Source organism: Schistocerca americana, chromosome X (assembly GCF_021461395.2).
Source record: "Schistocerca americana isolate TAMUIC-IGC-003095 chromosome X, iqSchAmer2.1, whole genome shotgun sequence".
Lineage (NCBI taxonomy): Eukaryota > Metazoa > Arthropoda > Insecta > Orthoptera > Acrididae > Schistocerca > Schistocerca americana.
Genome location: NC_060130.1, coordinates 21,065,500 through 21,137,588, shown reverse-complemented (window position 1 = coordinate 21,137,588; position 72,089 = coordinate 21,065,500).

Sequence of the window (72,089 nt, the reverse complement as noted above, 5' to 3'; positions counted from 1 at the left end):
GAATCTATAACTAGTGTCACAGGAATGGTTCAAAACAAAGCCAGTAGGAAGAGTCAGTCTTCTTGTACTTAAGTCGGCATTGTGCCTTTTGCATTTAATTCCGATGAAATTTCTTTGTTTCATCGTCAATAAGAAGGTCCAAGGGATACAGTAAATCTGAATTGAGGCATCGGAATCTATAACTAGTGTCACAGGAATGGTTCAAAACATAGTCAGTAAGAAGAGTCAGTCTTCTTGTACTTAAGTCGGCATTGTGCCTTTTCTATTTATTTCCGATGCAATTTCTGTGTTTCATCGTCAATAAGAAGGTCCAAGGGATGCAGTACACCTGAAGTGAAGCATTGGAATCAATAACTAGTGTCACAGGAATGGTTCAAAGCATAGGCACTAAGAAGAGTCGGTTTTCCTGTACTTAAGCCGGCATTGTGCCTTTTCTATTTATTTCCGATGCAATTTCAGTATTTCATCGTCCATAAGAAGGTCAGAGGGATACAGTAAACCTGAAGTGAAGCATTGGAATCTATAAGTGGTGTCACAGGAATGGTTCAAAATATAGTCAGCAACAAGAGACAGTTTTCATGTACTTAAGTCGGCATTGTGCCGTTCGTATTTAATTCCGATGCAATTTCGGTGGTTCATCGTCAATAAGAAGGTCCAAGTGATACAGTAAACCTGAAGTGAAGCATCGGAGTCTATAACTAGTGTCACAGGAATGGTTCAAAACATAGTCAGTAAGAAGAGTCAGTCTTCTTGTACTTAAATCGGCATTGTGCCTTTTGTATTTAATTCCGATGCAATTTCTGTGTTTCATCATCAATAAGAAGGTCAGAGAGATACAGTAAACCTGAAGTGAATCATCGGAGTCTATAACTAGGGTCACTGGAATGGTTCAAATCATAGTCAGTAAGAAGAGTCGGTCTTCTTGTACTTAAGTCGGCATTGTGCCTTTTCTATTTAATTCCGGTGCAATATCTGTGTTTCATCGTCGATACGAAGGTCAGAGGGATACAGTAAACCTGAAGTGAAGCATCGGAATCTATAACTAGTGTCACAGGAATGGTTCAAAACATAGACAGTAGGAAAACTCGGTCTTCATGTACTTAAGTCGGCATTGTGCCTCGTCTATATAATTCCGATGCAATTTCTGTGTTTCATTATTAATAAGAAGGTCCAAGGGATACAGTAAACCTGAAGTGAGGCATCGGAATCCGTAACTAGTGTCACAGGAATGGTTCAAAACATAGTCAGTAAGAAGAGTCAGTCTTCTTGTACTTAAGTCGGCATTGTGCCTTCTGTATTTAATTCCGATGCAATTTCTGTGTTTCATCATCAATAAGGTCAGAGGGATACAGTAAACCTGAAGGGAAGCATCGGAATCTATAACTAGTGTCACAGGAATGGTTAAAAGCATAGACAGTAAGAAGAGTCAGTCGTCTTGTACTTAGGTAGGCATTGTGCCTTTTGTATTTAATTCCGATGCAATTTCTGTGTTTCATCGTCAATAAGAAGGTCCAAGGGATGCAGTACACCTGAAGTGAAGCATCGGAATCTATAACTAGTGTCACAGGTTCGGTTCAAAACATAGACGGTAAGAAGAGACAGTCTTCTTGTACTTATGTCGGCATTGTGCCTTTCGTATTTAATTCCGATGCAATTTCAATGTTTCATCGTCAATAAGGAGGTCCAAGTGACACAGTAAACCTGAAGTGAAGCATCGGAAACTATAACTAGTGTCACAGGTTCGGTTCAAACATAGACGGTAAGTAGAGTCAGTCTTTTTGTACTTAATTCGGTATTGTGCCATTTCTACTTAATTCTGATGCAATTTCTGTGTTTCATCGTCATTATGAAGGTCAAAGGGATACAGTAAACCTTAAGTGAAGCATCGGAGTCTATAACTAGTGTAACAGGAATGGTTCAAAACATAGTCAGTAAGAAGAGTCAGTCTTCTTGTACTTAAGTCGGCTTTTTGCCTTTTAATTTAATTCCGATGCAATATCTGTGTTTCATCGTCAATAAGAAGGTCAGAGGGATACAGTAAACCTGAGGTGTGGCATCGGAATCTATAACTAGTGTCACAGGAATGGGTCAAAACATAGTCAGTAAGAAGAGTCAGTCTTCCTGTACTTAAGTCGGCATTGTGCCTTTTCTATTTAATTCCGATGCAATTTCTGTGTTTCATCATCAATAAGAAGGTCCTAGGGATGCAGTACATCTGAAGTGACACATCGGATTCCATAACTAGTGTCACAGGAATGGTTCATAACATAGACAGTAAGAAGAGTCAGTCTTCTTGTACTTACGTCGGCATTGTGCCTTTTCTATTTATTTTCGATGCAATTTCTGTGTTTCATCGTCCATAAGAAGGTCAGAGGTATACAGTAAATCTGAAGTGAAGCATCGGAATCCATAAGTGGTGTCACAGGAATGGTTCAAAACATAGTCAGTAAGAAGAGTCAGTCTTCTTGTTCTTAAGTCGGCATTGTGCCTTTCGTATTTAATTCCGATGCAATTTCGGTGTTTCAACGTCAATAGGAAGGTCCGAGGGATACAGTAAACCTGAAGTGAAGTATCAGAATCTATAACTAGTGTCACAGGAATGGTTCAAACACAGACTGTAAGAAGAATCTCTCTACTTGTACTTAAGTTGGCATTGTGCCTTTTGTATTTAATTCCGATGCAATTTCTGTGTTTCATCGTCAATACGAAGGTCCAAGGGATACAGTACACCTGAAGTGAAGCATCGGAATCTACAACTAGTGTCACAGGAATGGTTCAAATCATAGACAGTAAGAAGAGTAAGGTCTTCTTGTACTTAAGTCGGCATTGTGCCTCTTCTATTTAATTCCGATGCAATTTCTGTGTTTCATCGTCGATAAGTAGGTCAGAGGGATACGGTAAACCTGAAGTGAAGCATCAGAATCTATAACTAGTGTCACAGGAATGGTTCAAAACATAGACAGTAGGAAGAGTCAGTCTTCTTGTACTTGAGTCGGCATTCTACCTTTTGTTTTTAATTCCGATGCAATTTCTGTGTCTCATCGTCAATAAGGTCAGACGGATACAGTAAACCTGAAGTGAAGCATCGGAGTTTATAACTAGTGTCACAGGAATGGTTCAAAACATAGTCAGTAAGAAGAGTCAGTCTTCTTCTACTTAAGTCTGCATTGTGCCTTTTCTATTTAATTCCGATGCAATTTCTGTGTTTCATCATCAATAAGTAGGTCAGAGGGGTACAGTAAACCTGAAGTGAAGCATCAAAGTCTATAACTAGTGTTACAGGAATGGTTCAAAGCATAGTGAGTAAGAAGAGTCAGTCTTCTTGTTCATAAGTCGGCATTGTGCCTTTTCTATTTAATTCTGATGCACTATCTGTGTTTCATCGTCAATAAGAAGGTCAGAGGAATACAATAAACCTGAAGTGAAGCATCGGAATCTATAACTACTGACACAGGAATGGTTCAAAACATAGACATTAGGAAGAGTCAGTCTTCTTGTACTTGAGTCGGCATTCTACCTTTTGTATTTAATTCCGATGCAATTTCTGTGTCTCATCGTCAATAAGAAGGTCAGAGGGATACAGTAAACCTAAAGTGAATCATCGGAATCTATAACTAGTGACACAGGAATGGTTCAAAACATAGTTAGTAAGAAGAGTCAGTCTTCTTCTACTTAAGTCGGCATTGTGCCTTTTCTATTTTATTCCGATGCAATTTCTGTGTTTTGTCGACAATAAGAAGGTCAGAGAGATATAGTAAACCTGAAGTGAAGCATCGGAATCTATAACTAGTGTCACAGCAATGGTTCAAATCATAGACAGTAAGAAGAGTCAGTCTTCTTGTATTTAAGTCGGCATTATGCCTCTTCTATTTAATTGCGATGCAATTTTTGTGTTTCACCGTCAATAAGAAGGTCGGAGGGATACAGTAAACCTGAAGTGAAGCATCAGAATCTATAACTAGTGTCACAGGAATGGTTCAAAGCATAGACAGTGGGAAGAGTCAGTCTTCTTGTACTTGAGTCGTCATTGTGCATTTTGTATTTAATTCCGATGCAATTTCTGTGTTTCATCGTCAATAAGAAGGTCATAGGGATACAGTAAACCTGAAGTGAAGCATCAAAATCTATAACTAGTGTCACAGGGATGGTTCAAGACATAGACAGTAGGAAGAGCCAGTCTTCTTGTACTAAAGTCGGCATTGTGCCTTTTGTATTTATTTCCGATGCAATTTCTGTGTTTCTACGTCCATAAGAAGGTCAGAGGGATACAGTAAACCTGAAGTGAATCATCGGAGTCTATAACTAGTGTCACAGGAATGGTTCAAAACATAGTCAGTGAGAAGGGTCAGTCTTCTTGTACTTAAGTCGGCATTGTGCCTTTTCTATTTAATTCCGATGCAATATCTGTGTTTCATCGTCAATACGAAGGTCAGAGGGATACAGTAAACCTGAAGTGAAGCATCGGAATGTATAACTAGTGTCACAGGAATGGTTCAAAACATAGACAGTCGGAAGAGTCAGTCTTCATGTACTTAAGTCGGCATTGTGCCTCGTCTATATAATTCCGATGCAATTTCTGTGTTTCATTATCAATAAGAAGGTCCAAGGGATACAGTAAACCTGAAGTGAGGCATCGGAATCCGTAACTAGTGTCACAGGAATGGTTCAAAACATAGTCAAGAAGAAGAGTCAGTCTTCTTGTACTTAAGTCGGCATTGTGCCTTCTGTATTTAATTCCGATGCAATTTCTGTGTTTCATCGTCAATAAGAAGGTCAGAGGGATACAGTAAACCTGAAGGGAAGCATCGGAATCTATAACTACTTTCACAGGAATGGTTAAAAGCATAGACAGTAAGAAGAGTCAGTCTTCTTGTACTTAAGTCGGCATTGTGCCTTTTGTATTTAATTCCGATGCAATTTCTGTGTTTCATCGTCAATAAGAAGGTCCAAGGGATGCAGTACACCAGAAGTGGAGCATCGGAATCTATAACTAGTGTCACAGGAATGGTTCAAAGCATAGACAGTAAGAAGAGTCAGACTTCTTGTACTTAAGCCGGCATTGTGCCTTTTCTATATATTTCCGATGCAATTTCTGTGTTTCATCGTCCATAAGAAGGTCAGAGAGATACAGTAAACCTGAAGTGAAGCATCGGAATCTATAAGTGGTGTCACAGGAATGGTTCAAAATATAGTCAGTAAGAAGAGACAGTCTTCTTGTACTTAAGTCGGCATTGTGCCTATTGTATTTATTTCCGATGCAATTTCTGTGTTTTATCGTCGATACGAAGGTCAGAGGGATACGGTAAACCTGAAGTGAAGCATCAGAATCTATAACTAGTGCCACAGGAATAGTTCAAAACATAGACAGTAGGAAGAGTCAGTCTTCTTGTACTTGAGTCGGCATTGTGCCTTTTGTATTTAATTCTGATGCAATTTCTTTGTCTCATCGTCAATAAGAAGGTCAGGGGGATACAGTAAACCTGAAGTGAAGCATCGGAATCTATAACTAGTGTCACAGGAATGGTTCAAAACATATCCAGTAGGAAGAGTCAGTCTTCATATACTTAAGTCGGCATTGTGCCTTTTCTATTTAATTCCGATGCAATTTCTGTGTATCATCATCAATAAGAAGGTCAGAGGGATACAGCAAACCTGAAGTGAAGCTTCGGAGTTTCTAACTAGTGTCACAGGAATGGTCCAAAACATAGTCAGTAAAAAGAGTTAGTCTTCTGGTACTTAAGTCTGCATTGTGCCTTTTCTATTTAATTCCGATGCAATTTCTGTGTTTCATCATCAATACGAAGGTCCAAGGGATACAGTACACCTGAATTGAAGCATCGGAATCTATAACTAGTGTCACAGGAATGGTTCAAATCATAGACAGTAAGAAGAGTAAAGTCTTCTTGTACTTAAGTCGGCATTGTGCCTCTTCTATTTAATTCCGATGCATTTTCTGTGTTTTATCGTCGATACGAAGGTCAGAGGGATACGGTAAACCTGAAGTGAAGCATCAGAATCTATAACTAGTGACACAGGAATGGTTCAATACACAGACATTAGGAAGAGTCCGTCTTCTTGTACTTAAGTCGGCATTGTGCCTTTTCTATTTAATTCCGATGCAATTTCTGCGTTTCGTCGTCAATAAGAAGGTCAGAGGGAGACAGTAAACCTGAAGTGAAATATCAGAATCTATAACTAGTGTCACAGGAATGGTTCAAAGCATAGACAGTAAGAAGAATCTGTCTACTTGTACCTAAGTCGGCAATGTGCCTTTTGTATTTATTTTCGATGCAATTTCTGTGTTTCATCGTCAATATGAAGGTCCAAGGGATACAGTACACCTGAAGTGAAGCATCGGAATCTATAACTAGTGTCACAGGAATGGTTCAAATCATAGACAGTAAGAAGAGTCAGTCTTCTTGTATATAAGTCGGCATTGTGACTCTTCTATTTAAATCCGATGCAATTTTTGTGTTTCATCGTCAATAAGAAGGTCAGAGGGATACAGTAAACCTGAAGTGAAGCATCAGAATCTATAACTAGTGTCACAGGAATGGTTCAAAACATAGACAGTGGGAAAAGTCAGTCTTCTTGTACTTGAGTCGGCATTGTGCCTTTTGTTTAAATTCCGATGCAATTTCTGTGTTTCATCGTCAATAAGAAGGTCAGAGGGATACAGTAAACCTGAAGTGAAGCATCAGAATCTATAACTAGTGTCACAGGAATGGTTCAATACATAGACAGTAAGAAGAGTCAGTCTTCCTGTCCTTAAGGCGGCATTGTGCCTTTTCTTTTTAATTCCGATGCGATTTCTGTGTTTCATCGTCAATAAGAAGGTCCAAGGGATGCAGTAAACCTATAGTGAAGCATCGGAATCTAAAACCTGTCTCACAGGAAATGTGCAAAACATAGAGAGCAATAAATGCCAGTCAACTTGTATTTAAGTCGGCATTGTGCCTTTTGTATTTAATTCCGATGCAATTTATGTGTTTCATCGTCAATAAGAAGGTCAGAGGAATACAGTAAACCTAAACTGAAGCATCAGAATCTATAACTAGTGTCACAGGAATGGTTCAAAACATAGACATTGGGAAAAGTCAGTCTTTTTGTACTTGAGTCGGCATTCTGCCTTTTGATTTTAATTCCATTGCAATTTCTGTGTTTCATCGTCAATAAGAAGGTCGGAGGGATACAGTAAACCTGAAGTGAAGCATCAGAATCTATAACTAGTGTCACAGGAATGGTTCAAGACATAGCCAGTAGGAAGAGTCAGTCTTCTTGTACTTAAGTCAGCATTGTGCCTTTTCTATTTAATTCCGATGGAATTTCTGTGTTTCATCGTCAATAAGAAGGTAAGAGGGATACAGTAAACTGGAAGTGAAGCATCGGAATCAATAAGTGGTGTCACAGGAATGGTTCAAAACATAGTCAGTAAGAACGGTCAGCCTTCTTGTACTTAAGTCGGCATTGTGCATTTCGTATTCAATTCCGATGCAATTTCGGTGTCTCATCGGCAATAAGAAGGTGCAAGGGATACAGTAAACCTGAAGTGAATCATCGGAATCTATAACTAGTGTCACAGGAATGGTTCAATACATAGACAGTAAGAAGAGTCAGTCTTCCTGTTCTTAAGTCGGCATTGTGCCTTTTCTATTTAATTCCGATGCGATTTCTGTGTTTCATCGTCAATAAGAAGGTCAGAGGGATACAGTAAACCTGAAGTGAAGCATCGGAATCTATAACTAATGTCACAGGAATGGTTAAAAAATAGACAGTAAGAAGAGTCAGTCTTCTTGTACATAAGTCGGCATTGTGTTTTTGTATTTAATTCCGATGCAATTTCTGTGTTTCATCGTCAATAAGAAGGTCCAAGGGATACAGAAAACGTGAAGTAAAGCATCGGAATCTGTAACTAGTGTCACAGGAATGATTCAAAGCATAGACAGTAAGAAGTGTCAGTCTTCTTGTACTTAAGTCGGCATTGTGCCTTTTGTATTTAATTACGATGCAATTTTTGTGTTTCATCGTCAATAAGAAGGCCAGAGGGATACAGTAAACCTGAAGCGAAGCATCGGAATCTATAAGTGGTGTCACAGGAATGGTTCAAAACATAGACAGTAAGATGTGTCAGTCTTCTTGTACATAAGTCGGCATTGTGCCTTTTCTATTAAATTCCGATGCAATTTCTGTGATTCATCGTCAATAAGAAGGTCCAAGGGATACAGTAAACCTGAAGTAAGGCATCGGAATCTATAACTAGTGTCACAGGAATGGTTCGAATCATGGCCAGTAAGAAGAGTCAGTCTTCTTGTACCTAACGGCATTGCGCATTTTCTATTTAATTCCGATGCAATTTCTGTGTTTCATCGTCAATAAGAAGGTCCAAGGGATGCAGTAAACCTATAGTGAAGCATCGGAATCTAAAACCTGTCTCACAGGAAATGTGCAAAACATAGAGAGCAATAAGTGCCAGTCAACTTGTATTTAAGTCGGCATTGTGCCTTTTGTATTTAATTCCGATGCAATTTATGTGTTTCATCGTCAATAAGAAGGTCAGAGGGACACAGAAAACCTAAACTGAAGCATCAGAATCTATAACTAGTGTCACAGGAATGGTTCAAAACATAGACATTGGGAAAAGTCAGTCTTTTTGTACTTGAGTCGGCATTCTGCCTTTTGATTTTAATTCCATTGCAATTTCTGTGTTTCATCGTCAATAAGAAGGTCGGAGGGATACAGTAAACCTGAAGTGAAGCATCAGAATCTATAACTATTGTCACAGGAATGGTTCAAGACATAGCCAGTAGGAAGAGTCAGTCTTCTTGTACTTAAGTCAGCATTGTGCCTTTTCTATTTAATTCCGATGGAATTTCTGTGTTTCATCGTCAATAAGAAGGTAAGAGGGATACAGCAAACTGGAAGTGAAGCATCGGAATCAATAAGTGGTGTCACAGGAATGTTTCAAAACATAGTCAGTAAGAACGGTCAGCCTTCTTGTACTTAAGTCGGCATTGTGCATTTCGTATTCAATTCCGATGCAATTTCGGTGTCTCATCGGCAATAAGAAGGTGCAAGGGATACAGTAAACCTGAAGTGAATCATCGGAATCTATAACTAGTGTCACAGGAATGGTTCAATACATAGACAGTAAGAAGAGTCAGTCTTCCTGTTCTTAAGTCGGCATTGTGCCTTTTCTATTTAATTCCGATGCGATTTCTGTGTTTCATCGTCAATAAGAAGGTCCAAGGGATGCAGTAAACCTATAGTGAAGCATAGGAATCTAAAACCTGTCTCACAGGAAATGTTCAAAACATAGAGAGCAAAAAGAGCCAGTCAACTTGAATTTGAGTCGGCATTGTGCCTTTTGTATTTATTTCCGATGCAATTTATGTGTTTCATCGTCAATAAGAAGGTCAGAGGGATACAGTAAACCTGAAGTGAAGCATCGGAATCTATAACTAATGTCACAGGAATGGTTAAAAAATAGACAGTAAGAAGAGTCAGTCTTCTTGTACATAAGTCGGCATTGTGTTTTTGTATTTAATTCCGATGCAATTTCTGTGTTTCATCGTCAATAAGAAGGTCCAAGGAATACAGTAAACCTGAAGTGAAGCATCGGAATCTATAACTAGTGTCACAGGAATGGTTCGAATCATAGCCAGTAAGAAGAGTCAGTCTTCTTGTACCTAACGGCATTGCGCATTTTCTATTTAATTCCTATGCAATTTCTGTGTTTCATCGGCAATTAGAAGGTCAGAGGGATACAGTAAACCTGAAGTGAAGAATCGGAATCTATAACTAGTGTCACATTAATGGTTCAAAACATAGACAATAGGAAGGGTTAGTTTTCTTGAACTTAAGTCGGCATTGTGCCTTTTCAATTAAATTCCGATGCAATTTCTGTGTTTCGTCGTGAATAAGAAGGTCAAAAGGATACAGTAAATCTGAAGTGAAGCATCGGAATCTATAACTAGTGTTACAGGAATGTTTCAAAACATAGACAGCAAGCAGAGTCAGTCCTGTTGTACTTAAGTGGGCATTGTGCATTTTGTATCTAATTCCGATGCAATTTCTGTGTTTCATCGTCAATAAGGAGGCCAGAGGGATACAGTAAACCTGAAGTGAAGCAGCGGAATCAATAACTAGTGTCACAGGAATGGTTTAAAACGCAGACATTAGGAAGAGTCAGTCTTCTTGTACTTAAGTCGGCATTGTGCCTTTTCTATTTAATTCCGATGCAATTTCTGTGTTTCGTCGTCAATAAGAAAGTCCAAGGGATACAGTAAACCTGAAGCGAATCATCGGAATCTATAAGTAGTGTCACAGGATTGGTTCAAAACATAGACAATAAGAAGAGTCAGTCTACATGTACTTAAGTCGGCATTGTGCCTTTTGTATTTAATTCCGATGCAGTTTCTGTGTTTCTTCGTCAATAAGAAGGTCAGAGGGATACAGTAAACCTGAAGTGAAGCATCAGAATCTATAACTAGTGTCTCAGGAATGGTCCAAAACATAGACAGAAGGAAGAGTCAGTCTTCTTGTACTTAAGTCGGTATTGTTCCTTTTGTATTTATTTCCGATGCAATTTCTGCGATTCATCATCAATAAGAAGGTCAGAGGAATACAGTAAACCTGAAGTGAAGCATCGTAATCTATAACTAGTGACACAGGAATGGTTCAAAACATAGACAGCAGTAAGAGTCATTCTTCTTGTACTTAAGTCGGCATTGTGCCTTTTCTATTTAATGCCGATGCAATTTCTGTGTTTCATCGTCAATAAGAAGGTCAGAGGGATACAGTAAACCTGAAGTGAATCATCGGAATCTATAACTAGTGTCAAAGGAAAGGTTCAAAACATAGACAGTAGGAAGAGTCAGTCTACATGTACTTAAGTCGGCATTGTGCCTTTTGTATTTAATTCCGATGCAATTTCTGTGTTTCATCGTCAATAAGAATGTCAGAGGGATACAGTAAACCTGAAGTGAAGCATCGGAATCTATAACTAGTGTCACAGGAATGATTCAAAACATAGACAGTAAGAAGAGTCAGTCTACTTGTACTTGAGTCGGCATTGTGCCTTTTGTATTTATTTCCGATGCAGTATCTGAGTTTCATCGTCAATATGAAGGTCAGAGGGATACAGTAAACCTGAAGTGAAGAATCGGAATCTATAACTAGTGTCACATTAATGGTTCAAATCATAGACAGTAGGAAGAGTCATTTTTTTTGTACTTATGTTGGCATTGTTGCTTTTCTATTTAATTCCGATGCAATTTCTGTGTTTCATCGTCAATAAGAAGGTCAGAGGGATACAGTAAACCTGAAGTGAATCATCGGAATCTATAACTAGTGTCACATGAATTTTTCAAAACATAGACAGTATAAAGAGTCAGTCAACATGTACTTAAGTCGGCATTGTGCCTTTTGTATTTAATTCCGATGAAATTTCTGTGTTTCATCGTCAATAAGAAGGTCAGAGGGATACAGTAAACCTGAAGTGAAGCATCAGAATCTATAACTAGTGTCACAGGAATGGTTCAAAACATAGACAGTAAGAAGAGGCAGTCTACTTGTACTTAAGTCAGCATTGTGCCTTTTCTATTTAATTCCGAAGCAATTTCTGTGTTTCATCGTCAATAAGAAGGTCAGAGGGTTACAGTAAATCTGAAGTGAAGCATCGGAATCTATAACTAGTGTCACAGGAATGGTTAAAAAATAGACGGTAAGAAGAGTCAGTCTTCTTGTACTTAAGTAGGCATTGTGCCCTTAGTATTTAATTCCGATGCAATTTCTGTGTTTCATCGTCAATACGAAGGTCCAAGGGATACAGTAAACGTATAATGAAGCATCGGAATCTAAAACTGGTCTCACAGGAAATGATCACAACATAGTCAGTAAGAAGAGTCAGTCTTCTTGTACTTAAGTCAGCATTGTGCCTTTTGTATTTAGTCCCGATGCAATTTCTGTGTTTCATCGTCAATAAGAAGGTCCAAGGGATACAGTAAACCTGAAGTGAAGCATCGGAATCTATAACTAGTGTCACAGGAATGATTCAAAACATAGACAGTAAGAAGTGTCAGTCTTCTTGTACTTAAGTCGGCATTGTGCCTTTTGTATTTAATTACGATGCAATTTTTGTGTTTCATCGTCAATAAGAAGGCCAGAGGGATACAGTAAACCTGAAGTGAAGCATTAGAATCTATAACTAGTGTCACAGGAATGGTTCAAGACATAGCCAGTAGGAAGAGTCAGTCTTCTTGTACTTAAGTCGGCATTGTGCCTTTTCTATTTAATTCCGATGCGATTTCTGTGTTTCATCGTCAATAAGAAGGTCTAAGAAATGCAGTAAACCTATAGTGAAGCATCGGAATCTAAAACCTGTCTCACAGGAAATGTTCAAAACATAGAGAGTAAGAAGGGCCAGTCAACTTGTATTTGAGTCGGCATTATGCATTTTGTATTTAATTCTGATGCAATTTATGTGTTTCATCGTCTATAGGAAGGTCAGAGGGATACAGTAAACCTGAAGTGAAGCATCGGAATCTATAACTAATGTCACAGGAATGGTTAAAAAATAGACAGTAAGAAGATTCAGTCTTCTTGTACATAAGTCGGCATTGTGCTTTTTGTATTTAATTCCGATGCAATTTCTGTGTTTCATCGTCAATAAGAAGGTCCAAGGGATACAGCAAACCTGAGGTGAAGCATCGGAATCTATAACTAGTGTCACAGGAATGATACAAAACATAGACAGTAAGAAGTGTCAGTCTTCTTGTACTTAAGTCGGCATTGTGCCTTTTGTATTTAATTCCGATGCAATTTTTGTGTTTCATCTTCAATAAGAAAGCCAGAGGGATACAGTAAACCTGAAGCACAGCATCGGAATCTATAAGTGGTGTCACAGGAATGGTTCAAAACATAGACAGTAAGATGAGTCAGTCTTCTTGTACATAAGTCGGCATTGTGCCTTTTCTATTAAATTCCGATGCAATTTCTGTGATTGATCGTCAATAAGAAGGTCCAAGGGATACAGTAAACGTGAAGTCAAGCATCGGAATCTATAACTAGTGTCACAGGAATGGTTCAAATCATAGACAGTAAGAAGAGTCAGTCATCTTGTAACTAAAGGCATTGTGCATTTTCTATTTAGTTCAGATGCAATTTCTGTGATTCATCGTCAATAAGAAGGTCCAAGGGATACAGTAAACCTGAAGTGAAGCATCGGAATCTATAACTAGTGTCACAGGAATGGTTCGAATCATAGACAGTAAGAAGAGTCAGTCTTCTTGTACCTAACGGCATTGTGCACTTTCTATTTAATTCCGATGCAATTTCTGTGTTTCATCGGCAATTAGAAGGTCAGAGGGATACAGTAAACCTGAAGTGAAGAATCGGAATCTATAACTAGTGTCACATCAATGGTTCAAAACATAGACAATAGGAAGGGTTAGTCTTCTTGAACTTAAGTCGGCATTGTGCCTTTTCAAGTAAATTCCGATGCAATTTCTGTGTTTCGTCGTGAATAAGAAGGTCCGAGGGATACAATAAAACTGAAGTGAAGCATCGGAATGTATAACTAGTGTTACAGGAATGTTTCAAAACATAGACAGCAAGCAGAGTCAGTCCAGTTGTACTTGAGTGGGCATTGTGCCTTTTGTATTTAATTCCGATGCAATTTCTGTGTTTCATCGTCAATAAGTAGGTCAGAGGGATACAGTAAACCTGAAGTGAAGCAGCGGTATCAATAACTAGTGTCACAGGAATGGTTTAAAACGCAGACATTAGGAAGAGTCAGTCTTCTTGTACTTAAGTCGGCATTGTGCCTTTTCTATTTAATTGCGATGCAATTTCTGTGTTTCGTCGTCAATAAGAAAGTCCAAGGGATACAGTAAACCTGAAGCGAATCATCGGAATCTATAAGTAGTGTCACAGGATTGGTTCAAAGCATAGACAATAAGAAGAGTCAGTCTACATGTACTTAAGTCGGCATTGTGCCTTTTGTATTTAATTCCGATGCAGTTTCTGTGTTTCTTCGTCAATAAGAAGGTCAGAGGGATACAGTAAACCTGAAGTGAAGCATCAGAATCTATAACTAGTGTCACAGGAATGGTCCAAAACATAGACAGAAGGAAGAGTCTGTCTTCTTGTACTTAAGTCGGTATTGTTCCTTTTGTATTTATTTCCGATGCAATTTCTGCGATTCATCATCAATAAGAAGGTCAGAGGAATACAGTAAACCTGAAGTGAAGCATCGGAATCTATAACTAGTGTCACAGGAATGGTTCAAAACATAGACAGCAGTAAGAGTCATTCTTCTTGTACTTAAGTCGGCATTGTGCCTTTTCTATTTAATGCCGATGCAATTTCTGTGTTTCATCGTCAATAAGAAGGTCAGAGGGATACAGTAAACCTGAAGTGAATCATCGGAATCTATAACTAGTGTCACAGGAAGGGTTCAAAACATAGACAGTAGGAAGAGTCAGTCTACATGTACTTAAGTCGGCATTGTGCCTTTTGTATTTAATTCCGGTGCAATTTCTGTGTTTCATCGTCAATAAGAATGTCAGAGGGATACAGTAAACCTGAAGTGAAGCATCGGAATCTACAACTAGTGTCACAGGAATGATTCAAAACATAGACAGTAAGAAGAGTCAGTCTACTTGTACTTGAGTCGGCATTGTGCCTTTTGTATTTATTTCCGATGCAGTATCTGAGTTTCATCGTCAATAAGAAGGTCAGAGGGATACAGTAAACCTGAAGTGAAGAATCGGAATCTATAACTAGTGTCACATTAATGGTTCAAATCATAGACAGTAGGAAGAGTCATTCTTTTTGTACTTAAGTTGGCATTGTTGCTTTTCTATTTAATTCCGATGCAATTTCTGTGTTTCATCGTCAATAAGAAGGTCAGAGGGATACAGTAAACCTGAAGTGAATCATCGGAATCTATAACTAGTGTCACTGGAATTTTTCAAAACATAGACAGTATAAAGAGTCAGTCAACATGTACTTAAGTCGGCATTGTGCCTTTTGTATTTAATTCCGATGAAATTTCTGTTTTTCATCGTCAATAAGAAGGTCAGAGGGATACAGTAAACCTGAAGTGAAGCATCAGAATCTATAACTAGTGTCACAGGAATGGTTCAAAACATAGACAGTAAGAAGAGGCAGTCTACTTGTACTTAAGTCAGCATTGTGCCTTTTCTATTTAATTCCGAAGCAATTTCTGTGTTTCATCGTCAATAAGAAGGTCAGAGGGTTACAGTAAATCTGAAGTGAAACATCGGAATCTATAACTAGTGTCACAGGAATGGTTAAAAAATAGACGGTAAGAAGAGTCAGTCTTCTTGTACTTAAGTAGGCATTGTGCCCTTAGTATTTAATTCCGATGCAATTTCTGTGTTTCATCGTCAATACGAAGGTCCAAGGGATACAGTAAACGTATAATGAAGCATCGGAATCTAAAACTGGTCTCACAGGAAATGATCACAACATAGTCAGTAAGAAGAGTCAGTCTTCTTGTACTTAAGTCAGCATTGTGCCTTTTGTATTTAGTTCCGATGCAATTTCTGTGTTTCATCGTCAATAAGAAGGTCCAAGGGATACAGTAAACCTGAAGTGAAGCATCGGAATCTATAACTAGTGTCACAGGAATGATTCAAAACATAGACAGTAAGAAGTGTCAGTCTTCTTGTACTTAAGTCGGCATTGTGCCTTTTGTATTTAATTACGATGCAATTTTTGTGTTTCATCGTCAATAAGAAGGCCAGAGGGATACAGTAAACCTGAAGTGAAGCATTAGAATCTATAACTAGTGTCACAGGAATGGTTCAAGACATAGCCAGTAGGAAGAGTCAGTCTTCTTGTACTTAAGTCGGCATTGTGCCTTTTCTATTTAATTCCGATGCGATTTCTGTGTTTCATCGTCAATAAGAAGGTCTAAGAGATGCAGTAAACCTATAGTGAAGCATCGGAATCTAAAACCTGTCTCACAGGAAATGTTCAAAACATAGAGAGTAAGAAGGGCCAGTCAACTTGTATTTGAGTCGGCATTGTGCCTTTTGTATTTAATTCTGATGCAATTTATGTGTTTCATCGTCTATAGGAAGGTCAGAGGGATACAGTAAACCTGAAGTGAAGCATCGGAATCTATAACTAATGTCACAGGAATGGTTAAAAAATAGACAGTAAGAAGAGTCAGTCTTCTTGTACATAAGTCGGCATTGTGCTTTTTGTATTTAATTCCGATGCAATTTCTGTGTTTCATCGTCAATAAGAAGGTCCAAGGGATACAGTAAACCTGAGGTGAAGCATCGGAATCTATAACTAGTGTCACAGGAATGATTCAAAACATAGACAGTAAGAAGTGTCAGTCTTCTTGTACTTAAGTCGGCATTGTGCCTTTTGTATTTAATTCCGATGCAATTTTTGTGTTTCATCGTCAATAAGAAGGCCAGAGGGGTACAGTAAACCTGAAGCACAGCATCGAAATCTATAAGTGGTGTCACAGGAATGGTTCAAAACATAGACAGTAAGATGAGTCAGTCTTCTTGTACATAAGTCGGCATTGTGCCTTTTCTATTAAATTCCGATGCAATTTCTGTGATTGATCGTCAATAAGAAGGTCCAAGGGATACAGTAAACCTCAAGTGAAGCATCGGAATCTATCACTAGTGTCACAGGAATGGTTCAAATCATAGACAGTAAGAAGAGTCAGTCATCTTGTAACTAAAGGCATTGTGCATTTTCTATTTAGTTCAGATGCAATTTCTGTGATTCATCGTCAATAAGAAGGTCCAAGGGATACAGTAAACCTGAAGTGAAGCATCGGAATCTATAACTAGTGTCACAGGAATGGTTCGAATCATAGACAGTAGGAAGAGTCAGTCTTCTTGTACCTAACGGCATTGTGCACTTTCTATTTAATTCCGATGCAATTTCTGTGTTTCATCGGCAATTAGAAGGTCAGAGGGATACAGTAAACCTGAAGTGAAGAATCGGAATCTATAACTAGTGTCACATCAATGGTGCAAAACATAGACAATAGGAAGGGTTAGTCTTCTTGAACTTAAGTCGGCATTGTGCCTTTTCAAGTAAATTCCGATGCAATTTCTGTGTTTCGTCGTGAATAAGAAGGTCCGAGGGATACATTAAAACTGAAGTGAAGCATCGGAATCTGTAACTAGTGTTACAGGAATGTTTCAAAACATAGACAGCAAGCAGAGTCAGTCCAGTTGTACTTGAGTGGGCATTGTGCCTTTTGTATTTAATTCCGATGCAATTTCTGTGTTTCATCGTCAATAAGAAGGTCAGAGGGATACAGTAAACCTGAAGTGAAGCATCGGAATCTATAACTAGTGTCACAGGAATGATTCAAAACATAGACAGTAAGAAGAGTCAGTCTACTTGTACTTGAGTCGGCATTGTGCCTTTTGTATTTATTTCCGATGCAATATCTGTGTTTCATCGTCAATAAGAAGGTCAGAGGGATACAGTAAACCTGAAGTGAAGAATCGGAATCTATAACTAGTGTCACATTAATGGTTCAAAGCATAGACAGTAGGAAGAGTCATTCTTCTTGTACATAAGTTGGCATTGTTGCTTTTCTATTTAATTCAGATGCAATTTCTGTGTTTCATCGACAATAAGAAGGTCAGAGGGATACAGTAAACCTGAAGTGAATCATCGGAATCTATAACTAGTGTCACAGGAATGGTTCAAAACGTAGACAGTAGGAAGAGTCAGTCTACATGTACTTAAGTCGGCATTGTGCCTTTTGTATTTAATTCCGATGAAATTTCTGTGTTTCATCGTCAATAAGAAGGTCAGAGGGATACAGTGAACCTGAAGTGAAGCATCATAATCTATAACTAGTGTCACAGGAATGGTTCAAAACATAGACAGTAAGAAGAGGCAGTCTACTTGTACTTAAGTCAGCATTGTGCCTTTCTATTTAATTCCGATGCAATTTCTGTGTTTCATCGTCAATAAGAAGGTCAGAGGGATACAGTAAACCTGAAGTGAATCATCGGAACCTATAACTAGTGTCACAGGAAAGGTTCAAAACATAGACAATAGGAAGGGTTAGTCTTCTTGTACTTAAGTCGGCATTGTGCCTTTTCTATTTAATACCGATGCTATATCTGTGTTTCGTCGTCAATAAGAAGGTCCAAGGGATACAGTAAGTCTGAAGTGAGGCATCGGAATCTATAACTAGTGTCACAGGAATGGTTCAAAACATAGACAGTAGGAAAAGGCAGTCTACATGTACTTAAAGCTGCATTGTGCCTTTTGTATTTAATTCCGATGCAATTTCTGTGTTTCATCGTCGATAAGAAGGTCCAAGGGATACAGTAAACCTGAAGTGAAGCAACGGAATCTATCACTAGTGTCACAGGAATGTTTCAAAACACAGACAGTAAGAAGAGTCATTCCTCTTGTAATTAAGTCGGCATTGTGCATTTTGTATCTAATTCCGATGCAATTTCTGTGTTTCATCGGCAATTAGAAGGTCAGAGGGATACAGTAAACCTGAAGTAAAGCATCGGAATCTATAACTAGTGTCACAGGAATGGTTCAAAACGTAGACAGTAAGAAGAGTCAGTCTACTTGTACTTAAGACGGCATTGTGCCTTTTGTTTTTAATTCCGATGAAATTTCTGTGTTTCATCGTCAATACGAAGGTCCAAGGGATACAGTACACCTGAAGTGAAGCATCGGAATCTATAACTAGTGTCACAGGAATGGTTCAAATCATAGACAGTAAGAAGAGTTTGTCTTCTTGAACTTACATCAGCATTGTGCCTTTTCTATTTAATTCCGATGCAATTTCTATGTTTCATCGTCAACAAGAAGGTCAGAGGGATACAGTAAACCTGAAGTGCAGCATCGAAATCTATAACTAGTGTCATAGGAATGGTTAAAATATAGACAGTAAGAAGACTCAGTCTTCTTGTACTTAAGACGGCACTGTGCCTTTTGTATTTAAATCCGATGCAATGTCTGTGTTTCATCGTCAATAAGAAGGTCAGAGGGATACAGTAAACCTGAAGTGAAGCATCGAAATCTATTACTAGTGTCACAGGAATGGTTCAAAACATAGACATTAGGTAGAGTCAGTCTTCTTGTACTTAAGTCGGCATTGTGCCTTTTCTATTTAATTCCGATGCTATTTCTGTGTTTCATCGTCAATACGAAGGTCAGAGGGATACTGTGAACCTGAAGTGAAGCATCAGAATCTATAACTAGTGTCACAGGAATGGTTCAAAACATAGACATTAGGTAGAGTCAGTCTTCTTGTACCTAAGTCGGCATTGTGCCTATTCTATTTAATTCCGATGCAATTTCTGTGTTTCGTCGTCCTTAAGATGGTCTTAGGGATACAGTAAATCTGAAATGAAGCATCGGAATCTATAACTAGTGTCACAGGAATGGTTCAAAACAAAGACATTAAGAGGAGTCAGTCTTCTTGTACTTACGACGGCATTGTGCCTTCTGTATTTAATTCCGATGCAATTTCTGTGTTTCATCGTCGATAAGAAGGTCCAAGGGATACAGTAAACCTGAAGTGAAGCATCGGACTCTATAACTAGTGTCATAGGAATTGTTCAAACATAGACAGTAAGAAGAGTCAGTCTTCTTGTACTTAAGTCGGCATTGCGCCTTTTGTAATTAATTCCGATGAAATTTCTTTGTTTCATCGTAATAACAAATTCCAAGGGATACAGTAAACCAGAAGTGAAGCATCGGAATCTATAACTAGTGTCACATTAATGGTTCCAAACATAGACAGTAGGAAGAGTCATTCTTCTTGTACTTAAGTTGGCATTGTTGCTTTTCTATTTAATTCCGATGCATTTTCTGTGTTTCATCGTCAATAAGAAGGTCAGAGGGATACAGCAAACCTGAAGTGAATCATCGGAATCTATAACTAGTGTCACAGGAATGGTTCAAAACATAGACAGTAGGAAAAGTCAGTCTACATGTACTTAAGTCGGCATTGTGCCTTTTGTATTTAATTCCGATGAAATTTCTGTGTTTCATCGTCAATAAGAAGGTCAGAGGGATACAGTAAACCTGAAGTGAAGCATCAGAATCTATAACTAGTGTCACAGGAATGGTTCAAAACATGGACAGTAAGAAGAGGCAGTCTACTTGTACTTAAGTCAGCATTGTGCCTTTTCTATTTAATTCCGATGCAATTTCTGTGTTTCATCGTCAATAAGAAGGTCAGACGGTTACAGAAAAATCTGAAGTGAAGCATCGGAATCTATAACTAGTGTCACAGGAATGGTTAAAAAATAGACAGTAAGAAGAGTCAGTCTTCTTGTACTTAAGTCGGCATTGTGCCTTTTCTATTTAATTCCGATGCAATTTCTGTGTTTCATCGTCAATAAGAAATTCCAAGGGATACAGTAAACATATAGTGAAGCATCGGAATCTAAAACTGGTCTCACAGGAAATGTTCACAACATAGTCAGTAAGAAGAGTCAGTCTTCTTGTATTTAAGTCGGCATCGTGGTTTTTGTATCTAATTCCGATGCAATATCTGTGTTTCATCGGCAATTAGATGGTCACAGCTCAACAGTAAACCTGAAGTGAAGCATCGGAATCTATAACTAGTGTCACAGGAATGGTTCAAAACGTAGACAGTAAGAAGAGTCAGTCTACTTATACTTAAGTCGGTATTGTGCCTTTTGTTTTTAATTCCGATGCAATTTCTGTGTTTCACCGTCAATAAGAAGGTCCAAGGGATACAGTACACCTGAAGTGAAGCATCGGAATCTATAGCTAGTGTCACAGGAATGTTTCAAAACATGGACAGAAAGAAGAGTCATTCCTCTTGTAATTAAGTCGGCATTGTGCATTTTGTATCTAATTCCGATGCAATTTCTGTGTTTCATCGGCAATTAGATGGTCACAGCTCAACAGTAAACCTGAAGTGAAGCATCGGAATCTATAACTAGTGTCACAGGAATGGTTCAAAACGTAGACAGTAAGAAGAGTCAGTCTACTTATACTTAAGTCGGTATTGTGCCTTTTGTTTTTAATTCCGATGCAATTTCTGTGTTTCACCGTCAATAAGAAGGTCCAAGGGATACAGTACACCTGAAGTGAAGCATCGGAATCTATAACTAGTGTCACAGGAATGGTTCAAATCATAGACAGTAAGAAGCGTCTGTCTTCTTGAACTTACATCAGCATTGTGGCTTTTCTATTTAATTCCGATGCAATTTCTATGTTTCATCGTCAATAAGAAGGTCAGAGGTATACAGTAAACCTGAAGTGAAGCATTGGAATCTATAACCAGTGTCACAGGAATGGTTAAAAAATAGACAGTAAGAAGAGTCAGTCTTCTTGTACTTAAGACGGCACTGTGCCTTTTGTATTTAATTCCGATGCAATTTCTGTGATTCATCGTCAATAAGAAATTCCAAGGGATACAGTAAACATATAGTGAAGCATGGGAATCTAAAACTGCTCTCACAGGAAATGTTCACAACATAGTCAGTAAGAAGAGTAAGTCTTCTTGTACTTAAGTCAGCATTGTGCCATTTGTATTTAATTCCGATGCAATGTCTGTGTTTCATCGTCAATAAGAAGGTCAGAGGGAAACAGTAAATTTTGAAGTGAAGCGTCGGAATCTATAACTAGTGTCACAGGAATGGTTCAAAACATAGACACTAGGTAGTGTCAGTCTTCTTGTACTTAAGTCGGCATTGTGCCTATTCTATTTCATTCCGATGCTATTTCTGTGTTTCGTCGTCAATAAGAAGGTCCCAGGGATACATTAAGTCTGACGTGAAGAATCGGAATCTGTAACTAGTGACAAAGGAACGGTTCAAAACATAGACAGTAAGAAGAGTCAGTCTTCTTGAACTTAAGTCGGCATTCTGCCTTTTGTATTTAATTCCGATGCAATTTCTGTGATTCATCGTCGATAAGAAGGTCCAAGGGATACAGTAAACCTGAAGTGAAGCATCGGAATCTATAACTAGTGTCACAGGAATGTTTCAAAACATAGACAGTAAGAAGAGTCATTCATCTTGTAATTAAGTCGGCATCGTGCTTTTTGTATCTAATTCCGATGCAATATCTGTGTTTCATCGGCAATTAGAAGGTCAGAGGGATACAGTAACGCTGAAGTGAAGCATCGGAATCTATAACTAGTGTCACAGGAATGGTTCAAAACATAGACAGTAGGAAAAGGCAGTGTACATGTACTTAAACAGGCATTGTGCCTTTTGTATTTAATTCCGATGCAATTTCTGTGTTTCATCGTCGATAATAAGGTCCAAGGGATACAGTAAACCTGAAGTGAAGCATCGGAATCTATAACTAGTGTCACAGGAATGTTTCAAAACATAGACAGTAAGAAGAGTCATTCATCTTGTAATTAAGTCGGCATCGTGCCTTTTGTATATAATTCCGATGCAATATCTGTGTTTCATCGGCAATTAGAAGGTCAGAGGGATACAGTAAACCTGAAGTGAAGCATCGGAATCTATAACTAGCGTCACAGGAATGGTTCAAAACATAGACAGTAGGAAAAGGCAGTCTACATGTACTTAATGCGGCATTGTGCCTTTTGTATTTAATTCCGTTGCAATTTCTGTGTTTCATCGTCGATAAGAAGGTCCAAGGGATACAGTAAACCTGAAGTGAAGCAACGGAATCAATAACTAGTGTCACAGGAATGTTTCAAACATAGACAGTAAGAAGAGTCACTCCTCTTGTAATTACGTCGGCATTGTGCATTTTGTATCTAATTCCGATGCAATTTCTGTGTTTTATCGGCAATTAGAAGGTCAGAGGGATACAGTAAACCTGAAGTGAAGCATCGGAATCTATAACTAGTGTCACAGGAATGGTTCAAAACGTAGACAGTAGGAAGAGTCAGTCTACTTGTACTTAAATCGGCATTGTGCCTTTTGTTTTTAATTCCGATGCAATTTCTGCGTTTCATCGTCGATAAGAAGGTCCAAGGGATCCAGTAAACCTGAAGTGAAGCATCGGAATCTATAACTAGTGTCACAGGAATGTTTCAAAACATAGACAGTAAGAAGAGTCATTCCTCTTGTAATTAAGTCGGCATTGTGCATTTTGTATCTAATTCCGATGCAATTTCTGTGTTTCATCGGCAATTAGAAGGTCAGCGGGCAACAGTAAACCTGAAGTGAAGCATCAGAATCTATAACTAGTGTCACAGGAATGGTTGAAAACGTAGACAGTAAGAAGAGTCAGTCTACTTGTACTTAAGTCGGCATTGTGCCTTTTGTTTTTAATTCTGATGCAATTTCTGTGTTTCATCATCAATAAGAAGGTCCAAGGGATACAGTATACCTGAAGTGAAGCATCGGAATCTATAACTAGTGTCACTGGAAACGTTAAAAAATTGACAGTAAGAAGAGTCAGTCTTCTTGTACTTAAGACGGCACTGTGCCTTTTGTATTTAATTCCGAGGCAATTTCTGTGTTTCATCGTCAACAAGAAATTCCAAGGGATACAGTAAACATATAGTGAAGCATCGGAACCTAAAACTGGTCTCACAGGAAATGTTCACAACATAGTCAGTAAGAAGAGTCAGTCTTCTTGTACGTAAGTCAGCATTGTGCCTTTTGTATTTAATTCCGATGCAATGTCTGTGTTTCATCGTCAATAAGAAGGTCAGAGGGAAACAGTAAATTTTGAAGTGAAGCATCGGAATCTATAACTAGTGTCACAGGAATGGTTCAAAACATAGACACTAGGTAGTGTCAGTCTTCTTGTACTTAAGTCGGCATTGTGCCTTTTCTATTTAATTCCGATGCTATTTCTGTGTTTCATCGTCAATAAGACGGTCAGAGGGGTACAGTAACCCTGAAGTGAAGCATCGGAATCTATAACTAGTGTCCCAGGAATGGTTCAAAACATAGACAGTAAGAAGAGTCAGTCTTCTTGAACTTAAGTCGGCATTCTGCCTTTTGTATTTAATTCCGATGCAATTTCTGTGATTCATCGTCGATAAGAAGGTCCAAGGGATACAGTAAACCTGAAGTGAAGCATCGGAATCTATAACTAGTGTCACAGGAATGTTTCAAAACATAGACAGTAAAAAGAGTCATTCATCTTGTAATTAAGTCGGCATCGTGCTTTTTGTATCTAATTCCGATGCAATATCTGTGTTTCATCGGCAATTAGAAGGTCAGAGGGATACAGTAACGCTGAAGTGAAGCATCGGAATCTATAACTAGTGTCACAGGAATGGTTCAAAACATAGACAGTAGGAAAAGGCAGTGTACATGTACTTAAACAGGCATTGTGCCTTTTGTATTTAATTCCGATGCAATTTCTGTGTTTCATCGTCGATAATAAGGTCCAAGGGATACAGTAAACCTGAAGTGAAGCATCGGAATCTATAACTAGTGTCACAGGAATGTTTCAAAACATAGACAGTAAGAAGAGTCATTCATCTTGTAATTAAGTCGGCATCGTGCCTTTTGTATATAATTCCGATGCAATATCTGTGTTTCATCGGCAATTAGAAGGTCAGAGGGATACAGTAAACCTGAAGTGAAGCATCGGAATCTATAACTAGCGTCACAGGAATGGTTCAAATATAGACAGTAGGAAAAGGCAGTCTACATGTACTTAATGCGGCATTGTGCCTTTTGTATTTAATTCCGTTGCAATTTCTGTGTTTCATCGTCGATAAGAAGGTCCAAGGGATACAGTAAACCTGAAGTGAAGCAACGGAATCAATAACTAGTGTCACAGGAATGTTTCAAACATAGACAGTAAGAAGAGTCACTCCTCTTGTAATTACGTCGGCATTGTGCATTTTGTATCTAATTCCGATGCAATTTCTGTGTTTTATCGGCAATTAGAAGGTCAGAGGGATACAGTAAACCTGAAGTGAAGCATCGGAATCTATAACTAGTGTCACAGGAATGGTTCAAAACGTAGACAGTAGGAAGAGTCAGTCTACTTGTACTTAAATCGGCATTGTGCCTTTTGTTTTTAATTCCGATGCAATTTCTGTGTTTCATCGTCAATAAGAAGGTCCAAGGGATACAGTACACCTGAAGTGAAGCATCGGAATCTATAACTAGTTTCACAGGAATGGTTCAAAACATAGACAGGAAGAAGAGTCAGTCTTCTTGTACTTAAGTCGGCATTGTGCCCTTTGTATTTAATTCCGATGCAATTTCTGTGTTTCTTCGCCAATAAGAAGGTTAGAGAGATACAGTAAACCTGAAGTGAAGCAGCGGAATCAATAACTAGTGTCACAGGAATGGTTTAAAACGTAGACATTAGGAAGAGTCAGTCTTCTTGTACTTAAGTCGGCATTGTGCCTTTTGTATTTAATTCCGATGCAATTTCTGTGTTTCATCGTCAATACGAAGGTCAGAGGGATACAGTAAACCTGAAGTGAAGCATCAGAATCTATAACAAGTGTCACAGGAATGGTTCAAAACATAGACATTAGGTGGAGTAAGTCTTCTTGTACTTAAGTCAGAATTGTGCCTTTTCTATTTAATTCCGATGCAATTTCTGTGTTTCATCGTCAATAAGAAGGTCAGAGGGTTACAGTAAATCTGAAGTGAATCATCGGAATCTATAACTAGTGTCACAGGAATGGTTCAAAACATAGACAGTAGGAAAAGTCAGTCTACATGTACTTAAGTCGGCATTGTGCCTATTGCATTTAATTCCGATGCTATTTCTGTGTTTCGTCGTCAATAAGAAGGTCCAAGGGATACAGTAAGTCTGACGTGAAGAATCGGAATCTATAACTAGTGACAAAGGAATGGTTCAAAACATAGACAGTAAGAAGAGTCAGTCTTCTCGAACTTAAGTCGGCATTCTGCCTTTTGTATTTAATTCCGATGCAATTTCTGCGTTTCATCGTCGATAAGAAGGTCCAAGGGATCCAGTAAACCTGAAGTGAAGCATCGGAATCTATAACTAGTGTCACAGGAATGTTTCAAAACATAGACAGTAAGAAGAGTCATTCCTCTTGTAATTAAGTCGGCATTGTGCATTTTGTATCTAATTCCGATGCAATTTCTGTGTTTCATCGGCAATTAGAAGGTCAGCGGGCAACAGTAAACCTGAAGTGAAGCATCAGAATCTATAACTAGTGTCACAGGAATGGTTGAAAACGTAGACAGTAAGAAGAGTCAGTCTACTTGTACTTAATTCGGCATTGTGCCTTTTGTTTTTAATTCTGATGCAATTTCTGTGTTTCATCATCAATAAGAAGGTCCAAGGGATACAGTATACCTGAAGTGAAGCATCGGAATCTATAACTAGTGTCACTGGAAACGTTAAAAAATTGACAGTAAGAAGAGTCAGTCTTCTTGTACTTAAGACGGCACTGTGCCTTTTGTATTTAATTCCGAGGCAATTTCTGTGTTTCATCGTCAATAAGAAATTCCAAGGGATACAGTAAACATATAGTGAAGCATCGGAACCTAAAACTGGTCTCACAGGAAATGTTCACAACATAGTCAGTAAGAAGAGTCAGTCTTCTTGTACGTAAGTCAGCATTGTGCCTTTTGTATTTAATTCCGATGCAATGTCTGTGTTTCATCGTCAATAAGAAGGTCAGAGGGAAACAGTAAATTTTGAAGTGAAGCATCGGAATCTATAACTAGTGTCACAGGAATGGTTCAAAACATAGACACTAGGTAGTGTCAGTCTTCTTGTACTTAAGTCGGCATTGTGCCTTTTCTATTTAATTCCGATGCTATTTCTGTGTTTCATCGTCAATATGAACGTCAGAGGGATACAGTGAACCTGAAGTGAAGCATCGGAATCTATAACTAGTGTCACAGGAATGGTACAAAACATAGACATTAGGTAGAGTCAGTCTTCTTGTACCTAAGTCGGCATTGTGCCTATTCTATTTCATTCCGATGCAATTTCTGTGTTTCGTCGTCCTTAAGATGGTCCTAGGGATACAGTTAATCTGAAGTGAAGCATCGGAATCTATAACTAGTGTCATAGGAATGGTTCAAAACAAAGACATTAAGAAGAGTCAGTCTTCTTGTACTTACGTCGGCATTGTGCCTTTTGTATTTAATTCCGATGCAATTTCTGTGTTTCATCGTCGATAAGAAGGTCCAAGGGATACAGTACACCTGAAGTGAAGCTTCGGAATCTATAACTAGTGTCATAGGAATTGTTCAATTATAGACAGTAAGAAGAGTCAGTCTTCTTGTACTTTAGTCGGCATTGCGGCTTTTGTATTAAATTCCGATGAAATTTCTTTGTTTCATCGTAATAAGAAGGTCCAAGGGATACAGTAAACCTGAAGTGAAGCATCGGAATCTATAACTAGTGTCACAGGAATGGTTCAAAACATAGACAGGAAGAAGAGTCAGTCTTCTTGTACTTAAGTCGGCATTGTGCCCTTTGTATTTAATTCCGATGCAATTTCTGTGTTTCATCGTCAATAAGAAGGTTAGAGGGATACAGTAAACCTGAAGTGAAGCAGCGGAATCAATAACTAGTGTCACAGGAATGGTTAAAAACGTAGACATTAGGAAGAGACAGTCTTCTTGTACTTATGTCGGCATTGTGCCTTTTCTATTTAATTCCGATGCAATTTCTATGTTTCATCGTCAATAAGAAGGTCAGAGGGTTACAGTAAATCTTAAGTGAAGCATCGGAATCTATAACTAGTGTCACAGGAATGATTAAAAAATAGACAGTAAGAAGAGTCAGTCTTCTTGTACTTAAGTCGGCATTGTGCCTTTTCTATTTAATTCCGATGCTATTTCTGTGTTTCGTCGTCAATAAGAAGGTCCAAGGGATACAGTAAGTCTGACGTGAAGAATCGGAATCTATAACTAGTGACAAAGGAACGGTTCAAAACATAGACAGTAGGAAGAGTCAGTCTTCTTGTACTTAAGTCGGCATTCTGCCTTTTGTATTAAATTCCGATGCAATTTCTGTGTTTCATCGTCGATAAGAAGGTCCAAGGAATACAGTAAACCTGAAGTGAAGCATCGGAATCTATAACTAGTGTCACAGGAATGTTTGAAAAGATAGACAGTAAGAAGAGTCATTCATTTTGTAATTAAGTCGGCATCGTGCTTTTTGTATCTAATTCCGATGCAATATCTGTGTTTCATCGGCAATTAGAAGGTCAGAGGGATACAGTAACGCTGAAGTGAAGCATCGGAATCTATAACTAGTGTCACAGGAATGGTTCAAAACATAGACAGTAGGAAAAGGCAGTTTACATGTACTTAAATCGGCATTGTGCCTTTTGTATTTATTTCCGATGCAATTTCTGTGTTTCATCGTCGATAATAAGGTCCAAGGGATACAGTAAACCTGAAGTGAAGCATCGGAATCTATAACTAGTGTCACAGGAATGTTTCAAAACATAGACAGTAAGAAGCGTCATTCATCTTGTTATTAAGTCGGCATCGTGCCTTTTGTATCTAATTCCGATACAATATCTGTGTTTCATCAGCAATTAGAAGGTCAGAGGGATACAGTAAACCTGAAGTGAAGCATCGGAATCTATAACTAGTGTCACAGGAATGGTTCAAAACATAGACAGTAGGAAAAGGCAGTCTACTTGTACTTAATGCGGCATTGTGCCTTTTGTATTTAATTCCGTTGCAATTTCTGTGTTTCATCGTCGATAAGAAGGTCCAAGGGATACAGTAAACCTGAAGTGAAGCAACGGAATCCATAACTAGTGTCACAGGAATGTTTCAAACATTGACAGTAAGAAGAGTCACTCCTCTTGTAATTACGTCGGCATTGTGCATTTTGTATCTAATTCCGATGCAATTTCTGTGTTTTATCGGCAATTAGAAGGTCAGAGGGACACAGTAAACCTGAAGTGAAGCATGGGAATCTATAACTAGTGTCACAGGAATGGTTCAAAACGTAGACAGTAGGAAGAGTCAGTCTACTTGTACTTAAATCGGCATTGTGCCTTTTGTTTTTAATTCCGATGCAATTTCTGTGTTTCATCTTTAATAAGAAGGTCCAAGGGATACAGTACACCTGAAGTGAAGCATCGGAATCTATAAGTAGTGTCACAGGAATGGTTCAGAACATAGACAGGAAGAAGAGTCAGTCTTCTTGTACTTAGGTCGTCATTGCGCCTTTTGTATTAAATTCCGATGAAATTTCTTTGTTTCATTGTAATAAGAAGGTCCAAGGGATACAGTAAACCTGAAGTGAAGCATCGGAATCTATAACTAGTTTCACAGGAATGGTTCAAAACATAGACAGGAAGAAGAGTCAGTCTTCTTGTACTTAAGTCGGCATTGTGCCCTTTGTATTTAATTCCGATGCATATTCTGTGTTTCTTCGCCAATAAGAAGGTTAGAGGGATACAGTAAACCTGAAGTGAAGCAGCGGAATCAATAACTAGTGTCACAGGAATGGTTTAAAACGTAGACATTAGGAAGAGTCAGTCTTCTTGTACTTAAGTCGGCATTGTGCCTTTTGTATTTAATTCCGATGCAATTTCTGTGTTTCATCGTCAATACGAAGATCAGAGGGATACAGTAAACCTGAAGTGAAGCATCAGAATCTATAACTAGTGTCACAGGAATGGTTCAAAACATAGACATTAGGTGGAGTCAGTCTTCTTGTACTTAAGTCAGAATTGTGCCTTTTCTATTTAATTCCGATGCAATTTCTGTGTTTCATCGTCAATAAGAAGGTCAGAGGGTTACAGTAAATCTGAAGTGAATCATCGGAATCTATAACTAGTGTCACAGGAATGGTTCAAAACATAGACAGTAGGGAGAGTCAGTCTACATGTACTTAAGTCGGCATTGTGCCTATTGCATTTAATTCCGATGCTATTTCTGTGTTTCGTCGTCAATAAGAAGGTCCAAGGGATACAGTAAGTCTGACGTGAAGAATCGGAATCTATAACTAGTGACAAAGGAATGGTTCAAAACATAGACAGTAAGAAGAGTCAGTCTTCTCGAACTTAAGTCGGCATTCTGCCTTTTGTATTTAATTCCGATGCAATTTCTGTGTTTCATCGTCGATAAGAAGGTCCAAGGGATCCAGTAAACCTGAAGTGAAGCATCGGAATCTATAACTAGTGTCACAGGAATGTTTCAAAACATAGACATTAAGAAGAGTCATTCATCTTGTAATTAAGGCGGCATCGTGCTTTTTGTATCTAATTCCGATGCAATATCTGTGTTTCATCGGCAATTAGAAGGTTAGAGGGATACAGTAAACTTGAAGTGAAGCATCGGAATCTATAACTAGTGTCACAGGAATGGTTCAAAGCATAGACAGTAGGAAAAGGCAGTCTACATGTACTTAAATCGGCATTGTGCCTTTTGTATTTAATTCCGATGCAATTTCTGTGTTTCATCGTCGATAAAAAGGTCCAAGGGATACAGTAAACCTGAAGTGAAGCAACGGAATCTGTAACTAGTGTCACAGGAATGTTTCAAAACATAGACAGTAAGAAGAGTCATTCCTCTTGTAATTAAGTCGGCATTGTGCATTTTGTATCTAATTCCGATGCAATTTCTGTGTTTCATCGGCAATTAGAAGGTCAGCGGGCAACAGCAAACCTGAAGTGAAGCATCGGAATCTATAACTAGTGTCACAGGAATGGTTCAAAACGTAGACAGTAAGAAGAGTCAGTCTACTTGTACTTAAGTCGGCATTGTGCCTGTGGTTTTTAATTCCGATGCAATTTCTGTGTTTCATCATCAATAAGAAGGTCCAAGGGATACAGTACACTTGAAGTGAAGCATCGGAATCTATAACTAGTGTCACTGGAGTGGTTCAAATCATAGACAGTAGGAAAAGGCAGTCTACATGTACTTAAATCGGCATTGTGCCTTTTGTATTTAATTCCGATGCAATTTCTGTGTTTCATCGTCGATAGGAAGGTCCGAGGGATACAGTAAACCTGAAGTGAAGCATCGGAATCTATAACTAGTGTCACAGGAATGTTTCAAAACATAGACAGTAAGAAGAGTCATTCATCTTGTAATTAAGTCGGCATTGTGCTTTTTGTATCTAATTCCGATGCAATATCTGTGTTTCATCGGCAATTAGAAGGTAAGAGGGATACAGTAAACCTGACGTGAAGCATCGGAATCAATAACTAGTGTCACAGGAATGGTTCAAAACGTAGACAGTAGGAAGAGTCAGTCTACTTGTACTTAAATCGGCATTGTGCCTTTTGTTTTTAATTTCGATGCAATTTCTGTGTTTCTTCGCCAATAAGAAGGTTAGAGGGATACAGTAAACCTGAAGTGAAGCAGCGGAATCAATAACTGGTGTCACAGGAATGGTTTAAAACGTAGACATTAGGAAGAGTCAGTCTTCTTGTACTTATGTCGGCATTGTGCTTTTTGTATTTAATTCCGATGCAATTTCTGTGTTTCATCGTCAATACGAAGGTCAGAGGGATACAGTAAACCTATAGTGAAGCATCAGAATCTACAACTAGTGTCACAGGAATGATTCAAAACATAGAAAGTAAGAAGAGTCAGTCTACTTGTACTTGAGTCGGCATTGTGCCTTTTGTATTTATTTCCGATGCAATATCTGTGTTTCATCGTCAATAAGAAGGTCAGAGGGATACAGTAAACCTGAAGTGAAGCATCAGAATCTATAACTAGTGTCACAGGAATGGTTCAAAACATAGACATTAGGTGGAGTCAGTCTTCTTTTACTTATGTCAGAATTGTGCCATTTCTATTTAATTCCGATGCAATTTCTGTGTTTCATCGTCAATAAGAAGGTCAGAGGGTTACAGTAAATCTGAAGTGAATCATCGGAATCTATAACTAGTGTCACAGGAATGGTTCAAAACATAGACAGTAGGAAGAGTCAGTCTACATGTACTTAAGTCGGCATTGTGCCTTTGTATTTAATTCCGATGCTATTTCTGTGTTTCTTCGTCAATAAGAAGGTCCAAGGGATACAGTAAGTCTGACGTGAAAAATCGGAATCTATAACTAGTGACAAAGGAATGGTTCAAAACATAGACAGTAAGATGAGTCAGTCTTCTTGAACTTAAGTCGGGATTCTGCCTTTTGTATTTAATTCCGATGCAATTTCTGTGTTTCATCGTCGATAAGAAGGTCCAAGGGATACAGTAAACCTGAAGTGAAGCATCGGAATCTATAACTAGTGTCACAGGAATGTTTCAAAACATAGACAGTAAGAAGAGTCATTCATCTTGTAATTAAGTCGGCATCGTGCTTTTTGTATCTAATTCCGATGCAATATCTGTGTTTCATCGGCGATTAGAAGGTCAGAGGGATACAGTAAACTTGAAGTGAAGCATCGGAATCAATAACTAGTGTCACAGGAACGGTTCAAAACATAGACAGTAGGAAAAGGCAGTCTACATGTACTTAAGTCGGCATTGTGCCTTTTGTTTTTAATTCCGATGCAATTTCTGTGTTTCATCACCAATAAGAAGGGCCAAGGGATACAGTACACCTGAAGTGAAGCATCGGAATCTATAACTAGTGTCACTGGAATGGTTCAAATCATAGACAGTAAGAAGAGTCTGTCTTCTTGAATTTACATCGGCATTGTGCCTTTTGTATTTAATTCCGATGCAATTTCTATGTTTCATCGTCAATAAGAAGCTCAGAGGGATACATTAAACCCGAAGTGAAGCATCGGAATCTATAACTGGTTTCACAGGAATGGTTAAAAAATAGTCAGTAAGAGGAGTCAGTCTTCTTGTACTTAAGACGGCACTGTGCCTTTTGTATTTAATTCCGAGGCAATTTCTGTGTTTCATCGTCAATAAGAAATTCCAAGGGATACAGTAAACATATAGTGAAGCATCGGAATCTAAAACTGGTCTCACAGGAAATGTTCACATCATAGTCAGTAAGAAGAGTCAGTCTTCTTGTACTTAAGTCAGCATTGTGCCTTTTGTATTTAATTCCGATGCAATGTCTGTGTATCATCGTCAATAAGAAGGTCAGAGGGATACAGTAAACCTGAAGTGAAGCATCGGAATCTATAACTAGTGTCACAGGAATGGTTCAAAACATAGACAGTAGGAAAAGGCAGTCTACATGTACTTAAATCGGCATTATGCATTTTGTATTTAATTCCGATGCAATTTCTGTGTTTCATCGTCGATAAGAAGGTCCAAGGGATACAGTAAACCTGAAGTGAAGCAACGGAATCTATAACTAGTGTCACAGGAATGTTTCAAAACATAGACAGTAAGAAGCGTCATTCCTCTTGTAATTACGTCGGCATTGTGCATGTTGTATCTAATTGCGATGCAATTTCAGTGTTTCATAGGCAATTAGAAGCCAGAGGGCAACAGTAAACCTGAAGTGAAGCATCGGAATCTATAACTAGTGTCACAGGAATGGTTCAAAACAAAGACATTAAGAAGAGTCAGTCTTCTTGTACTTACGTCGGCATTGTGCCTTTTATATTTAATTCCGATGCAATTTCTGTGTTTCATCGTCGATAAGGAGGTCCAAGGGATACAGTAAACCTGAAGTGAAGCATCGGAATCTATAACTAGTGTCATAGGAATTGTTCAAACATAGACAGTAAGAAGAGTCAGTCTTCTTGAATTTACATCAGCATTGTGCCTTTTCTATTTAATTCCGATGCAATTTCTATGTTTCATCGTCAATAAGAAGCTCAGAGGGATACAGTAAACCTGAAGTGAAGCATCGGAATCTATAACTAGTGTCACAGGAATGTTTCAAAACATAGACAGTAAGAAGAGTCATTCATCTTGTAATTAAGTCGGCATCGTGCTTTTTGTATCTAATTCCGATACAATATCTGTGTTTCATCGGCAATTAGAAAGTCAGAGGGATACAGTAAACCTGAAGTGAAGCATCGGAATCTATAACTAGTGTCACAGGAATGGTTCAAAACATAGACAGTAGGAAAAGGCAGTCTACATGTACTTAAATCGGCATTGTGCCTTTTGTATTTAATTCCGATGCAATTTCTGTGTTTCATCGTCGATAGGAAGGTCCAAGGGATACAGTAAACCTGAAGTGAAGCATCGGAATCTATAACTAGTGTCACAGGAATGTTTCAAAACATAGACAGTAAGAAGAGTCATTCATCTTGTAATTAAGTCGGCATTGTGCTTTTTGTATCTAATTCCGATGCAATATCTGTGTTTCATCGGCAATTAGAAGGTAAGAGGGATACAGTAAACCTGACGTGAAGCATCGGAATCAATAACTAGTGTCACAGGAATGGTTCAAAACGTAGACAGTAGGAAGAGTCAGTCTACTTGTACTTAAATCGGCATTGTGCCTTTTGTTTTTAATTTCGATGCAATTTCTGTGTTTCTTCGCCAATAAGAAGGTTAGAGGGATACAGTAAACCTGAAGTGAAGCAGCGGAATCAATAACTGGTGTCACAGGAATGGTTTAAAACGTAGACATTAGGAAGAGTCAGTCTTCTTGTACTTATGTCGGCATTGTGCCTTTTGTATTTAATTCCGATGCAATTTCTGTGTTTCATCGTCAATACGAAGGTCAGAGGGATACAGTAAACCTATAGTGAAGCATCAGAATCTACAACTAGTGTCACAGGAATGATTCAAAACATAGAAAGTAAGAAGAGTCAGTTTACTTGTACTTGAGTCGGCATTGTGCCTTTTGTATTTATTTCCGATGCAATATCTGTGTTTCATCGTCAATAAGAAGGTCAGAGGGATACAGTAAACCTGAAGTGAAGCATCAGAATCTATAACTAGTGTCACAGGAATGGTTCAAAACATAGACATTAGGTGGAGTCAGTCTTCTTTTACTTATGTCAGAATTGTGCCATTTCTATTTAATTCCGATGCAATTTCTGTGTTTCATCGTCAATAAGAAGGTCAGAGGGTTACAGTAAATCTGAAGTGAATCATCGGAATCTATAACTAGTGTCACAGGAATGGTTCAAAACATAGACAGTAGGAAGAGTCAGTCTACATGTACTTAAGTCGGCATTGTGCCTTTGTATTTAATTCCGATGCTATTTCTGTGTTTCTTCGTCAATAAGAAGGTCCAAGGGATACAGTAAGTCTGACGTGAAGAATCGGAATCTATAACTAGTGACAAAGGAATGGTTCAAAACAAAGACATTAAGAAGAGTCAGTCTTCTTGTACTTACGTCGGCATTGTGCCTTTTATATTCAATTCCGATGCAATTTCTGTGTTTCATCGTCGATAAGGAGGTCCAAGGGATACAGTAAACCTGAAGTGAAGCATCGGAATCTATAACTAGTGTCATAGGAATTGTTCAAACATAGACAGTAAGAAGAGTCAGTCTTCTTGAATTTACATCAGCATTGTGCCTTTTCTATTTAATTCCGATGCAATTTCTATGTTTCATCGTCAATAAGAAGCTCAGAGGGATACAGTAAACCTGAAGTGAAGCATCGGAATCTATAACTAGTGTCACAGGAATGTTTCAAAACATAGACAGTAAGAAGAGTCATTCATCTTGTAATTAAGTCGGCATCGTGCTTTTTGTATCTAATTCCGATACAATATCTGTGTTTCATCGGCAATTAGAAAGTCAGAGGGATACAGTAAACCTGAAGTGAAGCATCGGAATCTATAACTAGTGTCACAGGAATGGTTCAAAACATAGACAGTAGGAAAAGGCAGTCTACATGTACTTAAATCGGCATTGTGCCTTTTGTATTTAATTCCGATGCAATTTCTGTGTTTCATCGTCGATAGGAAGGTCCAAGGGATACAGTAAACCTGAAGTGAAGCATCGGAATCTATAACTAGTGTCACAGGAATGTTTCAAAACATAGACAGTAAGAAGAGTCATTCATCTTGTAATTAAGTCGGCATTGTGCTTTTTGTATCTAATTCCGATGCAATATCTGTGTTTCATCGGCAATTAGAAGGTAAGAGGGATACAGTAAACCTGACGTGAAGCATCGGAATCAATAACTAGTGTCACAGGAATGGTTCAAAACGTAGACAGTAGGAAGAGTCAGTCTACTTGTACTTAAATCGGCATTGTGCCTTTTGTTTTTAATTTCGATGCAATTTCTGTGTTTCTTCGCCAATAAGAAGGTTAGAGGGATACAGTAAACCTGAAGTGAAGCAGCGGAATCAATAACTGGTGTCACAGGAATGGTTTAAAACGTAGACATTAGGAAGAGTCAGTCTTCTTGTACTTATGTCGGCATTGTGCCTTTTGTATTTAATTCCGATGCAATTTCTGTGTTTCATCGTCAATACGAAGGTCAGAGGGATACAGTAAACCTATAGTGAAGCATCAGAATCTACAACTAGTGTCACAGGAATGATTCAAAACATAGAAAGTAAGAAGAGTCAGTTTACTTGTACTTGAGTCGGCATTGTGCCTTTTGTATTTATTTCCGATGCAATATCTGTGTTTCATCGTCAATAAGAAGGTCAGAGGGATACAGTAAACCTGAAGTGAAGCATCAGAATCTATAACTAGTGTCACAGGAATGGTTCAAAACATAGACATTAGGTGGAGTCAGTCTTCTTTTACTTATGTCAGAATTGTGCCATTTCTATTTAATTCCGATGCAATTTCTGTGTTTCATCGTCAATAAGAAGGTCAGAGGGTTACAGTAAATCTGAAGTGAATCATCGGAATCTATAACTAGTGTCACAGGAATGGTTCAAAACATAGACAGTAGGAAGAGTCAGTCTACATGTACTTAAGTCGGCATTGTGCCTTTGTATTTAATTCCGATGCTATTTCTGTGTTTCTTCGTCAATAAGAAGGTCCAAGGGATACAGTAAGTCTGACGTGAAGAATCGGAATCTATAACTAGTGACAAAGGAATGGTTCAAAACATAGACAGTAAGATGAGTCAGTCTTCTTGAACTTAAGTCGGGATTCTGCCTTTTGTATTTAATTCCGATGCAATTTCTGTGTTTCATCGTCGATAAGAAGGTCCAAGGGATACAGTAAACCTGAAGTGAAGCATCGGAATCTATAACTAGTGTCACAGGAATGTTTCAAAACATAGACAGTAAGAAGAGTCATTCATCTTGTAATTAAGTCGGCATCGTGCTTTTTGTATCTAATTCCGATGCAATATCTGTGTTTCATCGGCGATTAGAAGGTCAGAGGGATACAGTAAACTTGAAGTGAAGCATCGGAATCAATAACTAGTGTCACAGGAACGGTTCAAAACATAGACAGTAGGAAAAGGCAGTCTACATGTACTTAAGTCGGCATTGTGCCTTTTGTTTTTAATTCCGATGCAATTTCTGTGTTTCATCACCAATAAGAAGGGCCAAGGGATACAGTACACCTGAAGTGAAGCATCGGAATCTATAACTAGTGTCACTGGAATGGTTCAAATCATAGACAGTAAGAAGAGTCTGTCTTCTTGAATTTACATCGGCATTGTGCCTTTTCAATTTAATTCCGATGCAATTTCTATGTTTCATCGTCAATAAGAAGCTCAGAGGGATACAGTAAACCCGAAGTGAAGCATCGGAATCTATAACTGGTTTCACAGGAATGGTTAAAAAATAGACAGTAAGAGGAGTCAGTCTTCTTGTACTTAAGACGGCACTGTGCCTTTTGTATTTAATTCCGAGGCAATTTCTGTGTTTCATCGTCAATAAGAAATTCCAAGGGATACAGTAAACATATAGTGAAGCATCGGAATCTAAAACTGGTCTCACAGGAAATGTTCACAACATAGTCAGTAAGAAGAGTCAGTCTTCTTGTACTTAAGTCAGCATTGTGCCTTTTGTATTTAATTCCGATGCAATGTCTGTGTATCATCGTCAATAAGAAGGTCAGAGGGATACAGTAAACCTGAAGTGAAGCATCGGAATCTATAACTAGTGTCACAGGAATGGTTCAAAACATAGACATTAGGTGGAGTCAGTCTTCTTGTACTTATGTCAGAATTGTGCCTTTTCTATTTAATTCCGATGCAATTTCTGTGTTTCATCGTCAATAAGAAGGTCAGAGGGTTACAGTAAATCTGAAGTGAATCATCGGAATCTATAACTAGTGTCACAGGAATGGTTCAAAACATAGACAGTAGGAAGAGTCAGTCTACATGTACTTAAGTCGGCATTGTGCCTTTTGTATTTAATTCCGATGCTATTTCTGTGTTTCGTCGTCAATAAGAAGGTCCAAGGGATACAGTAAGTCTGACGTGAAGAATCGGAATCTATAACTAGTGACAAAGGAATGGTTCAAAACATAGACAGTAAGATGAGTCAGTCTTCTTGAACTTAAGTCGGCATTCTGCCTTTTGTATTTAATTCCGATGCAATTTCTGTGTTTCATCGTCGATAAGAAGGTCCAAGGGATACAGTAAACCTGAAGTGAAGCATCGGAATCTATAACTAGTGTCACAGGAATGTTTCAAAACATAGACAGTAAGAAGAGTCATTCATCTTGTAATTAAGTCGGCATCGTGCTTTTTGTATCTAATTCCGATGCAATATCTGTGTTTCATCGGCAATTAGAAGGTCAGAGGGATACAGTAAACTTGAAGTGAAGCATCGGAATCTATAACTAGTGTCACAGGAATGGTTCAAAACATAGACAGTAGGAAAAGGCAGTCTACATGTACTTAAGTCGGCATTGTGCCTTTTGTTTTTAATTCGATTGCAATTTCTGTGTTTCATCACCAATAAGAAGGGCCAAGGGATACAGTACACCTGAAGTGAAACATCGGAATCTATAACTAGTGTCACTGGAATGGTTCAAATCATAGACAGTAAGAAGAGTCTGTCTTCTTGAATTTACATCAGCATTGTGCCTTTTCTATTTAATTCCGATGCAATTTCTATGTTTCATCGTCAATAAGAAGCTCAGAGGGATACAGTAAACCTGAAGTGAAGCATCGGAATCTATAACTGGTGTCACAGTAATGGTTAAAAAATAGACATTAAGAGGAGTCAGTCTTCTTGTACTTAAGACGGCACTGTGCCTTTTGTATTTAATTCCGAGGCAATTTCTGTGTTTCATCGTCAATAAGAAATTCCAAGGGATACAGTAAACATATAGTGAAGCATCGGAATCTAAAACTGGTCTCACAGGAAATGTTCACAACATAGTCAGTAAGAAGAGTCAGTCTTCTTGTACTTAAGTCAGCATTGTGCCTTTTGTATTTAATTCCGATGCAATGTCTGTGTATCATCGTCAATAAGAAGGTCAGAGGGATACAGTAAACCTGAAGTGAAGCATCGGAATCTAAAACTAGTGTCACAGGAATGGTTCAAAACATAGACAGTAGGAAAAGGCAGTCTACATGCACTTAAATCGGCATTGTGCCTTTTGTATTTAATTCCAATGCAATTTCTGTGTTTCATCGTCGATAAGAAGGTCCAAGGGATACAGTAAACCTGAAGTGAAGCAACGGAATCTATAACTAGTGTCACAGGAATGTTTCAAAACATAGACAGTAAGAAGAGTCATTCCTCTTGTAATTAAGTCGGCATTGTGCATGTTGTATCTAATTGCGATGCAATTTCAGTGTTTCATAGGCAATTAGAAGCCAGAGGGCAACAGTAAACCTGAAGTGAAGCATCGGAATCTATAACTAGTGTCACACGAATGGTTCGAAACGTAGACAGTAAGAAGAGTCAGTATACGTGTACTTAAGTCGGCATTGTGCCTTTTGTTTTTAATTCCGATGCAATTTCTGTGTTTCATCGTCAATAAGAAGGTCCAAGGGATACAGTGAACATATAGTGTAGCATCGGAATCTAAAACTGGTCTCACAGGAAATGTTCACAACATAGTCAGTAAGAAGAGTCAGTCTTCTTGTACTTAAGTGTGCATTGTGCCTTTTGTATTTATTTCCGATGCAATTTCTGTGTTTCATCGTCAATACGAAGGTCAGAGGGATACAGTAAACCTGAAGTGAAGCATCGGAATCTATAACTAGTGTCACAGGAATGGTTAAAAAACATATACATTACGTAGAATCAGTCTTCTTGTAAATAAGTCGGCATTGTGCCTTTTCTATTCAATTCCGATGCAATTTCTGTGTTTCGTCGTCAATAAGATGGTCCAAGAGATACAGTAAATCTGAAGTGAAGCATCGGAATCTATAACTAGTGTCACAGGAATGGTTCAAAGCATAGACATTAAGAAGAGTCAGTCTTCTTGTACTTAAGTCGGCACTGTGCCTTTTGTATTTAATTACGATGCAATTTCTGTGTTTCATCGTCAATAAGAAGGTCCAAGGGATACAGTAAACATATAGTGAAGCATCGGAATCTAAAACGGGTCTCACAGGAAATGTTCAAAACATAGTCAGTAAGAAGAATCAGTCTTCTTGTACTTATGACGGCATTGTGCCCTTTGTATTTAATTCCGATGCAATTTCTGTGTCTCATCGTCAATAAGAAGGTCACAGGGATACAGTAAACCTGAAGTGAAGCATCGGAATCTATAACAAGTGTCACAGGAATGGTTAAAACATAGACAGTAAGAAGAGTCAGTCTTCTTGTACTTAAGTCGGCATTGTGCATTTTCTATTTAATTCCGATGCAATTTCTGTGTTTCATCGTCAATAAGAAGGGCAGAGGGATACAGTGAACCTAGAGTGAAGAATCGGAATCTATAACTAGTGTCACAGGAATGTTTCAAAGCATAAACAGTAAGAAGAGTCAGTCCTCTTGTACGTAAGTCGGCATTGTGCTTTTGTATCTAATTCCGATGCAATTTCTGTGTTTCATCGTCAATAAGAAGGTCAGAGGGATACAGTAAACCTGAAGTGAAGCATCGGAATCTATAACTAGTGTCACAGGAATGGTTGAAAACATAGACATTAGGTAGAGTCAGTCCTCTAGTACTTAAGTCGGCATTGTGCCTTTTCTATTTAATTCCGATGCTATTTCTGTGTTTCGTCGTCCTTAAGATGGTCCTAGGGATACAGTAAATCTGAAGTGAAGCACCGGAATCTATAACTAGTGTCACAGGAATGGTTCAAAACAAAGACATTAAGAACAATCAGTCTTCTTGTACTTACGTCGGCATTGTGCCTTTTGTATTTAATTCCGAAGCAATTTCTGTGTTTCATCGTCGATAAGAAGGTCCAAGGGATACGGTAAACCTGAAGTGAAGCATAGGAATCTATAACTAGTGTCATAGGAATTGTTCAAACATAGACAGTAAGAAGAGTCAGTCTTCTTGTACTTATGTCGGCATTGCGCATTTTGTATTAAATTCCGATGAAATTTCTTTGATTCATCGTAATAAGAAGGTCCAGGGGATACAGTAAACCTGAAGTGAAGCATCGGAAACTATAACTAGTGTCACAGGACTGGTTCAAAACATAGACAGGAAGAAGAGTCAGTCTTCTTGTACTTAAGTCGGCATTGTGCCCTTTGTATTTAATTCCGATGCAATTTCTGTGTTTCATCGTCAATAAGAAGGTTAGAGGGATACAGTAAACCTGAAGTGAAGCATCGGAATCTATAACTAGTGTCACAGGAATGGTTCAAAACATAGACATTAGGTAGAATCAGTCGTTTTGTAAATAATTCGGCATTGTGCCTTTTCTATTTAATTCCGATGCAACTTCTGTGTTTCGTCGTCAATAACATAGTCCAAGACATGCAGTAAATCTGAAGTGAGGCATCGGAATCTATAACTAGTGTCACAGGAATGGTTCAAAGCATAGACATTAAGAATAGTCAGTCTTCTTGTACTTAAGACGGCACTGTGCCTTTTGTATTTAATTCCGATGCAATTTCTGTGTTTTATCGTCAATAAGAAGGTCCAAGGGATACAGTAAACATATAGTGAAGCATCGGAATCTAAAACTGGTCTCACAGGAAAAGTTCAAAACATGGTCAGTAAGAACAGTCAGTCTTCTTGTACTTAAGTCGGCATTGTGCCTTTTGTATTTAATTCCGTTGCAATTTCTGCGTCTCATCGTCAATAAGAAGGTCACAGGGATACAGTAAACCTGAAGTGAAGCATCGGAATCTATAACTAGTGTCACAGGAATGGTTCAAAACATAGACAGTAAGAAGAGTCAGTCTTCTTGTACTTAAGTCGGCATTGTGCCTTTTCTATTTAATTCCGATGCTATTTCTGTGTTTCATCTTCAATAGGAAGGTCAGAGGGATACAGTAAACCTGAAGTGAAGCATCGGAATCTATAAATAGTGTCACGTGGATGGTTCTAAGCATAGACAGTAAGAAGAGTCAGTCTTCTTGTACTTAAGTCGCTATTGTGCCTTTTCTATTTAATTCCGATGCAATTTCTGTGTTTCGTCGTCAATAAGAAGGTCCAAGGTATACAGTAAACCTGAAGTGGACCATCGGAATCTATAACTAGTGTCACAGGAATGGATTAAAACATAGACAGTAAGATGAGTCAGTCTTCTTGTCCATAAGTGGGCATTGTGCCTTTTCTATTTAATTCCGATGCAATTTCTGTGATTCACCGTCAAAAAGAAGGTCCAAGGGATAAAGTAAACCTGAAGTGAAGCATCGGAATCCATAACTAGTGTCACAGGAATGGTTCAAAACATAGACAGTAAGAAGAGTCAGTCTTCTTGTACTTAAGTCGACATTGTGCCTTTTCTATTTACTTCCGATGCTATTTCTGTGTTTCATCTTCAATAGGAAGGTCAGAGGGGTACAGAAAAACTGAAGTGAAGCATCGGAATCTATAACTAGTGTCATAGGAATGGTTAAAACATAGACAGTAAGAAGAGTCAGTCTTCTTGTACTTAAGTCGCCATTGTGCATTTTCTATTTAATTCCGATGCAATTTCTGTGTTTCATCGTCAATAAGACGGGCAGAGGGATACAGTAAACCTTCAGTGAAGCATCGGAATCTATAACTAGTGTCACAGGAATGTTTCAAATCATAGACAGTAAGAAGAGTCAGTCTACTTGTACTTAAGACGGCATTGTGCCTTTTGTATTTCATTCCGATGCAATATCTGTGTTACCACGTCAATAAGAAGGTCCAAGGAATACAGTACACCTGAAGTGAAGCATCGGAATCTATAACTAGTGTCACAGGAATGGTTAAAACATAGACAGTAAGAAGAGTCAGTCCTCTTGTACTTAAGTCGGCATTGTGCTTTTTGTATCTAATTCCGATGCAATTTCTGTGTTTCATCGGCAATTAGAAGGTCAGAGGGTTACAGTAAACCTGAAGTGAAGCATCGGAATCCACAACTAGTGTCACAGGAATGGTTCAAAACATAGACAGTAAGAAAAGTCAGTCTACATGTACTTAAGTCGGCATTGTGCCTTTTGTATTTCATTCCGATGCAATATCTGTGTTACCTCGTCAATAAGAAGGTCCAAGTAATACAGTACACCTGAAGTGAAGCATCGGAATCTATAACTTGTGTCACAGGAATGGTTCAAATCATAGACAGTAAGAAGAGTCTGTCTTCTTGTACTTAAGTCGCCATTGTGCATTTTCTATTTAATTCCGATGTAATTTCTGTGTTTCATCGTCAATAAGACGGGCAGAGGGATACAGTAAACCTTCAGTGAAGCATCGGAATCTATAACTAGTGTCACAGGAATGTTTCAAAACATAGACAGTAAGAAGAGTCAGTCTACTTGTACTTAAGACGGCATTGTGCCTTTTGTATTTCATTCCGATGCAATATCTGTGTTACCACGTCAATAAGAAGGTCCAAGGAATACAGTACACCTGAAGTGAAGCATCGGAATCTATAACTAGTGTCACAGGAATGGTTAAAACATAGACAGTAAGAAGAGTCAGTCCTCTTGTACTTAAGTCGGCATTGTGCTCTTTGTATCTAATTCCGATGCAATTTCTGTGTTTCATCGGCAATTAGAAGGTCAGAGGGTTACAGTAAACCTGAAGTGAAGCATCGGAATCCACAACTAGTGTCACAGGAATGGTTCAAAACATAGACAGTAAGAAAAGTCAGTCTACATGTACTTAAGTCGGCATTGTGCCTTTTGTATTTCATTCCGATGCAATATCTGTGTTACCTCGTCAATAAGAAGGTCCAAGGAATACGGTACACCTGAAGTGAAGCATCGGAATCTATAACTTGTGTCACAGGAATGGTTCAAATCATAGACAGTAAGAAGAGTCTGTCTTCTTGTACTTAAGTCAGCATTGTGCCTTTTCTATTTAAATCCGATGCAATTTCTATGTTTCATCGTCAATAAGGAGGTCAGAGGGATACAGTAAACCTGAAGTGAAGCATCGGAATCTATAACTAGTGTCACAGGAATGGTTAAAATATAGACAGTAAGAAGAGTCAGTCTTCTTGTACTTAAGTCGGCACTGTGCCTTTTGTATTTAATTCCGATGCAATTTCTGTGTTTCATCGTCAATAAGAAGGTCCAAGGGATACAGTAAACATATAGTGAAGCAGCGGAATCTAAAACTGGTCTCACAGGTAATTTTCACACCATAGTCAGTAAGAAGAGTCAGTCTTCTAGTACTTAAGTCTGCATAGTGAATTTTGAATTTAATTCCGATGCAATTTCTGTGTTTCATCGTCAATAAGAAGGTCAGAGGGATACAGTAAACCTGAAGGGAAGCATCGGAATCTAGAACTAGTGTCACAGGAATCGTTCAAATCATAGACATTAGGTAGAGTCAGTCTTCTTGTACCTAAGTCGGCATTGTGCCTTTTCTATTTAATTGCGATGCAATTTCTGTGTTTCGTCGTCAATACGATGGTCCAAGAGATACAGTAAATCTAAAGCGAAGCATCGGAATATATAACTAGTGTCACAGGAATGTTTCAAAACATATACCGTAAAAAGAGTCAGTCTTCTTGTACTTAAGTCAGCATTGTGCCTATTGTATTTAATTCCAATGCAATTTCTGTGTTTCATCGTCGATAAGAAGGTCCAAGGGATACAGTAAACCTGAAGTGAAGCATCGAAATCTATAACTAGTGTCACAGGAATTGTTCAAACATAGACAGTAAGAACAGTCAGTCTTCTTGTACTTAAGTCAGCATTGTGCCTTTTGTATTTAATTCCGATGAAATTTCTTTGTTTCATCGTCAATAAGAAGGTCCAAGGGATACAGTAAACCTGAAGTGAAGCATCGGTATCTATAACTAGTGTCACAGGAATGGTTCAAACATATACAGTAAAAAGAGTCAGTCTTCTTGTACTTAAGTCGGCATTGTGCCTTTTGTATTTAATTCCGATGCTATTTCTGTGTCTCATCGTCAATAAGAAGGTCCAAGGGATACAGTGAACCTGAAGTGAAGCATCGGAATATATAACTAGTGTCACAGGAATGGTTTAAATCATAGGCAGTAAGATGAGTCAGTCTTCTTGTACATAAGTCGGCATTGTGCCTTTTCTATTTAATTCCGATGCAATTTCTGTGATTCATCGTCAAAAGGATGGTCCAAGGGATACAGTAAACCTGAAGTGAAGCATCGGAATCTATAACTAGTGTCACAGGAATGGTTCAATACATAGACAGTAAGAAGAGTCAGTCTTCTTGTACTTAAGTCGGCATTGTGCCTTTTCTATTTAATTCCGATGCTATTTCTCTGTTTCATCTTCAATAGGAAGGTCAGAGGGATACAGTAAACCTGAAGTGAAGCATCGGAATCTATAACTAGTGTCACGGGGATGGTTCAAAGCATAGACAGTAGAAGAGTCAGTCTTCTTGTACTTAAGTCGGCATTGTGCCCTTTGTATTTAATTCCGATGCAATTTCTGTGTTTCATCGTCAATAAGAAGGTTAGAGGGATACAGTAAACCTGAAGGGAAGCATCGGAATCTATAACTAGTGTCACAGGAATGGTTCAAAACATAGACATTAGGTAAAATCAGTCGTCTTGTAAATAATTCGGCATTGTGACTTTTCTATTTAATTCCGATGCAACTTCTGTGTTTCGTCGTCAATAACATAGTCCAAGACATACAGTAAATCTGAAGTGAAGCATCGGAATCTATAACTAGTGTCACAGGAATGGTTCAAAGCATAGACATTAAGAAGAGTCAGTCTTCTTGTACTTAAGTCGGCACTGTGCCTTTTGTATTTAATTCCGATGCAATTTCTGTGTTTCATCGTCAATAAGAAGGTCCAAGGGATACAGTAAACATATAGTGAAGCATCGGAATCAAAAATTGGTCTCACAGGAAAAGTTCAAAACATAGTCAGTAAGAAGAGTCAGTCTTCTTGTACTTAAGTCGGCATTGTGCCTTTTGTATTTAATTCCGATGCAATTTCTGCGTCTCATCGTCAATAAGAAGGTCACAGGGGTACAGTAAACCTGAAGTGAAGCTTCGAAATCTATAACTAGTGTCATAGGAATGGTTTAAATCATAGACAGTAAGATGAGTCAGTCTCCTTGTACATAAGTCGGCATTGTGCCTTTTCTATTTAATTCCGATGCAATTTCTGTGATTCATCGTCAAAAAGAAGGTCCAAGGGATACAGTAATCCTGAAGTGAAGCATCGGAATCTATAACTAGTGTCACAGGAATGGTTCAAAACATAGACAGTAAGAAGAGTCAGTCTTCTTGTACTTAAGTCGGCATTGTGCCTTTTCTATTTAATTCCGATGCTATTTCTGTGTTTCATCTTCAATAGGAAGGTCAGAGGGATACAGTAAACCTGAAGTGAAGCATCGGAATCTATAAATAGTGTCACGTGGATGGTTCTAAGCATAACCAGTAAGAAGAGTCAGTCTTCTTGTACTTAAGTCGCTATTGTGCCTTTTCTATTTAATTCCGATGCAATTTCTGTGTTTCGTCGTCAATAAGAAGGTCCAAGGTATACAGTAAACCTGAAGTGGACCATCGGAATCTATAACTAGTGTCACAGGAATATCTCAAAACATAGACAGTGAGAAGAGTCAGCCCTCTTGTACTCAAGTCAGCATTGTGCTTTTTGTATTTAATTCCGATGCAGATTCTGTGTTTCTTCGGCAATTAGAAGGTCAGAGGGATGCAGAAAACCTGAAGTGAAGCATCGGAATCTATAACTAGTGTCACAGGAACGGATTAAAACATAGACAGTAAGATGAGTCAGTCTTCTTGTACATAAGTGGGCATTGTGCCTTTTCTATTTAATTCCGATGCAATTTCTGTGATTCATCGTCAAACAGAAGGTCCAAGGGATAAAGTGAACCTGAAGTGAAGCATCGGAATCCATAACTAGTGTCACAGGAATGGTTCAAAACATAGACAGTAAGAAGAGTCAGTCTTCTTGTACTTAAGTCGGCATTGTGCCTTTTCTATTTACTTCCGATGCTATTTCTGTGTTTCATCTTCAATAGAAAGATCAGAGGGGTACAGAAAACCTGAAGTGAAGCATCGGAATCTATAACTAGTGTCACAGGAATGGTTAAAACATAGACAGTAAGAAGAGTCAGTCTTCTTGTACTTATGTCGGCATTGTGCATTTTCCATTTAATTCCGATGCGATTTCTGTGTTTCATCGTCAATAAGAAGGGCAGAGGGATCCAGTAAACCTACAGTGAAACATCGGAATCTATAACTAGTGTCACAGGAATGTTTCAAAACATAGACAGTAAGAAGAGTCAGTCCTCTTGTACTTAAGTCGGCATTGTGCTTCTTGTATCTAATTCCGATGCAATTTCTGTGTTTCATCGGCAATTAGAAGGTCAGAGGGTTACAGTAAACCTGAAGTGAAGCATCGGAATCCACAACTAGTGTCGCAGGAATGGTTCAAAACATAGACAGTAAGAAAAGTCAGTCTACATGTACTTAAGTCGGCATTGTGGCTTTTGTATTTAATTCCGATGCAATTTCTGTGTTTCATCGTCAATAAGAAGGGTAGAGGGATACAGTAAACCTGAAGTGAAGCATCAGAATCTATAACTAGTGTCACAGGAATGGTTCAAAACATAGACAGTAAGAAGAGTCAGTCTACTTGTACTTAAGACGGCATTGTGCCTTTTGTATTTTATTACGATGCAATATCTATGTTACCTCGTCAATAAGAAGGTCCAAGGAATACAGTACACCTGAAGTGAAGCATCGGAATCTATAACTAGTGTCTCAGGAATGGTTCAAATCATAGACAGTAAGAAGAGTCTGTCTTCTTGTACTTAAGTCAGCATTGTGCCTTTTCTATTTAATTCCGATGCAATTCCTATGTTTCATCGTCAATAAGGAGGTCAGAGGGATACAGTAAACCTGAAGTGAAGCATCGGAATCTATAACTAGTGTCACAGGAATGGTTAAAAAATAGACAGTAAGAAGAGTCAGTCTTCTTGTACTTCAGTCGGCACTGTGACTTTTGTATTTAATTCCGATGCAATTTCTGTGTTTCATCGTCAAAAAGAAGGTCCAAGGGATACAGTAAACATATAGTGAAGCAGCGGAATCTAAAACTGGTCTCACAGGAAATGTTCACAACATAGTCAGTAAGAAGAGTCAGTCTTCTTGTACTTAAGTCTGCATTGTGAATTTTGAATTTAATTCCGATGCAATTTCTGTGTTTCATCGTCAATAAGAAGGTCAGAGCGATACAGTAAACCTGAAGGGAAGCATCGGAATCTAGAACTAGTGTCACAGGAATGGTTCAAATCATAGACATTAGGTAGAGTCAGTCTTCTTGTACCTAAGTCGGCATTGTGCCTTTTCTATTTAATTGCGATGCAATTTTTGTGTTTCGACGTCAATACGATGGTCCAAGAGATACAGTAAATCTGAAGTGAAGCATCGGAATCTATAACTAGTGTCACAGGAATGGTTCAAAACATATACAGTAAAAAGAGTCAGTCTTCTTGTACTTAAGTCGGCATTGTGCCTATTGTATTTAATTCCGATGCAATTTCTGTGTTTCATCGTCGATAAGAAGGTCCAAGGGATACAGTAAACCTGAAGTGAAGCATCGGAATCTATAACTAGTGTCACAGGAATTGTTCAAACATAGACAATAAGAACAGTCAGTAGTCTTGTACTTAAGTCGGCATTGTGCCTTTTGTATTTAATTCCGATGAAATTTCTTTGTTTCATCGTCAATAAGAAGGTCCAAGGGATACAGTAAACCTGAAGTGTAGCATCGGAATCTATAACTAGTGTCACAGGAATGGTTCAAACATATACAGTAAAAAGAGTCAGTCTTCTTGTACTTAAGTCGGCATTGTGCCTTTTGTATTTAATTCCGATGCAATTTCTGTGTCTCATCGTCAATAAGAAGGTCCAAGGGATACAGTAAACCTGAAGTGAAGCATCGGAATATATAACTAGTGTCATATGAATGGTTTAAATCATAGACAGTAAGATGAGTCAGTCTTCTTGTACATAAGTCGGCATTGTGCCTTTTCTATTTAATTCCGATGCAATTTCTGTGATTCATCGTCAAAAAGATGGTCCAAGGGATACAGTAAACCTGAAGTGAAGCATCGGAATCTATAACTAGTGTCACAGGAATGGTTCAATACATAGACAGTAAGAAGAGTCAGTCTTCTTGTACTTAAGTCGGCCTTGTGCATTTTCTATTTAATTCCGATGCTATTTCTGTGTTTCATCTTCAATAGGAAGGTCAGAGGGATACAGTAAACCTGAAGTGAAGCATCGGAATCTATAACTAGTGTCACGGGGATGGTTCAAAGCATAGACAGTAGAAGAGTCAGTCTTCTTGTACTTAAGTCGGCATTGTGCCCTTTGTTTTTAATTCCGATGCAATTTCTGTGTTTTATCGTCAGTAAGAAGGTTAGAGGGATACAGTAAACCTGAAGGGAAGCATCGGAATCTATAACTAGTGTCACAGGAATGGTTCAAAACATACACATTAGGTAGAATCAGTCGTCTTGTAAATAATTCGGCATTGTGACTTTTCTATTTAATTCCGATGCAACTTCTGTGTTTCGTCGTAAATAACATAGTCCAAGACATACAGTAAATCTGAAGTGAAGCATCGGAATCTATAACTAGTGTCACAGGAATGGTTCAAAGCATAGACATTAAGAAGAGTCAGTCTTCTTGTACTTAAGTCGGCACTGTGCCTTTTGTATTTAATTCCGATGCAATTTCTGTGTTTCATCGTCACTAAGAAGGTCCAAGGGATACAGTAAACATATAGCGAAGCATCGGAATCTAAAAGGGTCTCACAGGAAAAGCTCAAAACATAGTCAGTAAGAAGAGTCAGTCTTCTTGTACTTAACTCGGCTTTGTGCCTTTTGTATTTAATTCCGATGCAATTTCTGCGTCTCATCGTCAATAAGAAGGTCACAGGGATACAGTAAACCTGATGTGAAGCTTCGGAATCTATAACTAGTGTCATAGGAATGGTTTAAATCACAGACAGTAAGATGAGTCAGTCTTCTTGTACATAAGTCGGCATTGTGCCTTTTCTATTTAATTCCGATGCAATTTCTGTGATTCATCGTCAAAAAGAAGGTCCAAGGGATACAGTAAACCTGAAGTGAAGCATCGGAATCTATAACTAGTGTCACAGGAATGGTTCAAAACATAGACAGTAAGAAGAGTCAGTCTTCTTGTACTTAAGTCGGCATTGTGCCTTTTCTATTTAATTCCGATGCTATTTCTGTGTTTCATCTTCAATAGGAAGATCAGAGGGATACAGTAAACCTGAAGTGAAGCATCGGAATCTATAAATAGTGTCACGTGGATGGTTCTAAGCATAGACAGTAAGAAGAGTCAGTCTTCTTGTACTTAAGTCGCTATTGTGTCTTTTCTATTTAATTCCGATGCAATTTCTGTGTTTCGTCGTCAATAATGAAGGTCCAAGGTATACAGTAAACCTGAAGTGGACCATCAGAATCTATAACTAGTGTCACAGGAATGTCTCAAAACATAGACAGTGAGAAGAGTCAGCCCTCTTGTACTCAAGTCAGCATTGTGCTTTTTGTATTTAATTCCGATGCAGATTCTGTGTTTCTTCGGCAATTAGAAGGTCAGAGGGATACAGAATACCTGAAGTGAAGCATCGGAATCTATAACTAGTGTCACAGGAATGGATTAAAACATAGACAGTAAGATGAGTCAGTCTTCTTGTATATAAGTGGGCATTGTGCCTTTTCTATTTAATTCCGATGCAATTTCTGTGATTCATCGTCAAAAAGAAGGTCCAAGGGATAAAGTAAACCTGAAGTGAAGCATCGGAATCCATAACTAGTGTCACAGGAATGGTTCAAAACATAGACAGTAAGAAGAGTCAGTCTTCTTGTACTTGAGTCGGCATTGTGCCTTTTCTATTTAATTCCGATGCTATTTCTGTGTTTCATCTTCAATAGGAAGGTCAGAGGGGTACAGAAAACCTGAAGTGAAGCATCGGAATCTATAACTAGTGTCACAGGAATGGTTAAAACATAGACAGTAAGAAGAGTGACTTTTGTATTTAATTCCGATGCAATTTCTGTGTTTCGTCGTCAAAAAGAAGGTCCAAGGGATACAGTAAACATATAGTGAAGCAGCGGAATCTAAAACTGGTCTCACAGGAAATGTTCACAACATAGTCAGTAAGAAGAGTCAGTCTTCTTGTACTTAAGTCTGCATTGTGAATTTTGAATTTAATTCCGATGCAATTTCTGTGTTTCATCGTCAATAAGAAGGTCAGAGGGATACAGTAAACCTGAAGGGAAGCATCGGAATCTAGAACTAGTGTCACAGGAATGGTTCAAATCATAGACATTAGGTAGAGTCAGTCTTCTTGTACCTAAGTCGGCATTGTGCCTTTTCTATTTAATTGCGATGCAATTTCTGTGTTTCGTCGTCAATACGATGGTCCAAGAGATACAGTAAATCTGAAGTGAAGCATCGGAATCTATAACTAGTGTCACAGGAATGGTTCAAAACATATACAGTAAAAAGAGTCAGTCTTCTTGTACTTAAGTCGGCATTGTGCCCTTTGTTTTTAATTCCGATGCAATTTCTGTGTTTCATCGTCAATAAGAAGGTTAGAGGGATACAGTAAACCTGAAGGGAAGCATCGGAATCTATAACTAGTGTCACAGGAATGGTTCAAAACATACACATTAGGTAGAATCAGTCGTCTTGTAAATAATTCGGCATTGTGCCTTTTCTATTTAATTCCGATGCAACTTCTGTGTTTCGTCGTCAATAACATAGTCCAAGACATACAGTAAATCTGAAGTGAAGCATCGGAATCTATAACTAGTGTCACAGGAATGGTTCAAAGCATAGACATTAAGAAGAGTCAGTCTTCTTGTACTTAAGTCGGCACTGTGCCTTTTGTATTTAATTCCGATGCAATTTCTGTGTTTCATCGTCAATAAGAAGGTCCAAGGGATATAGTAAACATATAGCGAAGCATCGGAATCTAAAAGGGTCTCACAGGAAAAGTTCAAAAAATTGTCAGTAAGAAGAGTCAGTCTTCTTGTACTTAAGTCGGCATTGTGCCTTTTGTATTTAATTCCGATGCAATTTCTGCGTCTCATCGTCAATAAGAAGGTCACAGGGATACAGTAAACCTGAAGTGAAGCTTCGGAATCTATAACTAGTGTCATAGGAATGGTTTAAATCATAGACAGTAAGATGAGTCAGTCTTCTTGTACATAAGTCGGCATTGTGCCTTTTGTATTTAATTCCGATGCAATTTCTGTGATTCATCGTCAAAAAGAAGGTCCAAGGGATACAGTAAACCTGAAGTGAAGCATCGGAATCTATAACTAGTGTCACAGGAATGGTTCAAAACATAGACAGTAAGAAGAGTCAGTCTTCTTGTACTTAAGTCGGCATTGTGCCTTTTCTATTTAATTCCGATGCTATTTCTGTGTTTCATCTTCAATAGGAAGGTCAGAGGGATACAGTAACCCTGAAGTGAAGCATCGGAATCTATAAACAGTGTCACGTGGATGGTTCTAAGCATAGACAGTAAGAAGAGTCAGTCTTCTTGTACTTAAGTCGCTATTGTGCCTTTTCTATTTAATTCCGATGCAATTTCTGTGTTTCGTCGTCAATACGAAGGTCCAAGGTATACAGTAAACCTGAAGTGGACCATCGGAATCTATAACTAGTGTCACAGGAATGTCTCAAAACATAGACAGTGAGAAGAGTCAGCCCTCTTGTACCCAAGTCAGCATTGTGCTTTTTGTATTTAATTCCGATGCAGATTCTGTGTTTCTTCGGCAATTAGAAGGTCAGAGGGATACAGAATACCTGAAGTGAAGCATCGGAATCTATAACTAGTGTCACAGGAATGGATTAAAACATAGACAGCAAGATGAGTCAGTCTCCTTGTATATAAGTGGGCATTGTGCCTTTTCTATTTAATTCCGATGCAATTTCTGTGATTCATCGTCAAAAAGAAGGTCCAAGGGATAAAGTAAACCTGAAGTGAAGCATCGGAATCCATAACTAGTGTCACAGGAATGGTTCAAAACATAGACAGTAAGAAGAGTCAGTCTTCTTGTACTTGAGTCGGCATTGTGCCTTTTCTTATTAATTCCGATGCTATTTCTGTGTTTCATCTTCAATAGGAAGGTCAGAGGGGTACAGAAAACCTGAAGTGAAGCATCGGAATCTATAACTAGTGTCACAGGAATGGTTAAAACATAGACAGTAAGAAGAGTCAGTCTTCTTGTACTTAAGTCGGCACTGTGACTTTTGTATTTAATTCCGATGCAATTTCTGTGTTTCATCGTCAAAAAGAAGGTCCAAGGGATACAGTAAACATATAGTGAAGCAGCGGAATCTAAAACTGGTCTCACAGGAAATGTTCACAACATAGTCAGTAAGAAGAGTCAGTCTTCTTGTACTTAAGTCTGCATTGTGAATTTTGAATTTAATTCCGATGCAATTTCTGTGTTTCATCGTCAATAAGAAGGTCAGAGGGATACAGTAAAACTGAAGGGAAGCATCGGAATCTAGAACTAGTGTCACAGGAATGGTTCAAATCATAGACATTAGGTAGAGTCAGTCTTCTTGTACCTAAGTCGGCATTGTGCCTTTTCTATTTAATTGCGATGCAATTTCTGTGTTTCGTCTTCAATACGATGGTCCAAGAGATACAGTAAATCTGAAGTGAAGCATCGGAATCTATAACTAGTGTCACAGGAATGGTTCAAAACATATACAGTAAAAAGAGTCAGTCTTCATGTACTTAAGTCGGCATTGTGCCTATTGTATTTATTTCCGATGCAATTTCTGTGTTTCATCGTCGATAAGAAGGTCCAAGGGATACAGTAAACCTGAAGTGAAGCATCGGAATCTATAACTAGTGTCACAGGAATTGTTCAAACATAGACAATAAGAACAGTCAGTCTTCTTGTACTTAAGTCGGCATTGTGCCTTTTGTATTTAATTCCGATGAAATTTCTTTGTTTCATCGTCAATAAGAAGGTCCAAGGGATACAGTAAACCTGAAGTGAAGCATCGGAATATATAACTAGTGTCACAGGAATGGTTTAAATCATAGGCAGTAAGATGAGTCAGTCTTCTTGTACATAAGTCGGCATTGTGCCTTTTCTATTTAATTCCGATGCAATTTCTGTGATTCATCGTCAAAAAGATGGTCCAAGGGATACAGTAAACCTGAAGAGAAGCATCGGAATCTATAACTAGTGTCACAGGAATGGTTCAATACATAGACAGTAAGAAGAGTCAGTCTTCTTGTACTTAAGTCGGCCTTGTGCCTTTTCTATTTAATTCCGATGCTATTTCTGTGTTTCATCTTCAATAGGAAGGTCAGAGGGATACAGTAAACCTGAAGTGAAGCATCGGAATCTATAACTAGTGTCACGGGGATGGTTCAAAGCATAGACAGTAGAAGAGTCAGTCTTCTTGTACTTAAGTCGGCATTGTGCCCTTTGTTATTAATTCCGATGCAATTTCTGTGTTTCATCGTCAATAAGAAGGTTAGAGGGATACAGTAAACCTGAAGGGAAGCATCGGAATCTATAACTAGTGTCACAGGAATGGTTCAAAACATAGACATTAGGTAGAATCAGTCGTCTTGTAAATAATTCGGCATTGTGCCTTTTCTATTTAATTCCGATGCAACTTCTGTGTTTCGTCGTCAATAACATAGTCCAAGACATACAGTAAATCTGAAGTGAAGCATCGGAATCTATAACTAGTGTCACAGGAATGGTTCAAAGCATAGACATTAAGAAGAGTCAGTCTTCTTGTACTTAAGTCGGCACTTGCCTTTTGTATTTAATTCCGATTCAATTTCTGTGTTTCATCGTCAATAAGAAGGTCCAAGGGATATAGTAAACATATAGCGAAGCATCGGAATCTAAAAGGGTCTCACAGGAAAAGTTCAAAACATAGTCAGTAAGAAGAGTCAGTCTTCTTGTACTTAAGTCGGCATTGTGCCTTTTGTATTTAATTCCGATGCAATTTCTGCGTCTCATCGTCAATAAGAAGGTCACAGGGATACAGTAAACCTGAAGTGAAGCTTCGGAATCTATAACTAGTGTCATAGGAATGGTTTAAATCATAGACAGTAAGATGAGTCAGTCTTCTTGTACATAAGTCGGCATTGTGCCTTTTGTATTTAATTCCGATGCAATTTCTGTGTTTCATCTTCAATAGGAAGGTCAGAGGGATACAGTAACCCTGAAGTGAAGCATCGGAATCAATAAATAGTGTCACGTGGATGGTTCTAAGCATAGACAGTAAGAAGAGTCAGTCTTCTTGTACTTAAGTCGCTATTGTGCCTTTTCTATTTAATTCCGATGCAATTTCTGTGTTTCGTCGTCAATACGAAGGTCCAAGGTATACAGTAAACCTGAAGTGGACCATCGGAATCTATAACTAGTGTCACAGGAATGTCTCAAAACATAGACAGTGAGAAGAGTCAGCCCTCTTGTACTCAAGTCAGCATTGTGCTTTTTGTATTTAATTCCGATGCAGATTCTGTGTTTCTTCGGCAATTAGAAGGTCAGAGGGATACAGAATACCTGAAGTGAAGCATCGGAATCTATAACTAGTGTCACAGGAATGGATTAAAACATAGACAGCAAGATGAGTCAGTCTTCTTGTATATAAGTGGGCATTGTGCCTTTTCTATTTAATTCCGATGCAATTTCTGTGATTCATCGTCAAAAAGAAGGTCCAAGGGATAAAGTAAACCTGAAGTGAAGCATCGGAATCCATAACTAGTGTCACAGGAATGGTTCAAAACATAGACAGTAAGAAGAGTCAGTCTTCTTGTACTTGAGTCGGCATTGTGCCTTTTCTATTTAATTCCGATGCTATTTCTGTGTTTCATCTTCAATAGGAAGGTCAGAGGGGTACAGAAAACCTGAAGTGAAGCATCGGAAGCTATAACTAGTGTCACAGGAATGGTTAAAACATAGACAGTAAGAAGAGTCAGTCTTCTTGTACTTAAGTCGGCACTGTGACTTTTGTATTTAATTCCGATGCAATTTCTGTGTTTCATCGTCAAAAAGAAGGTCCAAGGGATACAGTAAACATACAGTGAAGCAGCGGAATCTAAAACTGGTCTCACAGGAAATGTTCACAACATAGTCAGTAAGAAGAGTCAGTCTTCTTGTACTTAAGTCTGCATTGTGAATTTTGAATTTAATTCCGATGCAATTTCTGTGTTTCATCGTCAATAAGAAGGTCAGAGGGATACAGTAAACCTGAAGGGAAGCATCGGAATCTAGAACTAGTGTCACAGGAATGGTTCAAATCATAGACATTAGGTAGAGTCAGTCTTCTTGTACCTAAGTCGGCATTGTGCCTTTTCTATTTAATTGCGATGCAATTTCTGTGTTTCGTCTTCAATACGATGGTCCAAGAGATACAGTAAATCTGAAGTGAAGCATCGGAATCTATAACTAGTGTCACAGGAATGGTTCAAAACATATACAGTAAAAAGAGTCAGTCTTCTTGTACTTAAGTCGGCATTGTGCCTATTGTATTTATTTCCGATGCAATTTCTGTGTTTCATCGTCGATAAGAAGGTCCAAGGGATACAGTAAACCTGAAGTGAAGCATCGGAATCTATAACTAGTGTCACAGGAATTGTTCAAACATAGACAATAAGAACAGTCAGTCTTCTTGTACTTAAGTCGGCATTGTGCCTTTTGTATTTAATTCCGATGAAATTTCTTTGTTTCATCGTCAATAAGAAGGTCCAAGGGATACAGTAAACCTGAAGTGAAGCATCGTAATATATAACTAGTGTCACAGGAATGGTTTAAATCATAGGCAGTAAGATGAGTCAGTCTTCTTGTACATAAGTCGGCATTGTGCCTTTTCTATTTAATTCCGATGCAATTTCTGTGATTCATCGTCAAAAAGATGGTCCAAGGGATACAGTAAACCTGAAGTGAAGCATCGGAATCTATAACTAGTGTCACAGGAATGGTTCAATACATAGACAGTAAGAAGAGTCAGTCTTCTTGTACTTAAGTCGGCCTTGTGCCTTTTCTATTTAATTCCGATGCTATTTCTGTGTTTCATCTTCAATAGGAAGGTCAGAGGGATACAGTAAACCTGAAGTGAAGCATCGGAATCTATAACTAGTGTCACGGGGATGGTTCAAAGCATAGACAGTAGAAGAGTCAGTCTTCTTGTACTTAAGTCGGCATTGTGCCCTTTGTTATTAATTCCGATGCAATTTCTGTGTTTCATCGTCAATAAGAAGGTTAGAGGGATACAGTAAACCTGAAGGGAAGCATCGGAATCTATAACTAGTGTCACAGGAATGGTTCAAAACATAGACATTAGGTAGAATCAGTCGCCTTGTAAATAATTCGGCATTGTGCCTTTTCTATTTAATTCCGATGCAACTTCTGTGTTTCATCGTCAATAACATAGTCCAAGACATACAGTAAATCTGAAGTGAAGCATCGGAATCTATAACTAGTGTCACAGGAATGGTTCAAAGCATAGACATTAAGAAGAGTCAGTCTTCTTGTACTTAAGTCGGCACTGTGCCTTTTGTATTTAATTCCGATGCAATTTCTGCGTTTCATCGTCAATAAGAAGGTCCAAGGGATATAGTAAACATATAGCGAAGCATCGGAATCTAAAAGGGTCTCACAGGAAAAGTTCAAAACATAGTCAGTAAGAAGAGTCAGTCTTCTTGTACTTAAGTCGGCATTGTGCCTTTTGTATTTAATTCCGATGGAATTTCTGCGTCTCATCGTCAATAAGAAGGTCGCAGGGATACAGTAAACCTGAAGTGAAGCTTCGGAATCTATAACTATTGTCATAGGAATGGTTTAAATCATAGACAGTAAGATGAGTCAGTCTTCTTGTACATAAGTCGGCATTGTGCCTTTTGTATTTAATTCCGATGCAATTTCTGTGATTCTTCGTCAAAAAGAAGGTCCAAGGGATACAGTAAACCTGAAGTGAAGCATCGGAATCTATAACTAGTGTCACAGGAATGGTTCAAAACATAGACAGTAAGAAGAGTCAGTCTTCTTGTACTTAAGTCGGCATTGTGCCTTTTCTATTTAATTCCGATGCTATTCCTGTGTTTCATCTTCAATAGGAAGGTCAGAGGGATACAGTAACCCTGAAGTGAAGCATCGGAATCTATAAATAGTGTCACGTGGATGGTTCTAGGCATAGACAGTAAGAAGAGTCAGTCTTCTTGTACTTAAGTCGCTATTGTGCCTTTTCTATTTAATTCCGATGCAATTTCTGTGTTTCGTCGTCAATAAGAAGGTCCAAGGTATACAGTAAACCTGAAGTGGACCATCGGAATCTATAACTAGTGTCACAGGAATGTCTCAAAACATAGACAGTGAGAAGAGTCAGCCCTCTTGTACTCAAGTCAGCATAGTGCTTTTTGTATTTAATTCCGATGCAGATTCTGTGTTTCTTCGGCAATTAGAAGGTCAGAGGGATACAGAATACCTGAAGTGAAGCATCGGAATCTATAACTAGTGTCACAGGAATGGATTAAAACATAGACAGTGAGATGAGTCAGTCTTCTTGTATATAAGTGGGCATTGTGCCTTTTCTATTTAATTCCGATGCAATTTCTGTGATTCATCGTCAAAAAGAAGGTCCAAGGGATAAAGTAAACCTGAAGTGAAGCATCGGAATCCATAACTAGTGTCACAGGAATGGTTCAAAACATAGACAGTAAGAAGAGTCAGTCTTCTTGTACTTGAGTCGGCATTGTGCCTTTTCTATTTAATTCCGATGCTATTTCTGTGTTTCATCTTCAATAGGAAGGTCAGAGGGGTACAGAAAACCTGAAGTGAAGCATCGGAATCTATAACTAGTGTCACAGGAATGGTTAAAACATAGACAGTAAGAAGAGTCAGTCTTCTTGTACTTAAGTCGGCACTGTGACTTTTGTATTTAATTCCGATGCAATTTCTGTGTTTCATCGTCAAAAAGAAGGTCCAAGGGATACAGTAAACATATAGTGAAGCAGCGGAATCTAAAACTGGTCTCACAGGAAATGTTCACAACATAGTCAGTAAGAAGAGTCAGTCTTCTTGTACTTAAGTCTGCATTGTGAATTTTGAATTTAATTCCGATGCAATTTCTGTGTTTCATCGTCAATAAGAAGGTCAGAGGGATACAGTAAACCTGAAGGGAAGCATCGGAATCTAGAACTAGTGTTACAGGAATGGTTCAAATCATAGACATTAGGTAGAGTCAGTCTTCTTGTACCTAAGTCGGCATTGTGCCTTTTCTATTTAATTGCGATGCAATTTCTGTGTTTCGTCGTCAATACGATGGTCCAAGAGATACAGTAAATCTGAAGTGAAGCATCGGAATCTATAACTAGTGTCACAGGAATGGTTCAAAACATATACAGTAAAAAGAGTCAGTCTTCTTGTACGTAAGTCGGCATTGTGCCTATTGTATTTAATTCCGATGCAATTTCTGTGTTTCATCGTCGATAAAAAGGTCCAAGGGATACAGTAAACCTGAAGTGAAGCATCGGAATCTATAACTAGTGTCACAGGAATTGTTCAAACATAGACAATAAGAACAGTCAGTCTTCTTGTACTTAAGTCGGCATTGTGCCTTTTGTATTTAATTCCGATGAAATTTCTTTGTTTCATCGTCAATAAGAAGGTCCAAAGGATACAGTAAACCTGAAGTGAAGCATCGGAATCTATAACTAGTGTCACAGGAATGGTTCAAACATATACAGTAAAAAGAGTCAGTCTTCTTGTACTTAAGTCGGCATTGTGCCTTTTGTATTTAATTCCGATGCAATTTCTGTGTCTCATCGTCAATAAGAAGGTCCAAGGGATACAGTAAACCTGAAGTGAAGCATCGGAATATATAACTAGTGTCACAGGAATGGTTTAAATCATAGGCAGTAAGATGAGTCAGTCTTCTTGTACATAAGTCGGCATTGTGCCTTTTCTATTTAATTCCGATGCAATTGATGTCATTCATCGTCAAAAAGATGGTCCAAGGGATACAGTAAACCTGAAGTGAAGCATCGGAATCTATAACTAGTGTCACAGGAATGGTTCAATACATAGACAGTAAGAAGAGTCAGTCTTCTTGTACTTAAGTCGGCCTTGTGCCTTTTCTATTTAATTCCGATGCTATTTCTGTGTTTCATCTTCAATAGGAAGGTCAGAGGGATACAGTAAACCTGAAGTGAAGCATCGGAATCTATAACTAGTGTCACGGGGATGGTTCAAAGCATAGACAGTAGAAGAGTCAGTCTTCTTGTACTTAAGTCGGCATTGTGCCCTTTGTTTTTAATTCCGATGCAATTTCTGTGTTTCATCGTCAATAAGAAGGTTAGAGGGATACAGTAAACCTGAAGGGAAGCATCGGAATCTATAACTAGTGTCACAGGAATGGTTCAAAGCATAGACATTAGGTAGAATCAGTCGTCTTGTAAATAATTCGGCATTGTGCCTTTTCTATTTAATTCCGATGCAACTTCTGTGTTTCGTCGTCAATAACATAGTCCAAGACATACAGTAAATCTGAAGTGAAGCATCGGAATCTATAACTAGTGTCACAGGAATGGTTCAAAGCATAGACATTAAGAAGAGTCAGTCTTCTTGTACTTAAGTCGGCACTGTGCCTTTTGTATTTAATTCCGATGCAATTTCTGTGTTTCATCGTCAATAAGAAGGTCCAAGGGATACAGTAAACATATAGCGAAGCATCGGAATCTAAAAGGGTCTCACAGGAAAAGTTCAAAACATAGTCAGTAAGAAGAGTCAGTCTTCTTGTACTTAAGTCGGCATTGTGCCTTTTGTTTTTAATTCCGATGCAATTTCTGCGTCTCATCGTCAATAAGAAGGTCACAGGGATACAGTAAACCTGAAGTGAAGCTTCGGAATCTATAACTAGTGTCATAGGAATGGTTTAAATCATAGACAGTAAGATGAGTCAGTCTTCTTGTACATAAGTCGGCATTGTGCCTTTTCTATTTAATTCCGATGCAATTTCTGTGATTCATCGTCAAATAGAAGGTCCAAGGGATACAGTAAACCTGAAGTGAAGCATCGGAATCTATAACTAGTGTCACAGGAATGGTTCAAAACATAGACAGTAAGAAGAGTCAGTCTTCTTGCACTTAAGTCGGCATTGTGCCTTTTCTATTTAATTCCGATGCTATTTCTGTGTTTCATCTTCAATAGGAAGGTCAGAGGGATACAGTAAACCTGAAGTGAAGCATCGGAATCTATAAATAGTGTCATGTGGATGGTTCTAAGCATAGACAGTAAGAAGAGTCAGTCTTCTTGTACTTAAGTCGCTATTGTGCCTTTTCTATTTAATTCCGATGCAATTTCTGTGTTTCGTCGTCAATAAGAAGGTCCAAGGTATACAGTAAACCTGAAGTGGACCATCGGAATCTATAACTAGTGTCACAGGAATGTCTCAAAGCATACACAGTGAGAAGAGTCAGCCCTCTTGTACTCAAGTCAGCATAGTGCTTTTTGTATTTAATTCCGATGCAGATTCTGTGTTTCTTCGGCAATTAGAAGGTCAGAGGGATACAGAATACCTGAAGTGAAGCATCGGAATCTATAACTAGTGTCACAGGAATGGATTAAAACATACACAGTAAGTTGAGTCAGTCTTCTTGTATATAAGTGGGCATTGTGCCTTTTCTATTTAATTCCGATGCAATTTCTGTGATTCATCGTCAAAAAGAAGGTCCAAGGGATAAAGTAAACCTGAAGTGAAGCATCGGAAACCATAACTAGTGTCACAGGAATGGTTCAAAACATAGACAGTAAGAAGAGTCAGTCTTCTTGTACTTGAGTCGGCATTGTGCCTTTTCTATTTAATTCCGATGCTATTTCTGTGTTTCATCGTCAATAACAAGGTCAGAGGGATACAGTAAACCTGAAGGGAAGCATCGGAATCTAGAATTAGTGTCACAGGAATGGTTCAAATCATAGACATTAGGTAGAGTCAGTCTTCTTGTACCTAAGTCGGCATTGTGCCTTTTCTATTTAATTGCGATGCAATTTCTGTGTTTCGTCGTCAATACGATGGTCCAAGAGATACAGTAAATCTGAAGTGAAGCATCGGAATCTATAACTAGTGTCACAGGAATGGTTCAAAACATGTACAGTAGAAAGAGTCAGTCTTCTTGTACTTAAGTCGGCATTGTGCCTATTGTATTTAATTCCGATGCAAATTCTGTGTTTCATCGTCGATAAGAAGGTCCAAGGGATACAGTAAACCTGAAGTGAAGCATCGGAATCTATAACTAGTGTCACAGGAATTGTTCAAACATAGACAATAAGAACAGTCAGTCTTCTTGTACTTAAGTCGGCATTGTGCCTTTTGTATTTAATTCCGATGAAATTTCTTTGTCTCATCGTCAATAAGAAGGTCCAAGGGATACAGTAAACCTGAAGTGAAGCATCGGAATCTATAACTAGTGTCACAGCAATGGTTCAAACATATACAGTAAAAAGAGTCAGTCTTCTTGTACTTAAGTCGGCATTGTTCCTTTTGTATTTAATTCCGATGCAATTTCTGTGTCTCATCGTCAATAAGAAGGTCCAAGGGATACAGTAAACCTGAAGTGAAGCATCGGAATATATAACTAGGGTCACAGGAATGGTTTAAATCATAGGCAGTAAGATGAGTCAGTCTTCTTGTACATAAGTCGGCATTGTGCCTTTTCTATTTAATTCCGATGCAATTTCTGTGATTCATCGTCAAAAAGATGGTCCAAGGGATACAGTAAACCTGAAGTGAAGCATCGGAATCTATAACTAGTGTCACAGGAATGGTTCAATACATAGACAGTAAGAATAGTCAGTCTTCTTGTACTTAAGTCGGCCTTGTGCCTTTTCTATTTAATTCCGATGCTATTTCTGTGTTTCATCTTCAATAGGAAGGTCAGAGGGATACAGTAAACCTGAAGTGAAGCATCGGAATCTATAACTAGTGTCACGGGGATGGTTCAAAGCATAGACAGTAGAAGAGTCAGTCTTCTTGTACTTAAGTCGGCATTGTGCCCTTTGTTTTTAATTCCGATGCAATTTCTGTGTTTCATCGTCAATAAGAAGGTTAGAGGGATACAGTAAACCTGAAGGGAAGCATCGGAATCTATAACTAGTGTCACAGGAATGGTTCAAAACATAGACATTAGGTAGAATCAGTCGTCTTGTAAATAATTCGGCATTGTGCCTTTTCTATTTAATTCCGATGCAACTTCTGTGTTTCGTCGTCAATAACATAGTCCAAGACATACAGTAAATCTGAAGTGAAGCATCGGAATCTATAACTAGTGTCACAGGAATGGTTCAAAGCATAGACATTAAGAAGAGTCAGTCTTCTTGTACTTAAGTCGGCACTGTGCCTTTTGTATTTAATTCCGATGCAATTTCTGTGTTTCATCGTCAATAAGAAGGTCCAAGGGATACAGTAAACATATAGCGAAGCATCGGAATCTAAAAGGGTCTCACAGGAAAAGTTCAAAACATAGTCAGTAAGAAGAGTCAGTCTTCTTGTACTTAAGTCGGCATTGTGCCTTTTGTTTTTAATTCCGATGCAATTTCTGCGTCTCATCGTCAATAAGAAGGTCACAGGGATACAGTAAACCTGAAGTGAAGCTTCGGAATCTATAACTAGTGTCATAGGAATGGTTTAAATCATAGACAGTAAGATGAGTCAGTCTTCTTGTACATAAGTCGGCATTGTGCCTTTTCTATTTAATTCCGATGCAATTTCTGTGATTCATCGTCAAATAGAAGGTCCAAGGGATACAGTAAACCTGAAGTGAAGCATCGGAATCTATAACTAGTGTCACAGGAATGGTTCAAAACATAGACAGTAAGAAGAGTCAGTCTTCTTGTACTTAAGTCGGCATTGTGCCTTTTCTATTTAATTCCGATGCTATTTCTGTGTTTCATCTTCAATAGGAAGGTCAGAGGGATACAGTAAACCTGAAGTGAAGCATCGGAATCTATAAATAGTGTCATGTGGATGGTTCTAAGCATAGACAGTAAGAAGAGTCAGTCTTCTTGTACTTAAGTCGCTATTGTGCCTTTTCTATTTAATTCCGATGCAATTTCTGTGTTTCGTCGTCAATAAGAAGGTCCAAGGTATACAGTAAACCTGAAGTGGACCATCGGAATCTATAACTAGTGTCACAGGAATGTCTCAAAGCATACACAGTGAGAAGAGTCAGCCCTCTTGTACTCAAGTCAGCATAGTGCTTTTTGTATTTAATTCCGATGCAGATTCTGTGTTTCTTCGGCAATTAGAAGGTCAGAGGGATACAGAATACCTGAAGTGAAGCATCGGAATCTATAACTAGTGTCACAGGAATGGATTAAAACATACACAGTAAGTTGAGTCAGTCTTCTTGTATATAAGTGGGCATTGTGCCTTTTCTATTTAATTCCGATGCAATTTCTGTGATTCATCGTCAAAAAGAAGGTCCAAGGGATAAAGTAAACCTGAAGTGAAGCATCGGAAACCATAACTAGTGTCACAGGAATGGTTCAAAACATAGACAGTAAGAAGAGTCAGTCTTCTTGTACTTGAGTCGGCATTGTGCCTTTTCTATTTAATTCCGATGCTATTTCTGTGTTTCATCGTCAATAACAAGGTCAGAGGGATACAGTAAACCTGAAGGGAAGCATCGGAATCTAGAATTAGTGTCACAGGAATGGTTCAAATCATAGACATTAGGTAGAGTCAGTCTTCTTGTACCTAAGTCGGCATTGTGCCTTTTCTATTTAATTGCGATGCAATTTCTGTGTTTCGTCGTCAATACGATGGTCCAAGAGATACAGTAAATCTGAAGTGAAGCATCGGAATCTATAACTAGTGTCACAGGAATGGTTCAAAACATGTACAGTAGAAAGAGTCAGTCTTCTTGTACTTAAGTCGGCATTGTGCCTATTGTATTTAATTCCGATGCAAATTCTGTGTTTCATCGTCGATAAGAAGGTCCAAGGGATACAGTAAACCTGAAGTGAAGCATCGGAATCTATAACTAGTGTCACAGGAATTGTTCAAACATAGACAATAAGAACAGTCAGTCTTCTTGTACTTAAGTCGGCATTGTGCCTTTTGTATTTAATTCCGATGAAATTTCTTTGTCTCATCGTCAATAAGAAGGTCCAAGGGATACAGTAAACCTGAAGTGAAGCATCGGAATCTATAACTAGTGTCACAGCAATGGTTCAAACATATACAGTAAAAAGAGTCAGTCTTCTTGTACTTAAGTCGGCATTGTTCCTTTTGTATTTAATTCCGATGCAATTTCTGTGTCTCATCGTCAATAAGAAGGTCCAAGGGATACAGTAAACCTGAAGTGAAGCATCGGAATATATAACTAGGGTCACAGGAATGGTTTAAATCATAGGCAGTAAGATGAGTCAGTCTTCTTGTACATAAGTCGGCATTGTGCCTTTTCTATTTAATTCCGATGCAATTTCTGTGATTCATCGTCAAAAAGATGGTCCAAGGGATACAGTAAACCTGAAGTGAAGCATCGGAATCTATAACTAGTGTCACAGGAATGGTTCAATACATAGACAGTAAGAATAGTCAGTCTTCTTGTACTTAAGTCGGCCTTGTGCCTTTTCTATTTAATTCCGATGCTATTTCTGTGTTTCATCTTCAATAGGAAGGTCAGAGGGATACAGTAAACCTGAAGTGAAGCATCGGAATCTATAACTAGTGTCACGGGGATGGTTCAAAGCATAGACAGTAGAAGAGTCAGTCTTCTTGTACTTAAGTCGGCATTGTGCCCTTTGTTTTTAATTCCGATGCAATTTCTGTGTTTCATCGTCAATAAGAAGGTTAGAGGGATACAGTAAACCTGAAGGGAAGCATCGGAATCTATAACTAGTGTCACAGGAATGGTTCAAAACATAGACATTAGGTAGAATCAGTCGTCTTGTAAATAATTCGGCATTGTGCCTTTTCTATTTAATTCCGATGCAACTTCTGTGTTTCGTCGTCAATAACATAGTCCAAGACATACAGTAAATCTGAAGTGAAGCATCGGAATCTATAACTAGTGTCACAGGAATGGTTCAAAGCATAGACATTAAGAAGAGTCAGTCTTCTTGTACTTAAGTCGGCACTGTGCCTTTTGTATTTAATTCCGATGCAATTTCTGTGTTTCATCGTCAATAAGAAGGTCCAAGGGATACAGTAAACATATAGCGAAGCATCGGAATCTAAAAGGGTCTCACAGGAAAAGTTCAAAACATAGTCAGTAGCCGGCCGAAGTGGCCGTGCGGTTAAAGGCGCTGCAGTCTGGAACCGCAAGACCGCTACGGTCGCAGGTTCGAATCCTGCCTCGGGCATGGATGTTTGTGATGTCCTTAGGTTAGTTAGGTTTAACTAGTTCTAAGTTCTAGGGGACTAATGACCTCAGCAGTTGAGTCCCATAGTGCTCAGAGCCATTTGAACCATTTGCCATAGTCAGTAAGAAGAGTCAGTCTTCTTGTACTTAAGTCGGCATTGTGCCTTTTGTATTTAATTCCGATGCAATTTCTGCGTCTCATCGTCAATAAGAAGGTCACAGGGATACAGTAAACCTGAAGTGAATCTTCGGAATCTATAACTAGTGTCATAGGAATGGTTTAAATCATAGACAGTAAGATGAGTCAGTCTTCTTGTACATAAGTCGGCATTGTGCCTTTTCTATTTAATTCCGATGCAATTTCAGTGATTCATCGTCAAAAAGAAGGTCCAAGGGATACAGTAAACCTGAAGTGAAGCATCGGAATCTATAACTAGTGTCACAGGAATGGTTCAAAACATAGACAGTAAGAAGAGTCAGTCTTCTTGTACTTAAGTCGGCATTGTGCCTTTTCTATTTAATTCCGATGCTATTTCTGTGTTTCATCTTCAATAGGAAGGTCAGAGGGATACAGTAAACCTGAAGTGAAGCATCGGAATCTATAAATAGTGTCACGTGGATGGTTCTAAGCATAGACAGTAAGAAGAGTCAGTCTTCTTGTACTTAAGTCGCTATTGTGCCTTTTCTATTTAATTCCGATGCAATTTCTGTGTTTCGTCGTCCATAAGAAGGTCCAAGGTATACAGTAAACCTGAAGTGGACCATCGGAATCTATAACTAGTGTCACAGGAATGTCTCAAAACATAGACAGTGAGAAGAGTCAGCCCTCTTGTACTCAAGTCAGCATTGTGCTTTTTGTATTTAATTCCGATGCAGATTCTGTGTTTCTTCGGCAATTAGAAGGTCAGAGGGATACAGAATACCTGAAGTGAAGCATCGGAATCTATAACTAGTGTCACAGGAATGGTTCAAAACATATACAGTAAAAAGAGTCAGTCTTCTTGTACTTAAGTCGGCATTGTGCCTATTGTATTTAATTCCGATGCAATTTCTGTGTTTCATCGTCGATAAGAAGGTCCAAGGGATACAGTAAACCTGAAGTGAAGCATCGGATTCTATAACTAGTGTCACAGGAATTGTTCAAACATAGACAGTAAGAACAGTCAGTCTTCTTGTACTTAAGTCGGCATTGTGCCTTTTGTATTTAATTCCGATGAAATATCTTTGTTTCATCGTCAATAAGAAGGTCCAAGGGATACAGTAAACCTGAAGTGAAGCATCGGAATCTATAACTAGTGTCACAGGAATGGTTCAAACATATACAGTAAAAAGAGTCAGTCTTCTTGTACATAAGTCGGCATTGTGCCTTTTCTATTTAATTCCGATGCAATTTCTGTGATTCATCGTCAAAAAGATGGTCCAAGGGATACAGTAAACCTGAAGTGAAGCATCGGAATCTATAACTAGTGTCACAGGAATCGTTCAATACATAGACAGTAAGAAGAGTCAGTCTTCTTGTACTTAAGTCGGCGTTATGCTTTTTCTATTTAATTCCGATGCTATTTCTGTGTTTCATCTTCAATAGGAAGGTCAGAGGGATACAGTAAACCTCAAGTGAAGCATCGGAATCTATAACTAGTGTCACGGGGATGGTTCAAAGCATAGACAGTAGAAGAGTCAGTCCTCTTGTACTTAAGTCGGCATTGTGCCTTTTCTATTTAATTCCGATGCAATTTCTGTGTTTCATCGTCAATAAGAAGGGCAGAGGGATACAGTAAACCTGAAGTGAAGCATCGGAATCTATAACTAGTGTCACAGGATTGGTTCAAAACATAGACAATAGGAAGGGTCAGTCTTCTTGTACTTAAGTCGGCATTGTGCCTTTTCTATTTAATTCCAATGCAATTTCTGTGTTTCGTCGTCAATAAGAAGGTCCAAGATATACATTAAACTAGAAGTGGAGCATCGGAATCTATAACTAGTGTCACAAGAATGTCTCAAAACATAGACAGTAAGAAGAGTCAGCCCTCTTATACTCAAGTCAGCATTGTGCTTTTTGTATCTAATTCCCATGCAATTTCTGTCTTTCTTCGGCAATTAGAAGGTCAGAGGGATACAGTAAACCAGAAGTTAAGCATCGGAATCTATAGCTAGTAACGCAGAAATGGCTCAAAACATACACAGTAGGAAGAGGCAGTCTTCTTGTACTTAAGTCGGCATTGTGCCTTTTCTATTTAATTCCGATGCAATGTCTGTGTTTCTTCGTCAATAAGAAGGTCCAAGGTATACAGTAAACCTGAAGTGAAGTTTCTGAATCTATAACTAGTGTCACAGGAATGGTTCAAAACATAGACAATAGGAAGGGTCAGTCTTCTTGTACTTAAGTCGGCATTGTGCCTTTTGAATTTAATTCCGATGCAATTTCTGTGTTTCATCGTCAATAAGAAGGTCAGAGGGATACAATAAACCTGAAGTGAAGCATCGGAATCTATAACTAGTGTCACAGGAATGGTTTAAAACATAGACAGTAAGATGAGTCAGTCTTCTTGTACATAAGTCGGCATTGTGCCTTTTCTATTTAATTCCGATGCAATTTGTGTGATTCATCGTCAAAAAGAAGGTCCAAAAGATACAGTATACCTGAGGTGAAGCATCGGAATCTATAACTAGTGTCACAGGAATGTTTCAAAACATAGATAATAAGAAGAGTCAGTCTTCTTGTACTTAAGTCGGCATTGTGCCTTTTCTATTTAATTCCGATGCTATTTCTGTGTTTCATCTTCAATAGGAAGGTCAGAGGGATTCAGTAAACCTGAAGTGAAGCATCGGAATCAATAACTAGTGTCACAGGAATGGTTCAAAGCATAGACAGTAAGAAGAGTCAGTCTTCTTGTACTTAAGTCGGCATTGTGCCTTTTCCAAATAATTCCGATGCAATTTCTGTGTTTCATCGTCAATAAGAAGGGCAGAGGGATACAGTAAACCCGAAGTGAAGCATCGAAATCTATAACTAGAGTCACAGGAATGATTCAAAACATAGACAATAAGAAGAGTCAGTCCTCTTGTACTTAAGTCGCGCATTGTGCTTTTTGTATCTAATTCCGATGCAATTTCTGTGTTTCATCGGCAATTAAAGTTCAGAGGGATACAGTAAACCTGAAGTGAAGCATCGGAATCTATAACTAGTGTCACAGGAATGGTTCAAAACATAGACATTAAGAAGAGTCAGTGTTTTTGTACTTAAGTCGGCATTGTGCCTTTAGTATTTAATTCCGCTGCAATTTCTGTGTTTCATCGTCGATAAGAAGGTCCAAGGGATATGGTAAACCTGAAGTGAAGCATCGGAATCTATAACTAGTGTCACAGGAATGGTTCAAATCATAGCCAGTAAGAAGAGTCTGTCTTCTTGTACTAAAGTCAGCATTGTGCCTTTTCTATTTAATTCCGATGCAATTTCTATGTGTCATCGACAATAAGAAGGTCAGAGGGATACAGTAAACCTGAAGGGAAGCATCGGAATCTATAACTAGTGTCACAGGAATGGTTAAAAGATAGACATTAAGAAGAGTCAGTGTTCTTGTACTTAAGTCGGCATTGAGCCTTTTCAATTTAATTCTGATGCAATTTCTGTGATTCATCGTCAAAAAGATGGTTCGAGGGATACAGTAAACCTGAAGTGAAGCATCGGAATCTATAACTAGTGTCACAGGAATGGTTCAAAACGTAGACAGTAAGAGGAGTCAGTCTTAATGTACTTAAGTCGGGATTGTGCCTTTTCTATTTAAATCCGATACTATTTCTGTTTTTCATCTTCAATTGGAAGGTCAGAGGGATACAGTAAACCTGAAGTGAAGCATCGGAATCTGTAACTAGTGTCACAGGAATGGTTCAAAGCATAGACAGTAAGAAGAGTCAGTCTTCTTGTACTTAAGTCGGCATTGTGCTTTTTCGATTTAATTCGATGCAATTTCTGTGTTTCATCGTCAATAAGATGGGCAGAGGGATACAGTAAACCTGAAGTGAAGCATCGGAATCTATAACTAGTGTCACAGGAATGGTTCAAAACATAGACAATAGGAAGGGTCAGTCATCTTGTACATAAGTCGGCATTGTGCCTTTTCTATTTAATTCCGATGCAATTTCTGTGTTTCGTCGTCAATAAGAAGGTCCAAGGTATACAGTAAACCTGAAGTGGAGCATCTGAATCTATAACTAGTGTCACAGGAATGTTTCAAAACATAGTCAGTAAGAAGAGTCAGTCCTCTTGTACTTAGGTCAGCATTGTGCCTTTTGTATCTAATTCCGATGCAATTTTTGAGTGTTTCTTCGGCAATTAGAAGGTCCTTAAGTCGGCATTGTGCCTTTTCGATTTAATTCCGATGCAATTGCTGTGTTTGGTCGTCAATAAGAAGGTCCAAGGGATACAGTAAACCTGAAGTAAAGCATCGGAATCTATAACTAGTGTCAGAGGAATGGTTCAAAGCATAGACAGTAAGATGAGTCAGTCTTCTTGAACATAAGTCGGCAATGTGCCTTTTCTATTTAATTACAATGCAAATTTCTGTGTTTCATCGTCAATAAGAAGGTCCAAGGCATACAGTAAACCTGAAGTGAAGCATCGAAATCTATAACTAGTGTCACAGGAATGGTACAAAACACAGACAGTAATATGAGTCAGTCTTCTTGTACTTAAGTCGGCATTGTGCCTTTTGTATGTAATTCGGATACAATTTCTGTGTTTCATCGTCAATAAGAAGGTCAGAGGGATACAGTAAACCTGAAGTGAAGCATCGGAATCTATAACTAGTGTCACAGGAATGGTTCAAAACATAGAGAGTAGGAAGAGTCAGTCTTCTTGTACTTAAGTCGGCATTGTGCCTTCTGTATTTAATTCCGATGCAATTTCTGTGTTTCATCGTCAATAAGAAGGTCAGAGGGATACATGAAACCTGAAGTGAAGCATCGAAATCAATAACTAGTGTCACAGGAATGGTACAAAACATAGACAGTAATAAGAGTCAGTCTTCTTGTACTTATGTCGGCATTGTGCCTTTTGTATTTAATTCCGATACAATTTCTGTGTTTCATCGTCAATAAGAAGGTCCAAGGATACAGTACACCCGACGTGAAGCATCGGAATCTATAACTAGTGTCACAGGAATGGTTCAAATCATAGACAGAAAGAAGAGTCAGTCTTCTTGTACTTAAGTCGGCATTGTGCCTTTGTATTTAATTCCGATGCAATTTCTGTGTTTCATCGTCAATAAGAAGGTCAGAGGGATACAGTAAACCTGAAGTGAAGCATCGGAATCTATAACTAGTGTCACAGGAATGTTTCAAATCATTGTCAGTAAGGAGAGTCAGTCCTCTTGTACTTAAGTCTGCATTGTGCTTTTTGTATCTAATTCCGATGCAATTTCTGTGTTTCATCGGCAATTAGAAGGTCAGAGGGATACAGTAAACCTGAAGTGAAGCATCGGAATCCATAACTAGTGTCAGAGGAATGGTTC